At 38.0% G+C, this 63,383-nt stretch overlaps 3 protein-coding genes and 2 pseudogenes across 3 annotated transcripts; 3 read left to right on the plus strand and 2 right to left on the minus strand.

Annotated features, from left to right (window-relative positions):
- The first annotated feature begins 14,993 nt into the window (after window positions 1–14,993).
- LOC148959710 (uncharacterized) lies at window positions 14,994–15,480 on the plus strand (annotated as a pseudogene).
- A 3,444-nt stretch (window positions 15,481–18,924) lies between these two features.
- LOC148959711 (zinc finger MYM-type protein 1-like) lies at window positions 18,925–19,569 on the plus strand. Its single transcript, XM_089110351.1, has one exon. It carries the CDS (start codon window positions 18,925–18,927, stop codon window positions 19,567–19,569), a length of 645 nt encoding a protein of 214 aa, XP_088966477.1.
- An 8,819-nt stretch (window positions 19,570–28,388) lies between these two features.
- Window positions 28,389–29,558, minus strand: LOC148959712 (protein CFDP2 pseudogene; annotated as a pseudogene).
- Window positions 29,559–30,107: 549 nt separating this feature from the next.
- Window positions 30,108–31,870, plus strand: LOC148959713 (uncharacterized). Its single transcript, XM_089109988.1, has one exon. The coding sequence runs from the start codon at window positions 30,108–30,110 to the stop codon at window positions 30,726–30,728; it is 621 nt and encodes a 206-aa protein (XP_088966114.1). The 3' UTR covers window positions 30,729–31,870.
- Window positions 31,871–44,335: 12,465 nt separating this feature from the next.
- Window positions 44,336–45,238, minus strand: LOC135694198 (uncharacterized). The gene has a single exon (XM_089110352.1). It carries the CDS (start codon window positions 45,236–45,238, stop codon window positions 44,336–44,338), a length of 903 nt encoding a protein of 300 aa, XP_088966478.1.
- Window positions 45,239–63,383: the final 18,145 nt, after the last annotated feature.

Below are 63,383 nucleotides of genomic sequence, written 5' to 3' on the forward strand. Positions count from 1 at the left end.
GTGATATTGTCATAGTCTGAGGCGAAGTCGAGTGCTCTGTTTAGGAGTTCTTGGCTGATTGAAGGGTAGAAGTCTACAACATCGAAGCTGATGAAGGTGTTGTTGTGTTTGCTTTCGGTGGCTTTAAACCATTCGATTACCGATGTTGTGTTCTTCCAATGATTGAATTTGTGCGAATTGGTGATTTTGTGATTGATTTGATCGAGTATCCTCTTGCTGATTTTGCCTATCTCAGACTTGGTAAGGTTGATTAGCCGGCAGGCTGGTTTGTTTGTGAAGTTTGGTTTGTGGTCTTTAAGTGTGATGAATGCATCTTTGTTGGCTGTAGAGTCTACTCTGTCGTTGATACCCAGTTTTGCTGCGATGATTTTGTTTTGTGCATGGATTTCCTTTGTGGTGCTGGGTTGTGCTTGTTTGTAAGACTTTGTGATGTTTTGGTGCAGGAGGTCGTTATATGTTGCTGGCTCGAGTTTGTAGAAGTTTGTTGTTTTGTCAGCAGAGGTAATCAGTTTGGTTTCGTCATTGATGCGTTTGGTGTCGTCTTTAAGTTTGTTCAGAAATGGAGAAACTGCTCGGTCTTTTCGATTAGGCGCTGTAGGTAGTCGTTGCGTGATGGTAGAGGAATATTCTTTGTTGAGTATTCGAAGGTGAATTTCTCCATTGCGGATTATCAGAGAGTGCTCAACAAGCCTTAGCTTTTAGCAAATTTAGAAATTTGTCTTTTGATACTTCCGTAGCACAGTGCTCAATACGTTAGCAAATATAAATATATATATATATATATATATATTCAATAGCTCCTAACTTTAAAGTTCTTTAAAAATATAAATAGATACTCAATAAAAAAACAACTTGGTTGACGTTTCCCTATAAGCTTCTTCAGAATAACTAACACATACATCTGGAGCGTAAAATAAGGAATACGAAACAAAAGAACAAAGGTAACACATTTTACAAGCAAGAACAATAATAGCTAATTTAAGAACATAATGATAGTTTCTAAGCCCAACCGGAGGTGAGAAAAGATGGATAAAAGACAATAGATAAAAGAACAATAGAACAAGTGCGATAGCAGATGGTATAGCATGCAGAAAAGTCCAAGAAAAAGAAAAAGTATCCTACTATTCCCATTAAGTCTATCTATAATAGTAACTTTTATATCTTCGAGAAACCCATGATGATCCTTTCCTGCAAAATGCCGGAAAAAATCAGCCTGAGAGATACCTGAAGAGCCCCCGATAAACTTACGATTGCACACCTTGTAGTTATTAAACCTAAGCCTAAACGGCGTGTAAGTGCTACCCACATACTGTACATCACATACTTTACATTCCATAAGATACACAATATTGGACGAATCACATTTAAACGGAAAATTTATCTTATATTCCTTATCAGTTATATGGGAAGTTAAAGTATCACTGTCACACATAACATTACACACTCGACATCGAGACATCGAGACTTGCCACATGGAGTACAACCCCTATTATGCGTGGTACCTGCCCCCTCATTATAAAGTTTCGCCCTAACTAGTAAAGTTTTAATGTTCTTACATTGTTTAAATGATATCAAAGGTGGCTGAGGAAACACCTTCCTATGCCCTTCCGATATCGTCAGCATAGAATTGAGTCTCCCGGCCACCTTCCCCAAATTATTCAAGGCTGGATGGTAAGTGGTAACCAACGGAAACCGCCCACTCCCATTGTGATCTTGTTTCCCATTAGCCTTATCCAGTAATGTGACCCTATCCTGCTTACGTGCCTGATCTATCTGTTCTGTTATAAATGATTCCTCATACCCTCTTGCCTTTAACCATCCAGCCAAATCCCTTAACCTATCCCGTAACTGGCAATCGTCGGAACAAAGCCTACGTAACCTTAAAGCCTGACAAAAGGTATTGCCTTCTTGGTATGCCATGGGTGACAAGACTTCTTATGTAAATACTGATGTGCATCAGTAGGTTTACAAAACAAGTCTGTCGTTAGGACTCCCCCTCACTTACACTAACCTTAACATCTAGAAAACTTATACTCTCCCTGGAGTGCTCCCCTGTAAACTTAATGGTATCGTGGCTACTGTTAAGAAAGTTGATGAAGGTCTCAAGCTTCTCCTCGCCATGTGTCCAGATAAAGAAAATATCATCGATGAATCTCATCCAGACAATGGGTGTGTCCACTGATTCCCTCAACAATCTTTCTTCCAACCCAGTCATAAAGAGGTTTGCATAAGCTGGAGCAAACTTAGTTCCTATAGCGGTGCCTAACTTCTGTCTATAAAACCTATCATTAAATTGAAAGTAGTTGCTTTCGAGAACCAGAGATGCCAATCCCACTAGGGTATCAGTAGCCACATTTGGGTTTTCCCTTCTATCCAGCGTTTTGGTATTCTTCCCTGATGGCTTCCAGACCCTCCCCATGTGGAATGCTAGGATAGAGTCCTACAACATCAACTGTGCACAGTATAGCCCCCTCTGGTATCCTACCTATTTCATCTAACTTAGACAAGAAATGATTAGTATCCTTAATGTAAGACCTACCGAGGCTTACCAGTGGATTGAGGTGGTGATCTAGATATTCCGATATATTTTCTGTAACGGTGCCACAATTGGAAATGACTGGTCGACCGTTAAACCCACTTAATCCCTTATGAATCTTAGGTAACAAATAGAACCTACCTAGTTTCCCCTCATTAACTTTAAGAAAATCAGTCACTTCCTTTAACCCGGGATCCTCCACCCTTAACTCATTAATCCTATTGTTAACGGCCTTACCCAATTCTATCTTGTGGTCCACCTCAATCTCCTCGTAAACTTGCCTATCACCTAATTGCCGGTTAGCCTCTTCTAAGTAATCCCCCCTGTCCCAAACTACAACCGCTGAACCCTTGTCCACTTCCTTGATAACTATGTTCCTATCACATTTAAGATTATTTAACGCAGTAAGTTCAGAAGAGGAAAGGTGCTCCCACACGTATGGAAATGCCCCTACAGTACGGGAAAATCTAACTATGTAGGGAGTAGGGAAAACCTACGGGGAAAATGGGCAGGTGTAGGGAATTTTTTGTTATTCGTAGGGGAAATAAGCTGTTCCGATATTTTTGGTTTGGATCGAAATCTCTCTCTCCTTTAAAAGTCGCTATCGTCAAAGCTATTAATGAGCAGCTGTTTTAGTTCAGAAAATGCAAGGCGTCAATTGCTATTGTTTAGCGGAAATAAGCTAGTTTTTATCTTCTCGCCAGGGTGTTGAGATCTTTAGACATCACATGTGTTATTTTTGGTGGTCTCCTAAATAGCGTTATTTCGGTCATTAACTTTGGGTGTTATTTTGCCACTGTTTTTCTCTCCTATGTGAGAGTTGTTAATGGCTTTGCTTTTAGAGCCTCCGACATGTTTCACTTTTGTTTTTGCGAAATTCTTTGGGGACAAACTGCAATCGTAAAAACGCATATTTTGAAGGAAAGGAATCAAACAGGAATAGCTATATTAACTTGGAGCTTGATTTCAGAAAGTGCAGCAAAATGTCGAAAGAAAAAAAATATCGAGCTCAGAAGTATAGAAGAGAATGGGAGAAGGAAGAATGGGCTGGAGGCTGGCTGTCCGCATCAAAATATCATAATGGTAAAGCGTATTGCAATTTTTGCAAAAAGGATCTCGCTGTAGGGAAATCAGAATTGATTTCACACACAAAGTCAGGCCAGCATAAAAACAATGCAAAAGTTGTGGAAACAAATCGACCAGTTACAGCATTTGTCTCTGCCGCTACATACCCGAGAGTAAAGGCTGAGCTCAACACAGTGGCTTTATTAGCAAGGAAGAATCTTTCTTTCAACCTCCTAAATGAGCTGGTGGAGACTCTTCATTGCATCGCCAATGATTCGAAAGGAATTAATGGTATGACCTGCAGTGCAACTAAAGGGACATATTTGTTGACAGAATGTCTTGCTGTCAACGCTCATGAAACATTGATTGAAAAGATGAAGAATGGAACTGGATTTTCACTATTGTGCGACAAGGCAACAGACATAACAATGAAGAAAATCTTCTGTGTCAATGTTCGCCTTTTGGATGAAATGGATCCAGCAACATACCTTTATCGCTTGATACCTGTTGAACAAGGCGATTCAGATGGTCTCTTCAACTCGCTGGAAGCAGCCCTTAAGAAAGATGGCATTGGCTGGGAAAAAGTCGTAGGCTATGCATCTGATGGCGAGAACCTGATGCAAGGACAAAGCAACTCTGTGCTTACACGAATCAAAAGTGTGGCTCGTGATATATATGTTTTGAAATGCTTTTGCCATTCATTTCATCTCGTTGTAAGTCACGCATGTGAATGTCTTTCACAAACAGCAGAACAACTGGTTCATGATGTCTATAATTATTTCAAAAACTCGCCAAATAGACAGAAAAGTTTTGAGCAGTTTCAGCATTTTGTTCAATGTCAGCCCCACAAGATTCTGAAGCCATGCCAAACACGTTGGCTTTCATTGTCACAATGTGTAACGCGTATCTTGCAACAATGGCCTGCATTACTTCTATATTTTACATCAGAGATCATGGATGCAAAGTCTCCTGCAGCAGAAAGAATACATCAGGCATTGCAGTCCCCATACATCAAAGGAACTATTGAATTTATGGAGTTTGTGCTTGGTGATCTCGCTGGTTTAAACGCGATGTTCCAGTCAGAATCCTTCAAGCTTCACAGTTTACTTCCTGAGGTAGAGAGAGTGCTGAAAGTGTTCTGCCACAGTTTCCTTAAGACAACAGTAAAAGACGTAATGGCAGTTGATGTTGACAAGGAAATGGATTGGCACCCACTCAGTGAGGTTTATCCTGGAATAATGGCAAGTGAAACCGTGAAGGAAATGAGGCCACAAGAGAAGGAAAGCTTTTTGAAGAGATGTCGCAATTTGTATAGGGAAGCAGTGAGACAGATTTTGAAACGAGTCGATGTTTCAGACCCCGTCCTGAATGCCATGAAAGACATTACACCAAGGGTAATTGTTAAAGACAAAGCCGCACAGACAGCAGCAGGAACCCTGGCAAAGCATCTGCCTCGGTCGAAGGGAGACTCCAACCTTCTTGACATTGATCGTCAGTGGAGATCATTATTAATTGACGATGTTGTGAAGATTGGTGGCTGGGAAAACCAAAGCGTTAACGATTTTTGGAAAGCTATGAAACAGCTCCAAGAATATGAAAGTCTGGCACTATTCATGCTTAACGTAACTGCACTACCACAAAGTACGGCAGCGGTCGAAAGAACATTTTCGAAGATAAATATAAACAAAACAAAGTTGAGGAATTGTCTTGCCGTGAATACGTTAGAGTCAATAGTAAAAGTCTCGGAAAAATTTACAACAAACTTTGACATTGATGAGCATCATGTTCGTTTGCATGCAAATGCTAGAAACTCGTATATGCAAAGGTATACTCAGAAGGAGATTGATAACATTGACAATCATATATCATTTGAGTAGTACTATTTAACTTTTCAATATCTAACTTTCTTATTTTCGTTGGCTGTAGTTTTAAGCAAGCTCTTCATGGCATCAGCATCAGTAACCTTACAATGTATAATTTCCCACATCAACTTGTTAACCCTAAACCTATCTGGTTAATTAAAACCTTCATTTCAAATCATTTTTTCAATTGTCATTAATATACCTGTAATCTACCCTACATTGCCTGCCCTAAACTGGCGCATGCTAGCTCCTGCCAAATGAAATGGTGCCATGGTTCACAAAGTGTTTCTTTTATAAGCATAGCCAGAACCAGGTGACGTCATGTCTATTTCTGCTGTGGACGGCACAGAATATTGTATTTTGTTTTCGTTTTTAACAGTGATAGAAAACGTTTCAATGTTTATAACAAAAATAATGGCACTTAACGCGTTGTTTTTCGAATAATTTCTGCATATATTTGTACGGATTGTAGGGGAATATGCAAAAAAGTAGGGAAATGTAGGGAAAAGTAGGGGAAAATAAGTAGACAGCCGTAGGGAAATGTAGGGGAAAAACGCATGTGCCGTAGCGGAATATAGCAAACACTGAGTGGGAGCACTGGAAAGGTTACTGTGATACTTACCCTCCGCCTGGACAGACAGCACCTCCTTTTCGAATTGAGAAAGAAAGGAACTAGCAAAGGATCAGTATTAGAAGGACTCCAGCTGGACTTACATTTAAATTTAAGACTATTCTTATCCAAATTGTTCGAGTCAGTGTCACTAAAAAACCAACGTAGACGCATCCTTCCTTAAGATGTTCAAATCCGCCTTGAGCTGCACCTTGTTTAGGTCAGTTGGTGTCGGTGAAAATTTCTAACCCTTTGAAAGAAGACTTACTTCCACTTCCGAAAGGAACCGATGTGACAGATTCAGCACATTTTCACTGACAAACCGCCCAGTTACTCTGCCAGTGGATCCATTGCATTCCATAAAAGCTGATTGACACCCATGCGTCTCCGATTTCACTGTTTCTGCTGGACGTTCTCCTGGATGCAGACCTTCTTCGCTAACCAACTCCTTATCGATGTGTGTCTGAGTCAGTAGCCATTTCCAACCTTCAGAGTTTTTTATATAACAACTGGGTATATAAGATACATAAGATTTAAATTCATGATGAAGTTATTTTGCATTTAAGATTCACGGGTGGGCAGAGAAAGATAAACAATAATTTTTTTTAAACTTGATGAACTTTCTAAATTGAAGGAACTACACGAATGGAAAGCAAACTAGAATATGATTTGATACAAATGAAACATCAAAGAAAAATTGAGGCTAAACTTGAATGCTATGTTTCTTTTCAGAACTTGAAAATACAGCTTAGTGCTGTTGGAGAGATGTATTTATTATGCTCCTTGTTAAAGAATGCTAGGAATTGTTTATACGGTAGTACTACGTCAGAATTTTTTCAGCTTGAACCATCAAATATTGTAAATTATTTTCAACATCCATGAATCAAATAAAAGCAATTGCAATGAAAAAGATACTTCTAACAGAATTTGTACTCTCATATAATTTCTTTGCTCATAGAGGTGCTCACCATTGATATATACACTGACCAAAGGGGGGGGGGGGGGGCGGCACCAACAAGTTGATGTGATTTCTGACTAGAGTAGAGGGGTATCACAAAAAGTTGAGAACAATCTCCGAATTACTATTATTATACTTGTGACTATTTCTTATGAATGTGATTCAAATATTAAATAAAACCTATTAAATAAAAGTGAAAATTTAAAACCTTTTTGCCTATGACAACAATAAAGGAACATTGATTTGCAAGGAAAACAATGTAATAAGAAACTTTGTAGATTCAATTATCAGTATGTAAAAGTAGATAAACAGATAACTATAGACAAAAGTTGGAGCAAGAGAAAATTTTATAATATGATTCTTACATATGACTATATATGAAAATGCGGGTGAAAATAAAAATTTACATCTAAAATTATTGTGTAGCATTAAAATGTTGCATCAGTGTCACAATTAAACTGTTCTGATGCTGCAACTGTACGTTAATTTGCGCCAACATCTCATTTTGCCTTTCCAACTGACTTTCGATGGTTGTCAGACGCTTTTCCTCCCTTTCTCGCTACCAGGACCTCCCTTCAATATCAATTTTTATTTTTTCGTTCAAAAACTCTAATGTGTCACTTCCAGTTCTCCTCGACCTTTTCTCCTTTCCCTTTTCTATGATCACTTGATTTTCTCTTTGCTGACTCTCCCATACTCTCCATTGACACTCTTCGCATCTCCAACCTTTTCTCGGCATCTAAAGACACCTTATTAGCTTTCTTTTTGCTGAATTTGCTTGCTCTGTGTTGGCTGTCTCGAAAAGTTCAATCAGCTCATCCAAAAGTTTGTCAATATAAGTAATATCAGGTGATATACCGCTGGCTCTTTCTTCCTCTCTATTTTTTTATTTCCTCTTCTCGAAGAGATATTGGAATCGCTCTCTAGTGGACCTCTGGTTTGTTCCAAACACAGGACATTCTATTAAGTTTAATGTATCTGCAATTTTCTTCCATTTATTCTCTCTGCACTGCCAGCCCTCGTCAACCAAATTTCAGAATTTAATACTTCTTGTAGTAAAAGCTCATCATGTCCACTTAAATCGTTTCCTTAAAAACAATTTTAAAAACAGGTAATAAAATTGTCAGTGTTAACTCCAAAGAAGTTAGAGAAGCAAGAGGAAGAGCAGCAACAATCAGAGAATTTGACAATGAAGTCTTTATTGAAAGTGCTAGAGAACAACCATTCTTATAGAACACCCCTTTGGCATTCTACAAAAACAAGAACATGAAATTAAATGCATGGGAAAAGCTCTCCTCTTTGTTCAACTGTGAAAGTTTACCTAAATTAGCCCAGCTTTTTATAGTCAACCTCTGCTCCAAGAAGTATCGTTGTTTTAAACAACAACCAAAACAGGTAGCATTTCATTTAAATTTGAAGCATCTTGACTTGAATGTAATTCTAGATTCATATTTGTAACGAAAAATTCCAAAATAGGAATTAGGGCAAAAGATTATAAATGAAGGTATCAAACTTGCAGGTTTTTATCATCCTTAAATCCTTATATAGCATCATTTCCCATTTTTTATTTTCATGTCATATAAGTCGAATTAATGCAATAATATATTACACACACATACAATACATAACAATACATGATCAATGTATTTTATCAATATTTCTACTATGGATGCAATTTTTAATTTTATATAATCATATCAATAGTTTTTCACAGATTATATATTTAAAGTTTTGAAAAACATTACAGTCTGCAATTAAAAACATTACAAAACAATTGCAATTAAAAAGATACTTCTAACAGAATTTGTACTCTCTTAAATTTCTTTGCTCATATAGGTGCTCACCATTGATATATACACTGAACATGATGCGCTTCTCCTTTGTCCACCATTTCAAATCTGCGACACAGTGATGCCTTCTCTGCATTGAGCATTGCAATATCATTCGATACAGGAATAATATCGTCAACGTAAACAGCAAGTATTACAAAGCTGATATGTCAATCTGCCTTCTTGATCAACTCGATGTAAATACAACTGTCAGCATTGCTCTTACGATAACTAGACGATTTCAAATGTTGATGAAGGGTGGAGTTCCAACAACAAGCTGACTGTTCAAGTCCATAAATACTCTTCTTTAGTTTGCATACGTAACTTGGTCTGTCTGGATCTTTGTATCCCTCTGGTTGTGCCATGTAAATCTCAGAGTCTATAGATCCATTGAGAAAAGCAGTTTTCACATCCATCTGATGTACCTCAAGATTGTGTATATTTGCTAATGCAAGTAGTGATCTGATAGCAGAATATCTTGCAACTGGTGAAAAAACTTCACCATAGTCCATTCTTTGTGCGACAAGCCTGGCTTTAAAACGGTCCTGACCTAAGTTACATTTTTTAAACTGCCATTCAACCAATGGGGAACAGCTCTAAAACGCTTCAAAGATCATCAGTTGAAATCACCAGTTCATCAGACATCAACACTCAGAGCTACTGAGTTTAAGGCTGGCATGGAAGGAACGGCAAAGCCTATAAATATCATGTGTGATAGCATGATTTCGAAGACTGTTGACCTCAATCGATGTAAACTGTTTCCAATTGTTGCTGGAGTAATTTTTCGCGCTAGGCAAAATATATCACTAAGGGCACATTGTGACGAATCACAGTATTGCTATGACCTAAAGTATTACCTGGGTAATTTTCAGGCGTTTCACATATCCCTGCCAGTTCGCGAATTTAGTCCCAAGATTCAGATAGCCTGTTCCGCAACTATGCATGATCTTCAACTTGGTGGTTGATGATATATACGACAGGTTTTCCAATCTACTGAACGACCTGAACCAGCCATGGCTCTCAAGAGAGAATCTCCAGTCATTTGATGATGCAATACACAACAAAGGTGCTGCATTGGGCAACTGCTATGGATTTGTTGATGGCACTGTCAGGCCTATATGCAGGCAGTAGCGGCGCCACGGGGGGGGGGGGGACTGGGGGGGGGAAACGTCCCCCTCAGTTTTCGCCAAGATCCATTTTGAAATTCGTCTAAAATCGAGGATAAAATGTTAGGGGGAGGGGGGGTGGGATCTTTGTGAGGTACTTTCATTTTCCCCAAAACTTTATTCTGTAGAAACTGCCACTTTAGGTTATGGAAAGTTACTTGATGAAGAAATTGTCAAAAAACACCGATATTTCTTTTAAGCTATCTTTTGTTGAATGCCCTCATACTGAAACAGAATAATGTGTCGATAGATCTTTGGTTTTGTAACTGAATTGCTGATTGCTGATTCCTGTAAAAGACAAACAGATGCTTCCGCCATAATTTATAATGGATCTCAATCACAAACTATGTCTAGAAGTAATACCGGCTGGTATTCTAATGGCATTTTTTTAAAAGTGTCGATTTGCTATATTACATCCTGTCTATCCTGTAACGTTCAATGATTCATGACGTTTTGTGTCCGCTCATACCACAACTCCTGCTAGTTTGCCAGCAAATGACCAACAACTAGCCGAGCAAAGAGTTCTAAAATCTTTGAGTTTTCAATGTTTGAAGGAAGAGATCCATCCTGTGAAATCGTGAATGAAGCGAACAGAGCCTTTATCGTTGAAACCGGTCCGATAAGACCTTTAATAGATTTTCTACAGTCGGAACAAGCAGGGAGAAAATTTAAGTTTCAAAAAAAGTGGTACGAAGAATTCAATTGGCTTGAATATTCTCATAAAGACGCTGCAATTTGCTTCGTTTGCAGATGCTTTGGCTCTCTTGGTAAGAGAAATTATTTCAATCATGTTGTTCTTCTTTAGTCACTCGTTTCTCAGATTCTTCTTGTAATTCTCATAGAGAAACTAAGAATTTGCCGAGGGAATGTAAGTTTACTAAATACTCATAATTTGCCTCAAGGTTTTGTAAGCCCTCACCAAGGCATCAATTGTGATGCTTTCATACTCTGCCGTGAAATTGAATATTTAGCATTTATTTAATAAATTTATCCCAGTGCTTAGTATATTGATGAAAGATTTTAAATGAGAGCACAGCTTAATCAAAGTTGTTTCCTCAATTGATGAATGTTTTTCCATTTTATTTTAAAAATTGCAGCAAGAGCTCTAGTAACTATTCTAGAAAAAAATTTTTAGTTGGGAGCTCAGATGATGCCTCCACAAAATCTTGATTTGGTAATTGGAAAAATGCTACAGGAGAGAAGGGGAAACTAGCGAAACATGGGAATTCAAGGTTTCATATGCTCTCTGTAGAGCGTAGACACAATTTCATGTCAGCTCATCCTATTGACGTCCACCTTAATGATGCTGCCCATGAAATGAAGGCAAGAAAGGATCGAGAATCAACATATTGTTGAGACAATCTTTGATATTGTTCGACATTTGGCCAAACAGAGCACCGCTTTTCGTGGCCATGGCGTTTGGAATCGAAAGATTCCAAAAATAAAGGAAATTTTTTGGAAGAACTCGAGTTTGTCTCAAAGTACCACACACCCCAGAGGAAATGGATGGATACTCATCCTCAGAACGTTACATATTTCTCCCACATGAGTCAGAATGAGATGATCAGTATTCTCAGCAACCTAATCACTGAGATTATCTGCAACAAAGTGCGTGTAGCTAACCACTTTTCTATCGAGTGTGACGAAGTAACTTCTCACAAAAGAGCTTTCATATCAATAGACCCCTTTCACATTGAATTGACCTATATACCAAAACAAGGCTAAAGTTGTTTGGACGCGAACTCACTTAGTGAAAGTACTCCAAACATTCTTATCTTGAGATTTATTAGTTGTTTCTTGCGGTTTGATTTGTTAAAAATGGATCAGTCTACAAGTACGAATGAGTCGAGCCAGCAAGTAAAGAAAAGAGCTTCTTAAGGAAAGCAGTGTGCAGCGTTTGGTTGCTACAATTTCTTTTATTCTACTGACGGATCCACGACTGGCCTACGCTTCTTCAAGTTTCCTCAAAAAAGTCAGTGGTGTAATTTGATCAAGCGAGTTGATGGCCTGGATGGGTTCAGAGTTACTGCATCGACTTATCTGTGCCATGAACACTTTACGGATTCAGACATAAAGAAGAATCCTCAACGCTGGAAGTTACGAAGTGGCGCCTTGCCTTCACTTAAATTGCATGAAGGAAACCGCTTGGCCTCTTCTACGAAAACTTTGTTTTTGAATCTGTAAGCGATGTCTTGGATTCAATGGAGAACACTGTTTCGACGCAAACAAATCTTTCGTTTATTGACGTCTATTTTCCTTGAAAATCCTGTCCCTGGCAGTTTCCCAACAGTCGAGCACAGATATTCCCAAGGCAACCAGTATGATGTAGAGTTAGTTGAATTCGTCAATCTCAAAGAGAAAGTTGAGGAACACTGTCAAAAAGTTGCTGATTTAAATGATCAACTATCTTCTGCAAAGAAAGCCTTTTTTTCTGTTGAAAAATTGCAAGATGATGATTCAGCAGTTACGTTTTACACTGGTTTTCCTTCATATTTCTCATTTCGAGCCGTTTTTGCATATTTAAAGCCAAAGCTTGAAAACATGTCTTAATGGCGAGCAACAAAGTCCACCAGTACCTCCACAGACCAAGAGCAAGAACAGAATCTGACTTCAAAAAAACGAGGACCAAAAAGAAGGTTGTCACAGTTAGATGAATTTCTCTTTGTCCTGATGCGTTTGAAAGTTGGATTGTTTCTCAGTGATCTTGCTGACAGATTTGGTATCTCTGTTGTTCATGCCTCAAAAATTTTTACAACCTGGATTAAATTTCTCTTCCATGAATTACCACTTTTGTTTCCCTATCCGTCAAAGGATCTAGTTGCGAGTATGCTGCCAGCTGAATTTAAAAATTATCCTTCAACAAGAATTATCCTTGACTGTATAGAAATACATATTGAAGTCCCCTCCTCCTTCCGTAGTCATAAGGACATATTTGTCCGTTTCAATACTGCCCAAGCAAAAACCCAGAAAAAAGGCATAAATAACTCAAATATATGATAAAAAGTTTATTTTCCATGTATAGGTTATTCAAATTAAAAGTTTACTGCAGTATTTAAACATAACTTTACTTGTTTTTAGAAATATGATAAGGTCGAAAACAGTCTATACAAAGAAAAATGTCACATTTGCAGCACCGGTATTGTACTTTCTTTCCACATTCATTTTTGCAGCAGCCTCTTTTGCTAGAACTAATAACAAAGTGCTGAACACCATCAAATATTTTTGATGGGTTAGGCTGCTGGCTAATCTCTCTCTTTCTGGATGTGAATGATCCTATCAGTCCTTGAAAAAGTTCGACGCGGAACTCCTTTTGCCCAATTTTCATGGCATTTGGCTGATTTTTCTGAATAATCCAGGCATTAACCACAGCTTCTTTTAGCATATCAAAAAAAATTGGGAGCCACCACCTGTAGGATTTTCTTGACATACTGTTGTAAGCTATCAGTTGATCATTTGTGTCAACACCTCCCATATTTGACCGGTATGCTGTAATGCAAGGTGGACATTGACGCACAATTTTTTCAGCAGTGCCTCTTTGAGACTTCTTGACAACATCTGTGTCACCTGGTGTGGCCCTACACATACTGCTGATCAGAATCACATCTTTTGTGTCCTTCCATTTGGTGATGACTGTCTGGGGGTCTTTCATCCTCCAAATCATTTCACCAGGTTGAAGCTTTGCCTCTTTGATTTCAACTGGGACCCCAGTTCTACATGAGCGAATTGTTGCTGTAGCATATATGCCCCTTTCATACAACTTGTCGATAAGTGGAATGGAGGAAAAGAAGTTATCAAAAAAAGCATCCATGGCTGGCCAAGTTGCAAATGTTCTGCCATTTGTAAAACGACATGCTCTCCAAGACCAACCTCTCTTTCCTCCCCTTTACCCGTGTAAATATCAAAAGCATATAGGTATCCAGAAATGGAATCTACAAGCTTCCACATCTTGAAGCCCCATTTATTGGGCTTGTCCTTCATATACTGTTTCAAAGGTCTCCTTCCAGTGAAGAAAATCATGCCCTCATCAATACTGTTCTGTTGATGGGGCACCCAACATCTTTGGAATGATTGCTGCAGCAAGTTCATAATAGGCCTCACTTTTTGCAATTTATCATGACTTTCATGACCTTTTGGCAACGCAGCACTATTATCATTACAATGTAGAAACCTGAATATGTCTCTAAAACGATGGTAACTGAAAACAGTTTTTTTGCCCCAGCTCCACAACTGTGACAGGTTCCCATCTATCTTTCGAAGATGGTGAGGTGAAAGGGTGCTCAAGTCTTTGGGCTGCATACCTGTTTGTTTCAGAAACTAACTGTTCCAAAAGTTCTGGCGTGAATGGTAACTCAAAATATTTAACAGCAGCGGCACCTTCTTCAAGTATAACTGTTGGTCCAGACTTTTTTCTAAAAGTCGGGATATGAATCGGACGTTCAATCTCATCCCAAATGGGTCCACTCTCATCCAAATCTTCTAGACACTCTACAAGGTCTTGCTTTCTTCCTGTGCAGGTTAATCCACGGCTTTTACACAACTCTTTCAACTCTTCTACCTTCAAATTACTATATTGCGCCGCAGTTTCCTCAAAATCTGTAGATTCGTCAACAACAAAGTCAGTCACTTCGTCTTCGCTATCGGACGCCATTTTGAAACTAAACCGTCAGAAATTTGGCTACGAGGTTGTTGATAGAATGGCTTCAAAACGAGGCCTTTTCGGACACCCTGCCCTTACTACTCTGGTTGCAGCGAGATGAGAAAATATGAAAATATTCAAATTTTAGCAAAGATTTCAAACAAAATATCAGTCAATCAAATTCATAAGAGAACCCGTCATTGATTAAATTGTATTTTCTGATGCAGAAATTTATATGCTTTCATTTGACGTAAAGTATATCACCATGCGATGCATTAATCAAAAGTTATGATATCATTAATGATAGTCACTTTTCATTCTCAATTTCCCTATGACTACGAAAGGGTTAAGATCACAGTCTCAAACATGGTCAGAATACAAACATCATAATACATGGAAAGCTCTTATTGGTATATCTCCCAATGGTGCAATTACCTTTATATCAAAGCTCTGGTCTGGTCGTGTTTCTGACAAAGAATTGACATCTTCCTCTGGTCTTCTTTCTCTTTTGGAACCAGGTGACAATGTAATGGCAGACAGAGGTTTTGATATCGCCAATATATTACCACCTGGTGTCACACTAAATATTCCTCCTTTCAAAGGCTCACATGACACCTGCAGAATCAGAAGAAACAGCCAAGATTGCGGCTGTGAGAATTCATGTAGAGAGAGCTATTGGGAGGGTCAAGAACTATCACATTTTAGATGGTGTATTGCCACTAAGTCTTGCTCCTGTCGCAAACCAAATTTTCACAGTCTGCTGCCTTTTAACAAACTTTTTGCCATTTTTAGTTAACCCTCAAAAGAATGATAAATGAATTAAATTTGTATTCTTCAGTAATCAATAAAATAGTATCTATTATTTACAAGTACTGAATAGGTCATACAAAGACATGATAAAAATAGGTTTTATACATTATCGACATTGGATAAATGACATTGAATGCAATCCCCCTTTTTAGGCATTAACTACAATTTGTCACATCTATTGTTGTCCTTTTGCCATTATTGTAGTTCATAGCAGATTAGTCCTTGCCATCCTTTCTAAACTGTGCATTCAAGCTGATTTCATCTTGGACCTTTAAGTCTTTATATTTCAACGAGAAGCCTTTCTAGCCTTTTTCAGTGAGATAACTTTTAGTGAGATGTTCATTGTACTTAATATCTTAATTAAGAGATGGAATGTCAATATGATTCACATTTGTTTTTTAACTTCCTTTTTTCTCTTTGAACACTTTAGGGAATTTTCCCAACCACCATGCAAGTATAATTTTAAGCCTCGCTTAACACGCCTTGTAAAGTACTCAGGCAAGACAGCTCTACAATAAAAGAATTTCAATGCTGGTAGGCAGGAACTTATAAACTGTTCATCATAAACAATTGAAAATGGCTTTGAAAAAAGCAAACATTTTACGACATACTAAAAGCTTTTTCGTCTGACAATCCTCAGAGCATAAAACGTCAGAATAGGTTCCGAAAAAACACGATGGAAAAATATATACCCAGTTGTGGATCGAAATAGGCCAATCAGAAAAACGCAAGCACAAGACCGGTATAGTTGACCAATCAGTGCCGCGAGCCTAAAGAAAAATTACCAATGGAGTCCAAGAGAGAAAACGAACTCCTTTTGTCTACACAATGGCGGCTTTTTCGTTTTTATGTAGATTGACTCCAAAACTGCTAGATGGAAGGACGACGGGGCTCTGCCAATTATCCGAAACATGTCGTCATTATAGAGTTTTGCACAATCTGGGTTGTCTAAAAGATGTTGACCAATGGCAGAATCACTTGTTTTAACAGTGTTTCTAGAACTACAAGATCGAGGAGGCTGTTCTCTTTGAGGGGCAGTTTTGTTTCGTATGTTGGAAGGAACATGCTGTTTTATCCTATCCCCCAATCTTTGGGTTGTGCGTCCTACGTAGCCAGAATCACACTGGCACGTAAATTCATAAATGACGGAACTTTTTTGTTGTGTAGACAAAAGGAGTTCGTTTTCTCTCTTGGACTCCATTGGTAATTTTTCTTTAGGCTCGCGGCACTGATTGGTCAACTATACTGGTCTTGTGCTTGCGTTTTTCTGAACTGGTTATATATTTTTCCATCGTGTTTTTTCGGAACCTATTCTGACGTTTTATGCTCTGAGGAGTGTCAGACAAAAAAGCTTTTAGTATGTCGTAAAATGTTTGCTTTTTTCAAAGCCATTTTCAAATTCTGTACCGCAAAAAAATTGTTCATAAACAATTGAAAGGACAAATAAGGGCTCTTGATCTCCAAACCAAACAACAAGGTCCGTTTTCTTCAATCCTGAACAGAACATTTGGGCTTGAATTTGATAATAATAAGGATGGCTTCTCTTCAACTGAATATCTTTCTTCTTTGTTAAAAAAAATTTATTGTCATCCAAAGCTTCAGCAAGTGTTGAATTGTACTTAGAGAAGGGACATTTGATCTCAAGTCCCCAAGAATTTTCTTTAAATTTCACAATTCCATCCAAAGAAGCAGCAAGGTAAGGAAAAGATTTGCACACAGTTAAGCCAGGCTCATCGATGATCAATGCATCATAGCCGTCTTGAATCATCTTCGCTCTGTATAATGAACGAACGTGTGACTCATAAAGTTTGCCATGGTCAGTACTGGCAGAAGAAAAAGACGAATAGTACATGAATTTCAGCTTTGAGGATGGCTCCACTGAGTTTAAATAGCAGAATAAAAGTTTGAGGCTGTAATGCGGTATAATTTATGAGACTGCCAGTGTTCATTCGCTGCTTGACCATGAGTAATATTTTCATTTCTCTGGACTTCATCACTACTAATGTAGGGATTTGAGAGACAATAGTAATCCATCTATCTCTTTGAAATTATTGCAAGAAATATCATATGCATCACTAAAAGGTTGAGGGTCTTGGAAATCAGTTAGCAAAACAGAAGAATTGGCAAATGGTGAGTTTAGAGAAGGAACAGTTTCAGTGATAAATGATTGCTCGTTTGGTGAATGTGATTTTTCAAGAGAATGAAATGCAAAGAAACAGCTATTTGATAAGCAGGATGCAAGCTTTGATTGTAACTCTTGAAGGCTTTTCTCATTGACTTGATGGTCTGTAGGTCTTCTAGGATCATAACAAAGATACTTTGACTGATTAGACTTGTCATTATCTTTGCCAAATCTTATTCTTTTTATAACTGTTTCATCAATTGAGACAGGAGCGACTGCAACAAAAGAGGTTGGAACATTCCATGCAGATGATCTGGAAGTGCATGATACAGGCTCTGGGCAGTCTTGATAACCTTTTCTGTTGAAATCCTCTAAGGCAAAAAGAACACCTCCGACATGATTGCAGTTACCAAAACCACCCAGGCCTGCACCAGCAGGGCAAGTACAAGCTGCACAGCGAACATCTTCAGAAGTATTTGAAAGAATGACAAGGACTTTGTACAATGTATTCTTCATAGAAGCTTTCATGCGGACATCAAAAAAAGTGTAATTATTATCCCTTGCCACTAAAAAATGCTTGATGTAGCCTTCAAAAAAACTGGAAAGCTTTCAACTTCTTGTAGGCAGTACTTTTCAGCTTGCTTAAATGCTTAAATTTCATTGTTCTTACTACCAGATAGCTATATAGCTGAATAAAAGAAAAGTTCGGAGTCCCCCTGAGGTCTGAGGACCACGGCAAATGGCTGCATTTTGAGGAGAAGATGGCGTTGTACGTACACTCAAGGTCTTCTCCAACCAACACAGGTTCGGATGTACTTACAGCACTGATTTCTTGCTGCTCTAATCGCGAAAAAACCGCATAGGCACAGATAATTAGATCAGCCTTGGCACCTGAGACCTTTTCTTTGTAGGCCAACAAAACTTTCTTGAGCTCTTTGACAGTTACTATCGAGAAATCTTCAATGCAGGAAACTGCCTTCCCCTCAGGTGACAATGAAATAAATTGATCCATATCTTTAATACGAAAATCGATGGAAATCTTTTACAAAACGGCGATAATATATCTCAAAGATGCAGAGAGGTTGATCTCTGATGTTTGGCACTGAAACAACTCTAGCCTCGTTTTGGATTTTAGGTCGATGCAATGTGAAAGGGGTCTATTATACTTCGGTATGTCACAGATTTTAAAATAACTGAACGGTGTATCAGGCTTGTGCAGGTGTCCAGCCTGAAAGGGAAATCTTTAGCTGAAGTGATAATCGAGACATTGGAGGACCTCAAGCTTCCGCTGAAAAATCTTATTGGGAAAGACTTCGATGGTGCTGCAAATATGTCTGGCAAGGACGAAGGTGTGCAGCAGCACTTGACAGAAGCTGGTGCCGAATTTTCAATATATTTTCATTGTTTTGCCCACAGACTTAATCCTGTTCTTGAGCATAGCGTAAAGGACGTACAAACAATCAAAGCGATCTTCGAAACCATTGGAGACATATATCGCTTCATGGAAGGGTCATCTAAAAGACACAAAGTCTACAAAAACCACTTGAAGGCAAAAGGAATCACTTCTGGAAAGATCGCTTTGCATTCCTTCTCTGATACAAGGTGGTCTGCTCGCTCAGACAACTTAGAGGTTGTTTTGAATGTGTACCCTGCCCTTTTTTCAATGTTCAAGGAGCTTTCCGAGCAGCACATTAATGTAGCAACTGGTTTGCTGGTTCGTCTTAGGCAATTTCGATTTGAAGCAGCTTGCCTCATACTCAAGAAATGCTTTTCGTTGAGTCAATATGCTTCAGAGTATCTCCAAAACGAAGAAATGGATCTCACTTCTGGAGTGGCTGCCATTCGGGTTTTGAGAGCCATGATGGAATCATTTCGTTCTGACAAGGAGTTCGACACCTTCCTCGCCAAAGCGACTTCTTTTGCTGAAAAGTGTGGCAGCCAAATTCTGGATACAAGCTTCACCGATACGAAATAAGCAGCAATCAAAACGTCGGCGTACACTCCCAGCTCGTGTCACAGATGGGCAAACAATTCTTGAAACATCAAGTGTTCCATGCAATCGACCAGATGGTGAATTGGATTTGGAATGCTTCAGACGAGAGCTCTACTTTCCATTTTTAGATAAAATGCTGAATGAACTCAACAAGCGCTTTTCTGACCAATCATGTGAAATGATGTCACATTCAGTGGTTTTTCATCCACGCAACTCTCTCCAGCAAATGTGTCAAAAATTGAGGCAATAGCTAAATTTTATAAGCTTGATAGCAATTGAGCAGTTTCTCCTTTTTTCTCAATCACAGCAATGCTATGAGTGGAAAATCGAATATGATGAGTACCAAAAAGATGTGAAGGAAAGGAAAGATAAAAGGAAACCTTGGATATGCTTGCCCTCGCTGCTTGATATTTTTAGCAAGAATGATTTGCACAATTTGTATGCTGACTTGTTTCGGGTTATTACAATTGTTGCAACCATGCCAGTTACTGTGGCATCATGTGAGCGCACTCACAGCAAAGTCAAGATAATTAGTAACTATTTACGGGCTGCTATGTCTCCTGACAGACTTGAAGATCTTGTGCAAATAAGAAGTGAACGTGACATTGCTGATAACATTGCGCTAAGCAAATTAGTAGACGTTTTTAAGCTAGCTATTGCTATAACTAATCGACATTTTGAAATCTTGCATCTGGTACCAAGTTCATCTGTACAAGTGTCAAAAAAGCCTTCCAGTAGTTATTGAGACTTGACTCAAATTAACTGTCGCTATGGTAAATATTGGGACAAAGTGCCTTTGACAAATTCAACTGCTCATAGAAATTGTTCAAATAGGATAAGAAATTTTAATAAACTGTTTTTTCTCCATCAATTTTTTTCATAATCAGGAGCTTTTTTCATTTTTGTTATACCTTTTTTCTTGCCCAAAAAAAGCTCTAGCACTGGCCTAATGACCTATCTATCAGAATAAAAAGTAAAGAGTTTGTTTATTTTGAGAATCAAAAGATTTTGACAACTGCGCTATTCTTTAATGTAGGCAAGCAACTTAAAAGCCTCAATTGCTGCAAACATGGTCATTTTCTATTGGTAAAAGGGTGTTTCAAATCATGGAGAAGGGCGTTTCCTACATTAAAAATGGCGTGGTCCTAAAAATTTTCGGGGCTCCGCCCCATACCCCCGTCTGGTCCCCCCACTATTTGGCGGTAGAAAATACGAGAGATATATTTATCTAACAATTGAAGAGGACTGTATATATATTCAAAAACAACAAGAATCTTATAATCTAACAAAACTAACAAACAAGATAAGCAACGAATAATTAATGTAAGCGTCCAAGAATGTAAGAGAATCTTTATTCCGAATTTCTTTGAATATCAAGATTCCATGAATAAACAGAAAGATTTCACCTGGTTTTGTGTCCTTGTACGGGAAACCTTTATCTTGAGAGTTCCTCGAGAGTTTCTTCGGTTTCAAGAGCGATTTCTTAGAGTTTCTTCGAAAAGAGCGATTTCTTAGAGTTTCTTCGAAAGAGCGATGGTTCTTCGAGAGTCGATTTCGAACGCGAGAGTTCATTCCTTTTTCTTACTAGGTGTTGACACCTACTTCCACCTTCTACAACAAACAAAAAGCCCAGAAGAAGACAAACGACACTTCACAAAATAAACAAAAGAAACAAAACGAGGTTGGGGGACATTTCCGCACATACGCTTTTCCTCTGCTATCTTTCTCTTAAAGCTCCTCTCCAACTTCAAAAAACGCTCTTTGTTCTACCATAAAATGTGGTTGGCCAATTTTATTTATATTAGTGGCCACCTTATCCCAACAGTGACCACGCTCCCGAGTACCCATTTTGAATAGATAAGGCTCCTCGACAAGGATCTCTCTACAGAGCAGTGAGTCATGCTCAAGGGTCCATGTCATTTTTGGCCTAATTAATAGAACATTGAAATAGGAACAAATTCAATAAGGACACATATCTGACCAAAATCAAGAAAAAAGTTATAGAAAACATTTAAAGCAATATACACTGAAATCTTAACAAGCAATCAGTACAATCATATATATAAATTTAAAAACTATGACAGTTTTATACAATTTATGATAACAAATCAATTTTGCTTGAGCCAAAACACTTTTACAGTTCAATCTTGTACAGAGTTTTTCTTGTAATTTTCATAATGTATAGTCTCATTACAACAAAAATCTTGGGGTTGGCTGAAAGGGTATGACAATATATCAATCCTGAAAACACGAGCCCTAACCTCTGGATTCAGGTTCTTGGATCATAAAAGGTGGGGTGTTATAATTCTTTGTAGCCATTTTAAAGTTGGCATTGCACAAATAGATAAGAAATTTTGAATATAAATTAACACCTTCTACTGTTAGAAACACAAAATTAGGGTAGCAAAAATCAACACACGTTTCCAAAAGCTTTTATTACACATTATATTCCTATAATTTTAGAAAAGCAGTCAATTGGTGCTGGCCTATTGACCTAGAAGGGAGATTAGCGTTCCCTTTAAAATTTGGCACAAATTAATGGTGTTATACAGCTGTGGACGATAAATATACTACAATGTTCACCAAATCTTGGTTCTTTGTCTCGTTGAGCCCCTGATCAGCCATTCTGCACTTCGTATATGAGCCTATAAAAGATGGAAGATTGTTCAAAATCTGACAAAAATAGATCACTCAGATTGGAAAAAGAATGAAATCTTCAAATTTAACAAAATCGATGAGTCTGAATCATATACTTTCGATGAGAATGTACATGTTTTTCTCACAACGTAAAATTCCTAAATCTGAGTTGCGAAATTGGCCTCCACGTGCTGGATTGGAAAATCATGGGAAGACTCCCAGCTCGTCTGAACCTGTCGCGTTATGTTTCGTAAACTCTCTATTTCTGTTTCCAGAAATTTTCACTGGCGTTTTGTCACTTTCAGCTTCTTGCCCAAGTTAATAAGCCTGTCCTGAAAATGGCCACTAATGAAGTAATAACATTTACAGGAATCATGACATTGTTTAAAGATGATACAAAATCTGCAGTGAGAGGCGAAATTAAGTTCAGGTTTTGCTGTCAGATGAGAGCTTTCCCTGACCATAAAATATATGCGAATGCTAGGGTGTCTATGAAGGACAGATGCTATTTGGTTGCCGTTACAGTTGATGGTGAAGGTGGTTTTTTAGAGGCTTCATGCGATTGCCCTCGCGGTTCTTAGCTTTGCAGTCAAATGGCAGCAACTGCAATCTATGCAAACAAAAAGGGTTTGTTGAAAACTTATTTGCCGAACTCCTGGATTTCACGGCCCACTTCTTCCCCCAAAGAGGCCAGAATATAGGGCAACCTCTAGGAAAGTAACTATGGAGGACAAAGCATTCCTCTATAATGCACTTAAAGAAGTTGGTCTTCAGACCCCCCTACAGTGGATCATTGGACCTGAGCCACCAGCCTTTACATTTAAAGATCCAATGGAACCTGTGCTTGTTGAAGACCTCTTAGAAGAATTTATTAACAATAGAGAGTCATTTATAGAGAAATGTAGTGTATCAAAGGCTCAAATACAATGGCTTGCTGAAAATACAGCAGATCTACGAAATTCGCAGTTATGGGGGAAATACAGAAAACCTCGCTTAAAAGGAAGCAAGTTTGGAGAAGTGATAAAGGCCTTTGACAGATATCATTTTCAGGATAGACCATTCCCGACATGGCATGAAGATTTTCTCCCTGCAACCAGAGAAAAGTCATGCATAAATTTCCTACAAGAATGGAAAGATAAATTAAAAAGGGTAAGCTTCCAACAACCGTAATGATGCGTCACCAGTTTTTAATAAATAAAAGGAGAAACCACATTATAAAAGTTTAGGCAATTTTACTACCACTCCAAAATCAATTTCTGTTTTAGTGACTGAAAATTATTCTTCATTCATGAACATCTAAATTGATTTGGAAAAGGGGCTTAGCTATGATATTTATTTCCTGACTGGTGAGAATATTTTTAAGCCAGATAAAAGACTCTATTTTCAAAAACTGTTTGAACTGGACAGATATCCTTAAAAAGGGCACCAAGATAATTGTCATTTTCAGAAGTATTTATGGAACTTATCGTACTAGACTCGTCAGAAGGGAAGGAAGCAGCTCTTGCTTTTGATGAAGTAATAGTTGTTTTCTTAGGCAAGCGTTCATCTATATTTCCACCAAACAAGTTTAACGAAGGAATTGTATTTTTTCAAAGCTCTTTTCTTAAATTGGGTAGGAGTATTTATTAGCTGGGTTTGTCCCATCTGTGTCAAGAAAATGATAAGAACGAAGACAAGCTGATATACTTGGCTCTACACTTTAATTTCATCCAGAAAAAAAGAAATGTTGCCTTTTTGACTCTGAAATTTTTCTCAAATCTGTTGTTGTCATGATGTTGCAAAAAGGTGTCCCTCCATCCATTGCAGTCTTGGCAGCCTTCTTTCAGAGTAAATCGGCCTAGCCATGGACATGTTTTGACTGGTGAGAAGGAAAATCATGTAAAAGAACGGTAATAGTGTTGATTTCCTTTTGTTTTCTATTTCTGATAAAATACTCAACATATGATTTTATTTCTTTACTTGTTCTATCCTACTATATTTCAGACAGTGATGAAGATCCAGATTTTGACAATTCATTCATTCATTGGGTTCGGTGACAAGTTGTGATTTTTACAAAAATAAAAATAGAACTTTCGAAAAAGAAGAGAGAAGAAAAGAGAGTTAGTACATGAAGTCGGGATCTTTCTGCCTTTGGCCCCGTTCTGCTACGGCTGGATCTTTGTGGCTCTTCTTTTTTGGCCTGCCTCCAGAGTGCCCGGTCCTGGGTGTCCTTCGCTGTGCAGTTTTTTCTGCGCCATGTCTTTCGAGACGGTCTGGGCGATGTTATGCCGGGCCGCCCGCCCCCTTCGTCTTCAACTAACAAATTCAATAAGGACACATATCTGACCAAAATCAAGAAAAAAGTTATAGAAAACATTTAAAGCAATATACACTGAAATCTTAACAAGCAATCAGTACAATCATATATATAAATTTAAAAACTATGACAGTTTTATACAATTTATGATAACAAATCAATTTTGCTTGAGCCAAAACACTTTTACAGTTCAATCTTGTACAGAGTTTTTCTTGTAATTTTCATAATGTATAGTCTCATTACAACAAAAATCTTGGGGTTGGCTGAAAGGGTATGACAATATATCAATCCTGAAAACACGAGCCCTAACCTCTGGATTCAGGTTCTTGGATCATAAAAGGTGGGGTGTTATAATTCTTTGTAGCCATTTTAAAGTTGGCATTGCACAAATAGATAAGAAATTTTGAATATAAATTAACACCTTCTACTGTTAGAAACACAAAATTAGGGTAGCAAAAATCAACACACGTTTCCAAAAGCTTTTATTACACATTATATTCCTATAATTTTAGAAAAGCAGTCAATTGGTGCTGGCCTATTGACCTAGAAGGGAGATTAGCGTTCCCTTTAAAATTTGGCACAAATTAATGGTGTTATACAGCTGTGGACGATAAATATACTACAATGTTCACCAAATCTTGGTTCTTTGTCTCGTTGAGCCCCTGATCAGCCATTCTGCACTTCGTACATGAGCCTATAAAAGATGGAAGATTGTTCAAAATCTGACAAAAATAGATCACTCAGATTGGAAAAAGAATGAAATCTTCAAATTTAACAAAATCGATGAGTCTGAATCATATACTTTCGATGAGAATGTACATGTTTTTCTCACAACGTAAAATTCCTAAATCTGAGTTGCGAAATTGGCCTCCACGTGCTGGATTGGAAAATCATGGGAAGACTCCCAGCTCGTCTGAACCTGTCGCGTTATGTTTCGTAAACTCTCTATTTCTGTTTCCAGAAATTTTCACTGGTGTTTTGTCACTTTCAGCTTCTTGCCCAAGTTAATAAGCCTGTCCTGAAAATGGCCACTAATGAAGTAATAACATTTACAGGAATCATGACATTGTTTAAAGATGATACAAAATCTGCAGTGAGAGGCCAAATTAAGTTCAGGTTTTGCTGTCAGATGAGAGCTTTCCCTGACCATAAAATATATGCGAATGCTAGGGTGTCTATGAAGGACAGATGCTATTTGGTTGCCGTTACAGTTGATGGTGAAGGTGGTTTTTTAGAGGCTTCATGCGATTGCCCTCGCGGTTCTTAGCTTTGCAGTCAAATGGCAGCAACTGCAATCTATGCAAACAAAAAGGGTTTGTTGAAAACTTATTTGCCGAACTCCTGGATTTCACGGCCCACTTCTTCCCCCAAAGAGGCCAGAATATAGGGCAACCTCTAGGAAAGTAACTATGGAGGACAAAGCATTCCTCTATAATGCACTTAAAGAAGTTGGTCTTCAGACCCCCCCTACAGTGGATCATTGGACCTGAGCCACCAGCCTTTACATTTAAAGATCCAATGGAACCTGTGCTTGTTGAAGACCTCTTAGAAGAATTTATTAACAATAGAGAGTCATTTATAGAGAAATGTAGTGTATCAAAGGCTCAAATACAATGGCTTGCTGAAAATACAGCAGATCTACGAAATTCGCAGTTATGGGGGAAATACAGAAAACCTCGCTTAAAAGGAAGCAAGTTTGGAGAAGCGATAAAGGCCTTTGACAGATATCATTTTCAGGATAGACCATTCCCGACATGGCATGAAGATTTTCTCCCTGCAACCAGAGAAAAGTCATGCATAAATTTCCTACAAGAATGGAAAGATAAATTAAAAAGGGTAAGCTTCCAACAACCGTAATGATGCGTCACCAGTTTTTAATAAATAAAAAGAGAAACCACATTATAAAAGTTTAGGCAATTTTACTACCACTCCAAAATCAATTTCTGTTTTAGTGACTGAAAATTATTCTTCATTCATGAACATCTAAATTGATTTGGAATAGGGGCTTAGCTATGATATTTATTTCCTAACTGGTGAGAATATTTTGAAGCCAGATAAAAGACTCTATTTTCAAAAACTGTTTGAACTGGACAGATATCCTTAAAAAGGGCACCAAGATAATTGTCATTTTCAGAAGTATTTATGGAACTTATCGTACTAGACTCGTCAGAAGGGAAGGAAGCAGCTCTTGCTTTTGATGAAGTAATAGTTGTTTTCTTAGGCAAGCGTTCATCTATATTTCCACCAAACAAGTTTAACGAAGGAATTGCATTTTTTCAAAGCTCTTTTCTTAAATTGGGTAGGAGTATTTATTAGCTGGGTTTGTCCCATCTGTGTCAAGAAAATGATAAGAACGAATACAAGCTGATGTACTTGGCTCTACACTTTAATTTCATCCAGAAAAAAAGAAATGTTGCCTTTTTGACTCTGAAATTTTTCTTAAATCTGTTGTTGTCATGATGTTGCAAAAAGGTGTCCCTCCATCCATTGCAGTCTTGGCAGCCTTTTTTCAGAGTGAATCGGCCTAGCCATGGACATGTTTTGACTGGTGAGAAGGAAAATCATGTAAAAGAACGGTAATAGTGTTGATTTCCTTTTTTTTTCTATTTCTGATAAAATACTCAACATATAATTTTATTTCTTTACTTGTTCTATCCTACTATATTTCAGACAGTGATGAAGATCCAGATTTCGACAATTCATCCATTCATTGGGTTCGGTGACAAGTTGTGATTTTTACAAAAATAAAAATAGAACTTCCGAAAAAGAAGAGAGAAGAAAAGAGAGTTAGTACATGAAGTCGGGATCTTTCTGCCTTTGGCCCTTTCTGCTACGGCTGGATCTTCGTGGCTCTTCTTTTTTGGCCTGCCTCCAGAGTGCCCGGTCCTGGGCGTCCTTCGCCGTGCAGTTTTTCTGCGCCATGTCTTTCGAGACGGTCTGCGCGATGTTGTGCGCGGGCCGCCCCCTTCGTCTTTTCTTGCCTTTGGCAGTTTCCTCGTACATCTCCATCGCCGCACGGGCAGGGCCACCGATTTTGATTCAGGTAAAGACACAGAAAGTGGAGATGAAGAAGAAATTCTAGAAGAAAGTTTGGTAGATGCCTAAAAAGAAGTGCCAGCATAAAGAGACAAGGTGCAGGCAAACAGTAATAAAGTTCAGTGGAAGAACGGAGAGAATCAAACATTTTCAAGACCAATTTCAGCACGAGAACAGTCAAAGATGTTGAGAAACACAAGATAAAGGTTGTCATTGGAATAGTACTACAAATGGGGATTGTGAAGTTACCAAATTGCTGCATGTACTGGTCATCAGACACACGAATGAGGTTATTGCTGAGGGAATGACAAGAAACTGATTCGAAAAAATAATTTCTGTTTTGCATTTCAACGAAAACAACAAACTGCCCGACAAAGATAGCTCATTGTTTAACACGTGCCACAAGATTCAGCCATTGATATTCGCAAGGTTTTTCAACAAAACCTTCTGCCAGAAACACACGTGGCAATTGATGAACAAGTTGTACCCTTCAAATGCCATCATAATTTGAAAAGATATTTGCCCAAAAAATCGGGGTACAAGCTTTGGGCCCATGCTGGAATCTCTGGCTATGTGTATGATTTTGAAGTTGAAGGAGGTGTTGGATCCAAAGGTGCCCCTGAAGGTTGTGAGCCACCAACAGAATGTGGAGAAAGTGATTATGTGGTACTCTGTCTCACAACTGGTTTGTCTCACACGAGGTGTTTTTTGATAATTATTTTGCCTCACCAGCCTGCTGAATTATTTTGCCTGCTGAAATACCTGAAGCAGGAGAGAAAAATATGGGCTGTTACAAGTTTGAATACCAAGCATGGCAGGAAATGTCCGCTACCTACAGAGAAAGAGATGAAAAAGATAGGGCGTGGGTTTGCTGAAGAATTCGTAGATGAGACTGAGTCAGTTGTTGTAACCGCATGGTTTGATAACAAAAGTCTTCTCCTATTCTGAAAAAGAGCCTCTTGGTACGAGTTTTCTTTGCTGAGCATAAAATTGCGTCTTCCTTTTTTTCCCATATTTCATAACTGCTTCCGAGTTCCTCATCCAGTTCAAAGAGCACATCAAATCGATTTCTGACCGAAACTGTGTAGACGTCTGTTAGACTGGAGAGATCATAACGGAGAGTGGTTGGTTTTCTCTTACATGTTTTGAGCTTTGTTTTGAACTTTGCCATGAGAAGCTGGTGGTCAGTTCCACAGTCAGCACCAGGCAGAGTTTTACACGATTTGCAGCTGGACATCCATCTTCTCGGTATGATGATGTAGTCGATTTGGTTGCGAGTGCGTCCATCTGGTGATATCCACGTGTAAAGTTTACGTGCGTGTTGAGTAAACATCGTGTTGGCAATAGCCAAACCGTTGGCTACACAAAACTCACTGAGACGTGTACCATTTTCATTTTGAGTGCCAAGAGCATGTGGTCCAATTGCATCGTTCTGTGAATTTGTTCCAACTTTCGCGTTCAGATCTCCCATTATTATTGGTATATCTTTGCTAGGAACTTTCTTGTAGCATTCCTGCAGTTGTTCATAAAAGTCATCCAGAACCGCCTTGTCTGCGTCGCTAGTCGGAGCATAAACTTGTATGAATGTTATATTCATCGGTTTCGCGCTGATTCGAAGTGTCATGATACGATCGCTGATGGGGTTGTACCCAAGAACTGATGATACCATTTTTTTCCTGCAGATGATGGCCACTCCGTTCCGTTGTGCAGTATGGTTTCCAGAGAAGTAAATCTTATAGTCGTCTTGTAGTGCCATATGTCCGCGTTCTTTCCATCGAAGTTCCGAAATTCCAACCAGATCCAGTGCATAACGCTGCATTTCATTTACTACCATTTCGAGCTTGCCTTCATACATAGAACGAACATTCCATGTACCAAATTTTCTGACTGTTTTGATAAAGTCAGCGCGTGCCCTTCCGCCACCAGCAACATCAGCAACTACCCGTCCGTGTGGCTTTAAGGTAACCGCGTCATAGTGCACAGTTGTGCGGCCAGGGTTCATGAGGCACGTGTTGGCTTCTTCTCAGGTAACATTAATTGACATCCTCGAGCCCTGAGGTTTACCTTTGGATGCCATCACTTGTATCTTGTGATGTAATTCCATTGTTGTATTTCATGGGGAGAATACCTGAAGTGGCATACCCGTTACCATCCCCAGGCGCAGTTGCTTTGCCGAGTCATTTGTATCTTAACGCTTGCCTCCACTTGATTTGAAGAACCGCATTGACTGCCGGGTTGACTAACCAAAGCGCTTCTTTTCCTCATCCATGTATGCTGCTGCCCATACACTTTACCGTAACCCTGGCAGGGAGGCTTAAGGGTTGTTGTCACTTGCCCAAGCTGACACTCCGAGGCTAGCAGAGGGATGGGTCGCCTTACACACCCAATTGGCCTAGAGCGGCCCCGCCACCCCAAAATCCGCTACTCTTCTAAATATAGAAGGACCGATCTAGTTTTTGGTGTATAAAGAGAGCCGAGCTTGAAGCAAGAAACAAGAAACCGTAGAGGTAGTGGAGTTATAAGGCGGGTTGCTGCGAATAGCAAAACACCAATGAGCTGGAAAGCATTTCTATGTGACAACACAAATAAGACAGAGCTATTTCACTTTCTGGCACAGAAAATTTCCGAAACCAGCACAGCAAACGCTGTTGTTGTAACAATGGGTGAAGCCGTACTAGCCAATCAGGCAATGTCTTTAAGTGACATCGCACCTTGCGACCATGAGGAGGCAGACACTCGTATCTTTGTTCATGCCAAGAGCGCTGTATTACAAGAGAGCAAGTCACTTATGATAAAAGCCAATGACACTGATGTTGTTGTTCTGGCGATTTTTGTCTTGACACTCTTAAAGGAAATGGGACTTGATCACCTCTGGGTTGCATTTGGTCAAGGAGTAAAGACCTGCTGGATTCCAATTCACCAGCTTGTGGAAGTCATCGGTGGTGCTTGGGCTAGTGGTATGCCATTTTTTCATGCGTTTACCGGCTGTGACGTAGTCTCTGCTTTTCGTGGAAAAGGGAAAAGATCTGCTTGGCAAACCTGGGAGGTTAGTGAGGACGCTTCTGCTGTCTTCACCAAGCTGAGCCAGAGTCCTTTTGATTTAGATGAGAGGGATCTTAGCACTCTTGAGAGGTTTGTTGTAACCATGTTCAAGTACATCAACTACAGTTAATGAGGCCAGACTCGACCTGTTTGCTAGAAAACACAGATCGTATCTGTCCATTCCACCTACCCAAGCCTCCCTGAAACAACATTCAAAGCGAGCAACATATCAAGGCGGAATTATATGGGGTCAAACCATGAATCCAGTGCTCCATGCACCAAGTCCTGTTAACTGGGGATGGTTTGAGGTGAATGGCAGTTGGAAAATGTACTGGACTGATCTTCCACCCATAGCAAAAAGCTGTGAAGAACTGACTGAATGTGGCTGCAAGAGAGCATGTACTGGGAGGTGCAGATGTTTTCGTTCCGGGTTATCTTGCACTGGACTTTGTAGTTGTATATGCAAAAACTAGTGAAAATGTAAGTAGTATTATAAGATTAAGTTATTGGAAAATTGTTTGAGCAAAACTGCATGGAATTTGGCATTGTTTATAACTCGTCAAAGTAATAATACCGAATATTTACAGGATAAGGTTAAAGTTGTCTTAAAATTTTCATAAATTTTAAGGCAATTGAGCAATTAAACATGATGACGTCATTACAAAATATGTGATATCTGTTAATAGACTAATTTCAAATAATCAGAACAGTTTACAAATCAGCATTTATACATATATGAATTCAAATGTGATACACAATAAAGTGAAAGTAACTTTCATAACTTTACTATATTCGAAACTACGATTAATTATATGCTGGCAGCCATGTTGAAAATGACGTCACCAGAAAATGGCGTTAAAATAAAAAAATCATTTGGCTCATCGACTAGAAGTGTAGCAAATAGTGTGAACTTTGTTTGCACCAAAATTCAGCCTTGTATCACCAAGTGAACGATTTGGGTAAATTTTGTCATTAGCTGCTGGCATACTGTAAAAACCAGACCTTAAGACCCTAAGACCCAGGACCCTTAAGTACTAACATCAAAAAGGACCCTTAACACCAGAAGGGTCCTCACCTCGATAAGATAGTTGATCGCAGTCGACTGTCATCATCGCACCAAGAGGACACACCAACTGTCAAATGCGCTTTTGTGCCAACTACGGCGTTCTTCCGCATATTAACCACATCAGTTGCTGCCTTCAAATAAGTCAGAAAGTGACAAGGAATTTGAAGATCTTTCAAAGTCGTTTAACCTCTTTTATGGAGTCATCAATAAAGAAGAGACACAGATCAAGATCAAGGCCTGTTTCAGAGGTGAAGATGCAGGCACTTTCTTTGCACTTCCTTTGGTTGCTGCTTGTCGCTTTTGTGTGATTTTTTTGAATTCTGCCCTCCCTATTCTGAAAAAAATAGCATTATTGGCAAATCGTGGGGGGTGTAAACAGAAGTTTTCTATAAAAACGCTATTGTAAATTTGATTTGGTGTGTAATTTTAAATTTTGGCATATCTAAGAGCAAACTGTATGTAGCCGCATATAAGAAACTTGAAACTTTTTAATAAGACAATTTGGTTTCTTATACACAAGAAAGTGTTTTTAATCGACAAATGTCTTAAAGCAAACGTTAAAGCTTTTGGCTGAACTTTCAGGAAATCAGTAATCAAAAGTAAACTAGATGCCATCGAAAATAGACCCGAAATTAGAAAAAATTAACGAAATGATTTTGGAACTGATATCTACTAACAGAGGTCAGCTTCACAAATTCCCCGCATAAAAATAAATTCAATGAATTATTTGATAATTATTTTTCTAAAATCAAATGGCAGAGGTTTTCAGGATACATTTTTAATCTAAAGATTTGTGCAAAGTTTGCAGGAAAATATCGACAGTTCTGTGGCAATCACTCTAAAAGGGAACAAAAGAAAAGAAAACTAGAAGAAGCCCAAAAGGTTGCCGTAAACTTCCTTGTCGCTGTCTGACTCCATGACAGACTCTTTGAAGACAGCCTGATGTGAATAATATGCGGAAGAACGCCATAGTAGGAGCAAAAGCGCATTTGACGGTTGATATGTCCTCTTGGTGCGATGATGACAGTCAACTGCGATCAACTATTGTCTTATCGGGGTGAAGACCATTCTGGTGTTAAGGGTCCTTTTTTATTTTAGTACTTACGGGTCCTAGGTCTCAGGGTCTGGTTTTTACGGTATGCCTTAGCTGCTCCACTAAATATGCTGAAAGAAGAGAGAGGAGCTTTGTACTAGTGAAGGTGATGTTGGCTGTACAGAAGGATTGCAAATGTAGATAAATTTGTCAGATGACAGCCTTGTAGAGAAGATTTATGTCGGAGTTCCAAAACCTTTATATCCTGAATTGAAAGCATATTTGCATAGCGCTCAAATCTTTGACTTGCTGAGAGCTCTGTTCGCTACAATGTTCTAAGCCAATCAGCAGACAGGATACCAAACAAATGATCGCAAAAAACACCTCGCAAATGATCGCTAAATTTTGTGTCAGGATTCTGATAAATTGCATTTTTATCTCTCCCCACCCAAAGCGCTTTAGATATTTCACATTTAGATAAAATCAATTATATACTTACCTTAAATCTAGGAATGGTTCCTAATCCCGTCAAAGATGCACTCACTGTAAAGCCTTTGATTCAGCAGTGATCGCCAATGTAATTATCACAATGACACAAAGGCTTTTATATTCACTCTTGAACTCAACAAATGTATCTTTGTCCACTGGAATCAAGATTGATTTAAAAAAAGTGAAAAATTTTCGGCAACAGCCCAAAGTAATTTCAATCATGATCGCTTTTCAACCTTTATCTTTGTTCGCTGGTTTCGTCTAGGCCCTTCTTGTAGGCAAGCAGCCTAGTGATCAGTTTGTCTTTCTTGCCTTTTGTTGTAAGTCCTTTCTTCGCTAACTCAACTTTCAATTTAGCAAGGCTTAGTGCCATGTTTACTTTATCAGTTATCTCGTTCATATTTAAACTTTCATGCAAAAAAACGAGTTAATGTATCGCAGTTGAAGATCTACAGGTCCGATGGTGAAGTGGCAAATCAGGAAGTGCTACCTTGCTACAGAATAGTGTTGCCTTGCTACAGAATAGTGTTACCTTGCTACAGAATAGTGCTCCCTTGCTACAGAATGGGCTCATAGTGCTCGGCCCACAACATCAGCAGATTCTTCAGAGAAAAATAAAGCACCCACTTCTTCACAAAAGATTTCCGATTTGGATAAAGAAATTGAAGCACGATCGTCATTTGGTGATAAAGTAACCACAAGGCAGCAAGTTAAGGATTCAGAACTTTTCATAAATTCTATAATTGACCTATTTTTATTGCAATCTGCTATGAATAGTTCGGTCATTAGCAAATTGTGTACCAATCCAAAGTCAAAACTTAATTTGGTTGTAAGAGATGGCAAAAGGTCTGGCCTTGCCGAAGTTATTATTACAATTATTTGCTCGTGTTGCCACCAAAAAACTGAATTGGTGACGAGCAGATGCCCAGAAGGGAAAAATTGGAATGTTTTGACATCAACAGGCGATCTGTCATGGCTTGTTATTCGATAAAATGAGATAGAGAAGCACTAGCCAAGTTCTGCTCTGTCATGAATTTATCTGCTCCTGTAACAGATAAAGCTGATGCCAAGCATCTTAACATTATCTCTGATGCAGCCAAAGGAGAAGCCACTGAAAACATGCTACAAGCAGCAAAAAGAGTAAGGGACATCAAATTGGAGAGGATTCCAGTGCTTGCCATTGAGGATGAGGATGGTGCTGTCCCTACAGCTATAGCTATTGATGGGACTAGGCACAAAAGGGGTTTTTTATCAAAGTATGGAGTTGTTGTGGCTATAAGTGTAGAAACAGGAGAGAGTTCTCGGACCATCACTTTACTACCAGGAATGTAAAATGCACGAAAAAGAGAGCAAAGACTCTGAATCGTATAAAATATGGAAGAAAGCATATGAGGATAAATGTCAATTATGAAGGGTCATCTGGCAGTATGGACAGTGCTGGGGCCAGTTCAACTTTTAAACGTTCCAAACGGACAAATTTAGAGTAGTCAAATTATCTATAGAGAGCATCAATGGCAGCCATTATGAAGTGGAAAAAGAAGATTGCATGGACATATTCAAAAGAGAATGGAGACAGCTCTAAGAAAATTGATCAAGGATTTGAGGGAAAGGAATTAGAGGATGGTAAGCCTATTGGAGGGAAAGGACAGTTTGCAGTATGAAGGTCAATTAGAGCTAATATCGGTAATGTGGAGAAGATGGGGCAAGTAGTGTTAGCTATTAAGTCATCTGATGAAAGAGCATCTCTCATGCAACAGCACAGATAATGCCCAAAAGGAACATCATCGTGGTGCAAGTTCTGGGTTGACAAAGCTAAGACAACTTCACTTTATGAGGAATCTCAGAGGCTGCCTTCATCCTTTTCTAATGCTTAAGAGCCAACATTCAAGAGGCTTAGTGACTCTGTTTTGCTGAATAAATGCCAACTGGGTTTCACCAAAAATCAAAATGAAAATTTTAATAGCACCATATGGATGCGTTGCCCAAAAAAAACTTTTGAGTTCTTCGCAGATTAACTCTTGCAGTATCAGAAGTTGTTTGCATTTTCAACTCTGGTGCTGGTGCACAAATAGTACTCTGGGCTTCAGGAGGAATTAGGGGCTCTGGCAGAAAATCAGTTGATGCTGTCAAAAGACAAAACTGCAGAAGAATTAAGTCAGCCTCAAGAAAAGTAAGCGACAAATATAAATTCCAACGATGGCAGAAATCCAAAAGCTTTTTAAAGCAAATTGAAGAAACAAGGAAGCACTATGCTTCAGGTGCATTTAACCAAGCTGGAAAAGCATTTGCATCAACGAGTGGGAATAGAGACTTGCATGAAAAAGGTGGTCAAAAAAATATAAAGAGGCAAGGGTGGAAAAAGCTGATGCTACTGAAAGTCCAGGAAGTCCAGAGAATGTAACAAACATTGAAATATCTATCCCACAGGCTATAAGTTACATACAACCTTTCAAAAGATAGTAGAAGACAGAAAATGCTTTTTAAAAACTTAAAGTTACATGTAAATAGATATGACCAAAACTTTGTTAACCCAATCTATCAAAGAACAATGTAGATTTATGTCTTCAACTTTAAAGCCCATTCTCTCAGGACATCAGTTTTGGCACTAATATATTTCAGGAAAGAATAGCTCTTAAACAGTATGACCTATCATCTTGAAATTTGGTGTGCATATATCGACATAATGACGTTCTTTAATTAAATTGAGCTTTGTTAATTTAAGCAAAGACAGCAGCTGTTTCCATGGAAAGAGTGTTTTTCTTAGATTTTTTCAAATTGCAAAGCCCTGCACAAAAATGCTGAATTTGAATAATGTTCCAAATTCCTGATCCAAATTTGGTCCAAAAATCTTAAACCATACAGGAATTATCTTTTCTTTACTGAAAAAATGACGGCCAAATATGATTAGAATAAATTAGCATAGATAAGAATCATAAATATTTTTTCTACACTAAAGGTATAATAATGTTATACAATAACATAATGTAACATTATTTTTTTCAATCATGCAAATATAACACTATATCTAGCATTTTTGCTCTAAAGCTATTCTAGCCTGCAACAGGTCTAGTGCCTCATGTTACTTCAATGAAAATTTAAGGCGAGAAAGATCAACAAGTGTGGATATCACAATATACATTAATGTTGTGTTTCCAAAATTTCAGTTTGGCAAGGAGGTTCTACAAGAATTAGCAGTGCCTCCAACCTACAGTTAGTGTTTTCTTAAGTCAAATCCTGCGTTCTATGTCTATATATAAACATTTGTATCTGTGATTTTGGCTTGCATATTTTTTTTGATTTGTAAAATGCTTTACAATCTTAATATAGTTTATCATTATATGCAGGTTATGTTACTGAAATATTCCCATGAAGCATCGTGCAATGCTAGCAACTTGTTGCATGGAGTTTTTGGTTCAATGAACACACATGTTCAATAAATTTTTCATGCATTTGTGAATATTAACGAAAAATCTTTATAATATTTAAACTAAAAGAATAACAGGAGAAAAGTCATTAGAAAACCCGCTCCTCAGATGGCAAGTACCCTGTATGCTGCCCATTGGGGCATTTTTATCGAAGAAAATTATATACACATGCTGGAAGTGGCCGTGTTTCATTCAATCCAAGAAACCCAAAAATCCAGCAAATTGATATTCTGTAGGAAACTGCCCTGAAGTAATCATTTGCTCATTGGTCTTTCTGCATTTGATATTGTCTTCCATCTTTAGTTTTCAAAAGTGGACCCAAAATTCCCAGCACTGTCCTGTTTGCCAATGAATTGAAATCTTCATACTGTGTCAAACATTTCTGGCCATCTCCAATAAAAGCCATTTTTCCTGCAGTTGCTAGTATTTCCTTGCAACATCTGCATTCCGAAGAGCCTTCTTATTAAGCATAACAACACTTGTCACTCATTTATCTTTGTGAACCAATTCTCAAGATATGCATTATAGAAATCAACCTGTAACCATACAGAAAACTAACCAAGAATTTGCTGCGAACCTTTTTTTATATCTTGGTTGAAGGATATCTCTCTGAATTCTTACTTGATCTTCAGCGAAATTCAGACCTGGCCTAGCTCTGTCATCACAAGTGGCTTCTCTTCAAAAGGCAGTCGGAGTACATTGGATGCATGTCAATAATCGATTTGTTCTTCTTCATCTATGTGAAGAGTCTGCCGTATTTTCACTGATCTCAGATCAACTGTGAGATATGATTACAAACTTAAAAGGGCCGTGAACAAACATGTGCATGGTTTACTGTATAGGACTGCTTTCAATTTACCAATATCTCATAACAATAATGTTACGATTTGCCATGCAAATTCACACGACCTGCAACTTTTTAATCATGAAAATAAAATACTCGCAAGCCTCTAATTCCATCAAACTATACATCATTTTGTTTCTCAAGCATTGCTGCTTTCAAATTGCAAGTGAAAATTATGGTCAAATTTCATTATAAAAGCACTTTAAGGTCATACTTTGGATCATGCAAAGCTTGTTTTCGGATATGAGATGAAGAACCACCAATAATTATTTGCTCCTCCAGCTCAATTTTGAAGTTGGCAAACTCACTTCGGTCAGCTAAGACTCTCAAACAGGTATGATAGTGATCTAGAGCCTGGTTTGACTCTTATTTGTTTTTCTCGTTAGTGTTTTTCTGAAAACATAAACGTCATATCTTCTGTGGCTCAAAATACTCGGTCAATTTTTGCTTTGCCATGTTGAAAGCATCTTCAGCACCAGTACCTTCGAGCTCTGCAAATATTTCTCTAACCCTTCCACTGGCCTGATACAGCAATAGATCACATTTTCGAGCATCATCAGAGATTCCAGAAGCAGTTAAATTTATCTCCAAATCTGCCAGCCATTTTTCCCAATGGCTAGCGAGGCTTGCTCCCACTTCTGTGTCGGGATTAGATTCAGGCATAGATTGAAGCGAAATGCTTGCCATTTTGAACGAAATGCTTTAAACATCTTGTTTTCCTTGTTGACAGTTGAGTGTCTTGGAAATCCTTTGAGTTGATTAGTTTTCACTAACGTAGAGAAAGAGATACTACTGTATTTTGCATTATTTTGATGTGAAGTTAAAGTGTTTGTGCAACGAAAATTAACCCTGTCTTTTTATGAGTCGTTCTTGAACTACAGAATATTTAGATGACATCTCTGTAGAAAAAAGAGATTTTCTATCTTTCCTGGCGTATTTATTGGCTTTCAAAATTTGGTACCCACTGTTTTTTTATGACGTCACACCCATGACCCGCATTGTAAACAAAGGATGCGCGCCAGTAAAACCCTAGAGATTCTTGTTGTTAAAGGCCAGTGGTAATCAACAAACAGCTGCGTAAAACCAAAGAGATACTTGCGATGTTTTGAGAAAATTCGCACAAAACCAGTTCTGTGAGCTCAGAAATAGAGTTTTCAAACATAGAAGAAGCGATGCGATTCTAAGAGCGTGCTATCGGAGCTTACCAAGGTGAGACAGAAGTTGCTGATGAGGTCTCTGAAAGAGCGGAAGTCTTCGAGGATCACAATGGCATTTCCAGTGACATTTTGGCTCAGAGATACGAGAAAAAATACCACTCGAAGGTTTATTTTGAAGATTATAACAGCAATTTTAATCTTTTTGGAAGTGTAAGGGGACAAATGGCAACTTAACGATAATCTTCAGATCAGGCCAACGATTGTCACGAGAGCTTAGGCCAAATTGACATTAAAATTTGAGCACATTCAATAATGGCAATTGATTTTCAGCTTCAAACTCTTACTTGTCACAAATTGATGACGTATATTTATTGTAATATTTCTTAATTGTAGGTGCATGTTGCTTTGCAAAACAGAGTTGCTGGTTGGGGCACTCGAATACATGTGCTGCACTGAAGTTGCATGTGCATTCAGGAAACTAGTCTTTGAGGGACTTCAAGACTTGAAGTGTGTGACAAACCACAACGCGTATATGGCAATGACACATGAGGCAGTCCTTCTACAGGTAGCACCACTCCTGAAGGACCGAAGTGGGAGATCCTACAGAAGAAAAGCAGGACAAACAGAGAACCAGTAGGCATGACATTATTAGGTTTCTAAATAAACGGGGGGGGGGCAGTTAATTTTTTTATACATTTAAAGCTTTTATGAAATCCCCCCATCTCCCAATTTATCAGATTTTACCAATATTTCCTGCCCCCCATTTCTTAAGACTTTATTAGATTTTCTATTAGAGGTCTATTAGATTTTAGAAATATTTTTAACCCCCTATTTTTTAAGACCCTCCCTCATTTATTAGGTGGGGGTCAAGAAGTTGCCCGATCAATTCCTTTTGTAATATAGGTACTTATTTCATTTTAGGTCAGTCTTGCGTTTATGCTTATATTTGTTCATGCTTCTATTTGATTAGGAAATATTAGCGTGTCCCGCTTTAGTTTTTCATGTTTTCCGGTATAGTAATATTTTACATGCCCTTTTGCTCTACAAAGTTCCCCCGCGTATCCTAATATATCTAACACCTCCTACTAGTTCATTTACGTATTGCACGATAGATACCGACAATAACACCGGCAATTATTGATATTAGTTTGATATATTGTAATGCTGTTATATAAAGTAGAGTACGGAGAAACAGTTAGTTAGTTAGAGAGAGAAGCGTGGTGCTTGCGAAAGGCCACTGCTATCAAACATGTAGACACTAACTCACAAAACACACACAAAGAACGGTCATGGATGGAAAGGCTAAGAGAGGGCTGATGGCATTCAACCCGAGTGGCTTGTGAAAGCACTCGAGGTTTCGTTTCATATATATATATATAATTTAATGGCGTAACAGTGCTTGTGAAAGGCTGTTTAGTACCTAAGTTTCGATATTGTGTAAAAGTACGTCTTAGCTTTGGATGGAACAAAAGGAATTGATTTTGTGTGTCAAAACGTGTCGTTTATTCGCTCGGTCAATCGCTCAAACAACGAATGGTGTCAGAAGTTTTACAAATATATATACCAGCAGCAAATTTTACAATGATGACAGGAGTGGGATTATATGGTGCTGGAAACAGACCAGAACCCAGATTCACGAATCAGTTTAGGACATGTACCTCAAGATGGAAGGCGACGAACAACTGTTCACGAGACGACAGTTCGAACACCCTGCATACCATCCAGAGATGCATAGTCAAACCCAGTAGCTGGCAAATATCTCAATCACAGGACTTGTCGATTTCTAGTTTACGGACACAAAATATTCATTGGACGTTTAATTATTTTTCATTAGATTCACTTTAAGAATCAAGGACGATTCATTTTCCTTGATAGGGAGGTATGTAATATAGGTACTTATTTCATTTTAGGTCAGTCTTGCGTTTATGCTTATATTTGTTCATGCTTCTATTTGATTAGGAAATATTAGCGTGTCGCGCTTTAGTTTTTCATGTTTTCCGGTATAGTAATATTTTACATGCCCTTTTGCTCTACAAAGTTCCCCCGCGTATCCTAATATATCTAACACCTCCTACTAGTTCATTTACGTATTGCACAATAGATACCGACAATAACACTGGCAATTATTGATATTAGTTTGATATATTGTAATGCTGTTATATAAAGTAGAGTACGGAGAAACAGTTAGTTAGTTAGAGAGAGAAGCGTGGTGCTTGCGAAAGGCCACTGCTATCAAACATGTACACACTAACTCACAAAACACACACAAAGAACGGTCATGGATGGAAAGGCTAAGAGAGGGCTGATGGCATTCAACCCGAGTGGCTTGTGAAAGCACTCCAGGTTTCGTTTCATATATATATATAATTTAATGGCGTAACAGTGCTTGTGAAAGGCTGTTTAGTACCTAAGTTTCGATATTGTGTAAAAGTACGTCTTAGCTTTGGATGGAACAAAAGGAATTGATTTTGTGTGTCAAAACGTGTCGTTTATTCGCTCGGTCAATCGCTCAAACAACGAATGGTGTCAGAAGTTTTACAAATATATATACCAGCAGCAAATTTTACAATGATGACAGGAGTGGGATTATATGGTGCTGGAAACAGACCAGAACCCAGATTCACGAATCAGTTTAGGACATGTACCTCAAGATGGAAGGCGACGAACAACTGTTCACGAGACGACAGTTCGAACACCCTGCATACCATCCAGAGATGCATAGTCAAACCCAGTAGCTGGCAAATATCTCAATCACAGGACTTGTCGATTTCTAGTTTACGGACACAAAATATTCATTGGACGTTTAATTATTTTTCATTAGATTCACTTTAAGAATCAAGGACGATTCATTTTCCTTGATAGGGAGGTATGTAATATAGGTACTTATTTCATTTTAGGTCAGTCTTGCGTTTATGCTTATATTTGTTCATGCTTCTATTTGATTAGGAAATATTAGCGTGTCGTGCTTTAGTTTTTCATGTTTTCCGGTATAGTAATATTTTACATGCCCTTTTGCTCTACAAAGTTCCCCCGCGTATCCTAATATATCTAACACCTCCTACTAGTTCATTTACGTATTGCACAATAGATACCGACAATAACACTGGCAATTATTGATATTAGTTTGATATATTGTAATGCTGTTATATAAAGTAGAGTACGGAGAAACAGTTAGTTAGTTAGAGAGAGAAGCGTGGTGCTTGCGAAAGGCCACTGCTATCAAACATGTACACACTAACTCACAAAACACACACAAAGAACGGTCATGGATGGAAAGGCTAAGAGAGGGCTGATGGCATTCAACCCGAGTGGCTTGTGAAAGCACTCCAGGTTTCGTTTCATATATATATATAATTTAATGGCGTAACAGTGCTTGTGAAAGGCTGTTTAGTACCTAAGTTTCGATATTGTGTAAAAGTACGTCTTAGCTTTGGATGGAACAAAAGGAATTGATTTTGTGTGTCAAAACGTGTCGTTTATTCGCTCGGTCAATCGCTCAAACAACGAATGGTGTCAGAAGTTTTACAAATATATATACCAGCAGCAAATTTTACACTTTAAATGGAATGAAATCACTTGAAAAAAATAAGATATATTTCTGCTATAAAATATAATCTGTCATACATTACTACAAGGAGTAACAAGAGCACATACATAAGTGATTTTTTATAAACCATTCCCGGGTAACGTCCGCCATTTAGTCTGGGTAGCAAACTGACCTTTGGACCCTATGGCTGCACACCGGAGCTATGGCGATTTGCAATAATAGAAAGACGTAATTTCACAACCACGCTTTTCTAATGTCATGCCGTTCGCTAATCAACACTTATTACACTGTCTATTATCCTTACATAATTATCCTTTGAATGACGGGCTATTTTCCATCGTCTAGTCACGTATTTATTGATGATATCTGTAAATAGTTTTAACTACCTTGTCTGAAGTCTTCACAGCAAACAGCAGAAAACACGAAAATTGTCCTATTGTACGCAGTTATTCAGTTTACTATAACGTTAGCAGTTAAAATGGCAAGCAATTCAAGAACTTATCAGGATTTTCTAGATATGGGAGTTAATAGTTTGAAGGATTTTTTAACTGTAAGAGGGGTGTCTGTAAGCAATTATACAGAGGTGGAACTTGTTGCCAGAGCGTTTTCAGCTGCTGAGATGGGTTTGCCTATTGTAATGTCCAGCGAAGATCAAGCCAAACTTCTCCAACAAGAGTACAAAAAGAGGCTTAAAGAGATGGATTTATCAGACCCAAAGGAAATCAAGGATGAGGATAAAAAGGATGAACTCTCTCTATGGCCTACAATTACACTGGGAAACATTTTCGAGTATATTCTGAGCGTTAGAGATTTCAATGTGAAATACGTTGGTAAATATAAGGATCAGAAGGCCTACAACTACTTTGACAGTAACTTTGTTGGCGAGATTCTCGTCAGTAAACCAAAAGATGAGGTCATTCTTCTTTTCTGTAAAGTGAGAGCATCAATGTCGATACACGATGAGAAGGAGCTGTGGGTTGCTGCTCAGCCTGGTGGCAAAATACTAACAGCTTGGTGTTCATGCATGGCAGGTGCAAGTAGATGCTGCAATCGTGTAATAGCAGCCCTGTACAAGGTTGAGTATGCCAACATGAATGGGTTTCTCTCTCCATCCTGTACATCCATGCCTTGTGCATGGAATCAAGCAACAAAGACCACCATTGAGCCAAAAAGAATTTCTGAAATCATTGTTCGTAAGAAATTACCTTCTAAAATGCCAGCAGATCCTAGCAACGATGTCCGCCGAGAGGAAACCAGAATGCAGGAACTAAGCCAGTTTGATCCAAGACAGAGTCTACATCAAAACATGATAGGGGAGCGTTTGTCCAATCTCATCCACCCAATTTCTGTAGCAAATCCCAACACAGTATTATTAAAATCTGTTGAGGGCATGGCTATTCCAACCTCAGGCAATTTGACACCAGCTAACATAGCCAACGAGATAATGGTAGATCAGAGTTTATCATCAGATGACGCAAAAATAACAAAATTTTTAGCCAAAATGTGTTTCTCAGAAAAAGACGTAAAAACTGTTGAAAAGATGACGAGAAATCAGGCCAAAAGCAAAGCATGGATTGAGCATCGAGAAGGGCGATTAACAGCTTCAAAGCACCATGAGTACTTCACAAAAGTCAACAGGATTTCCCGCGTTAAGGGTGATGTACGTCCGAAATTTAGAAGAATGAGTTATTAATGTAGGACTAACATCCTGTATTGTAAAATTTGGCATATCGGGGTAGGGGCTTATTTGCGGTGAAACATATTAAGAATTTAATTATCAGGGGGGGCTAATTCAAGGGGCTTGTGCGAGACTATACAAGTTGGGCAATTTGAGGGTTACCGGTATCTGTCCATTTTTTATTCAACTAGTGGGGGTAATAGATTTACCAGAGCACGACACGTAACAACAATATCATCTACTAATGGCATTTCTAGAAGCGACATTTCACGTTTGAGAATATGGAACCACTTTCAAGAAGATCCAAAAAGCCTGAATTCCGCACAATATATAGGTCAGTGGTACGACCTCCAAAACATGGGGATACCCATGAAATTGCTCCATTAGGTGTAATTGCAACTAAAAATTTAACTGTGCAGTGGTGCTTATAATCACTCCACAAAATGTCTTGAACTTCAAGAGAGCTTGAGTTCTCGACAAAAACCTCTGTGCAATCGATTATGGTGCGAACCTTGGGCGCTTGAATGCATCAGGCAACGTTGCAATTATTTGACCTTTGGATGGCCAGATTATTAAGTTTCTTAATTCTTTGGACAGCAGTTTTATCCAGGTGATCCAGATCTGGGACACTCGAGTGGTAGATGTTTGAAATCTAAACGCTAGGTCTTTGACAAAAAGGCCTAGCCTCAACCGCATCAAAACTAAAAGATACTCCTGTTCTAAACAGAGTTTCCTTTCTGGCCCCTTTCTGTTTATTGGCAGTATATCGCCTTCTGCATACACAGGTGAAGACAGAATCTGATCCACTCGCTGCTGGTAAACATCAGACTTCTGTTTTTGGAATGCTCTTTTAGGGCCTTCCCAGTATTTCATCAATCTACTTCTTGGGTGCAGATAATCAAAAATAGACTTAAATGTTTCTACAATTTCCAAACCAGTGCAGAAGCGAACATCAAATTCTCTATTAAGCTGCTCAAATTTCATTGGAACAGGGAGAATAATCGAGGATTCTTGCTTATCTGCATTTTCCGGCTCCTCTGAAGATGCCGAGGCTGCCCCACCTATCGTTGTTTGAAACCCCCTTTTCCTTGGTGAAGACCTTCGAACAACACTCTGGTTTTGTCGATTGTCCTGTACAGTTAGCCAAAGAGTAGGGTTTGGGTTTCTGGCTGTAGGCTTTCCATCAGAAAAATGATTCGAGCAAATCCTACTTCCATCACTGGGAACAAAACCAACTCTTCCTTTGTTGATTAGAGCCGTGCAGGTTTTCTTCTTTGATTCATCATTTGTTGGAAACCTGTGAAATTTTAGAATTTTCACATGCTCTTTGACCACAAAACGATCTGGATAACGTGTATCATTATCACAGGTTCCAACACAGCATCGATCGTGTCTTCCCATGACTGCCTGTATCCGTATGATAGCACTTAAAACGATGCAAAATATTAAAACGAACAGACAGAATTTTTCTCTACAAAACAACAGGAGCAAGCTATTCGAACATTTCACTACCCCTAAAGGAGACCATTTATAAACAGCCAGCATGGCTAGACGATGGAAAATAGCCCGTCATTCAAAGGATAATTATGTAAGGATAATAGACAGTGTAATTAAGTGTTGATTAGCGAACGGCATGAAATTAGAATAGCGTGGTTGTGAAATTACGGCTTTGAGATATTGCAAATCGCCATAGCTCCAGTGTGCGGCCATAGGGTCCAAAGGTCAGTTTGCTACCCAGACTTAATGGCCGACGTTACCCGGGAATGGTTTATTCCTCTTCTTCTTTCTTCAAAAGGCATCTAAGAGCGGTTGCCCATAGATGGATTACCAGATGGATATTTGGATATCTTGGCTGGGAGCCTGCATTTACAACAACTTGCGGCAATGGTTTTCAGATGGGTATGCCAGTTCAAGCCAAAGATAGAGTCATGCCATAAATATATGCTGTTGGTTGGTGTGTTAGCTCTATTGTGACTTTGAAATCCTAAAGTAATACAGCCTTACTCAACTAAAATGTTTAAGTCAAGCACCATGGAGATTCTTGAAAACTTTGGTCTATAAAAGGGATTAAAAGTTAAAACCATATATATTTGGTAGACAGTGGCAGACACCAGGGGAGAGGGGAGGGCAAAAACTACTTTCGTAAACTGGCCATTTTTACAGCTGACACCGTTAGGAAATCCAGCAATGCAGTATCTGCCACCTTTTTTGCGACCAAGTTCATGCAACTGACTAGTTGATTCCATTATCAATAACTGAATGCCAAAATTTTTCCAGTCATGGGTGTGATGTCACAAGCTTAGAAATTTTTTCGCGACATTTGCCCAAAATTACCAGTTTTAAAAACGCTATATCTTCAATAAAATAAGGTTAATAACAGTCAAATATGTATCAAAGCTCATGTTTTTGGAAAAAATTCCAAATAAAAATAATTTCATTAAAAGTTGGATTTCATTGCACATACACTTTGAAAACTTCAACAAGTCAAATCCATCAATCAACAAATCAATGTTCTTACAGCGTTTGAAGTCTGCTGAGCCGAATACATTCAATAATATAGCGTCTGGGAATTTAGGGATATGATTTTATAATTCTTTTAGTGGTTCCACATTTTCAAATGGGGCTTTGCAAGTGCATTCCAAAATTTTTTCAGCTGAAAATCTGTCTATTGCTGATTTAAAGTCAAAAACTGCTGGAACAATCAAATGGTTGTCTGCTGCAAAAAGAACTCAACGATTTCCAGAAGCATCACCCAGAAGAATATAGAACAATTTTTTCGCGAAGTTAGAGGCAATGGTCATATTCAAATATCAGTTTGGGAAGAACATTTTGAGACCAGGAAAGTAAAGTTCTATCAGTTCAGTGATGTTTCTGTTAAGTATTTTTATGGTTATAAGCTGACTACCAAGAAAGATACAGATGTAATGAATAAGAGAACTCAGAAAAATTTGACTAGTCAATTGTAGATATTGATGCTTATGTGCAGAGAGAAATTAATGCTACATGTCCAGTTATCTGTTGCCCACAAACTGTGGTGGTAAAAGTTAATATTAGCCCAGTCAGCACAAATGGTAACTGCTCTGGAAATATTGGATTTGAAGCTGGCAGTAAATTAGCCAATTGTCTTTCTTGTATAAAGAGAATGCTGTTGAAGAATTGCCCAAAGTTTCTTAAACCTGAGCTAAAAAGGATCCCAAGAGGCAAAGAGTTGTGCCTCTATATGGAAAAATTTTTTAATTTTCTCTCTGACGTTTAATCACAGGACTATACGTTGGAGATGAGACACAGAGGAAAGAAGTTATTGTCTTTGAAAAAGGAAAACATTTAGTAAACTAAAGCTTTTGGTCTGACACTCTTCAGAGTATAAAACGTCATAACATAGATCGAAAACTCTACGCTATAAACCTGTTCTTCAAAAATATTCAAAACATTGTATCAAGGACTCTTTCACATTGCTGAGTTCATGCAAAACTTGAACATCGAAAACGAAACATCTTTCAAGTGTTCTTTTGACATTAGCAGTCCTTTCACAAATGTTCCTTTGAATGAGGCCATCAAAATATGTGCCGACGCTTTGTACCGGAGCGAGCTTAATAGCCCACCATTCCCAGAGGAAGTATTCATTGAACTGATGGAAACTGCAACACATTCAGTTGAATTTAGCTTTAACAAGGAAATGTACAAACAAAAGGATAGTGTCGCTATGGGTATCCCTCTGGGACCGGCGTTGGCCAATATCTTTGTTGGCTTTCATGAAGAGTGTTTGTTTGACTGCGACCAAAAGCCAGGTGTCTATTTTCGGTATGTGCATGACACATACCATTTTCAAAACAGAGGCTGAGTGTGATACTTTCCTAAAACGCCTTAATGGCCTTCACACCGCCCTACATTTTAAATTTGAAAAGGAAGAAAAAACTCCTTGCCATTTCTAGATGTTTTGGTTGAAAAATCTGACTAGTGTATAGTGTGTTTTCTCACTAGTGTATACCGTTAACCCACATTTTCGGGGTTATACACTCGATGGAGTTCGTTTTGCTCAAAAAAAAAAAAATCAGCCTCATCAAAATGTTATTTCGGTTAACATTTAGGAGAAGATAGGAAATTTCTCGGCTGACATAAAATTTGGTCCTCAAAAGTGCCTGGTCTATCTAAAAATACCCTGGATCGGTGACAGTTTCCGACATTTTGAAAGCCAAATATTGTTTCTTTGCGGTCAACCCACGTGTTGTTTATAGTACGAAAAAAGGCCCTTCCGTCCATTCAAAAGGACTGCGTTCCTGCCACACTAAAAAGTTCCGTTGTTTATGAATTTACGTGCCAGTGTGATTCTGGCTACATAGGACACACCACCCAAAAATTGGAGCATAGAATAATACAACATGTTCCGTCTAATATTAGAAACAAAACCCATCCCCAAAGAGAACAGCCACCTCGGTCTTGCAAATCTAAAATGACAACTAAAACCTGCGATTCTGCTATCGGGCAGCATTTACTAGAAAACCCAGATTGTGCTAAAAACTACAATGGCGACATGTTTCGGATTATTGGTAAAGCCTGATCGTTGTTCCACCTAGCTGTTTTGGAATCTATCTACATAAGTACGAAAAAACCGCTACTGTGTAGACAAAAGGAGTTCGTTTTCACCTTAGGACTCCATTGGTAACATTCTCAATAGGCAAGCGGCACTGATTGGTCAACCTATACAGTCATGTGCTCGTGTTTTCTTATTGGCCTATCTCAATCCACAATTGGGTATATATATTTCCTAGCGTAGAGTTTTCAATCTATGTTCTGACGTTTTAAACTCTGAAGAATGTCAGACGAAAAGCTTTAGTTTACTAAATGTTTGCTTTTTTTAAAGCCATTTACAAGTTTTGTACCACCAGAAGAAGTTATTGTATGCAAATGCTGAGAAGTGCCATGATGTGTTTTTGGTTCCAAATCAAACAACAAATCTTTTGGATCTGTTTTTGGGGGAATTAGGCGGTTCTTAGAATGCACTATTCACTTTCGCTTGAAGTTTTTGTTTGTTTCTTGCGTGGTTTTTTCATTAGAATGTCTTATCAATACTTTGATGAGTTGCCAAGGGAAGCGAAAGAAGGATATTTGGAAAAATTTAATAGTATTAACTTGAAGGAATGTCTGTATCGACTTCCCGAAGGCTGTTGGCGATCTGGCAACATGGGCTACCTTGGAGTATCCCAATATTTATGAATATCTGATTTGGTATGTTTTTGTAATTCAGGTGTTTTATATGTCGAATGGCATTAGATTATGCAAATGGTGCCATTTGTATCGAGAGAAAGACGTTTCTTTTGATATTTCCAAATAAGGAAACACCAATTAGAGATAAAAAATAGAACCAAAACTGTAACTGCAAACAAATAAAAGAGAGAGAGAGCCGATAGGCAGTTTAGAGTCTACAAGAAATCACAGCGATATTAGGGAAAATGGTCTTCCATACGATGATTAACCAAAGGAAAAGAGCCTATGCATACTATCTGCCAAAAGACAGGGGCTGTCGTATCGCAAAATTGCTGATGTTTGTGAAATTTCTCCATCAAGTGTTGTTCACATTTGTCAGGAGGGGTCGAACAGGAGGAGGAAGACAAAGAATGAAGAACATTAGCTACAGAAGTTTGGTCAGAATATTGAATAAAGATGGGTATTGATGCTTACGACCCAGACGTAAAGGAGTTCTTCCAAATGCAGATAGAAGACACAGAGTTAATTATGCAAGGGAAGCATTTAATAAGTACGACAAGAATTTTTGAACAGACGACATCCTGATTTACTTAGATGCTGTTTCATTTATACATAAACAGAACCCTTACAGGGATGCATTAATGCCAAGTGGAAGAGTTTGAAGAAATAGAAATAAGGGTCTGAAATACATCACAAAAGGAAGTAAAAGCCTACCAGAGGGCTGAAGATGTCATGTTAATGTGGGCGTTAGACATTAGGCATCATAATTGCTGTAGAATATGACAAAATTAATGGACCTTGGTTTGCAAAATTTTTTTGAAACAACATTACAAAAGGCACTGTTAGAGTGTGCTGTTTTGAAAAATAACGAGAAACTGCTTTTTGCAATTGATAATGACCCTAGCCAGAACAGTAGAGTAGCCAAAGATGCCCTACAAGAAATTGGAGCTGAGCTTGTCAAGATACCACCAAGATCACCAGATCTGAACCCAATAGAAAATGTTTTCCACAACGTAAAAAGGAAAATGTTGAAAGAAGCATTACAGGAAAGGATAGAGAAGGAAGAGTTCGCAGCTTTTAAGGAGAGGATGTTACAGATACTAGCCAATTGCAGTGGTTCATTCATTGGCGGAACTATCAAAACTATGCATAAACGTCTCAAAACGTTAACTAAAAATGAAGGATACAGAACAATATACTGAAATAATGTAAATTTGTATATAGTTGTAAACATATATGTTGATGAACAGCTGAGTACAAATGACATGGCTAAAAATGCACACGTAAATCACAAACAAGTAGAATTTTTTACAACGTGTTGCTCCTTTGCACCTACAGACATCATCAAGGTAGAGAAAGTGTTTTGTGATTCCTTAAGATTTCATGCTTATCTCTGCTTTTGTGTGGAATCTTCGACTTAATCATAGTAGAAGATTGGCATCTCAAATATTTCAATACTTAAAATCATTAGATCTTACATGAAATTGAATTGAAAACTATTGGTATTCAAATGTCGAAGGGCCATCTCGTAGACCAGAAAGGTCTTCCCCACGGTTAACAGTCACGGTTAACAATTTTTAAAATGCCCCCTAAAGTTGTGTTAAGGAGAAAAAACAATGCAGATTTTGCCAAGAGGTGTGCAATGTATGTTTCAAATGCTGTATAAACTTTGACTTGGATTTTGTACATGCCAAAGGAGAAAATTGAGAAACAGTCCACAGTCTACACTTTTCTTGAAAATTGAATTTGAAAATCTAAGGCTATTCCATTTTCAAGTGTTAACCGTGAGTTTTTGCAAATCTTTTCATTTTTAGGCAATAAATTCAGGCCAAACGTAGATTTTTGGGTTGATTAAATTAGAAGGCACCTTGTTGAGGAACTTTGGGGCGAAAAAGTCTCTTAAATAACCAATGAGATGAAAAAAACAGTCACCGTTAACAGTCGTGCCACGTTTCACATCAACAGGGAAGCCTTGCGAGGCCTTGCCCCTGCCAAGGATGCCTTTTGTATCAAATAATGCCATTGGGATTAACAATTGCTGATGATGCCTAAAGTCACAAGATCATTTTGGCAAAACAATGGCCACAGGCAGGAACACATTTCTGCAGCTGTTCATTTGAATATTCGCCAATGAACGTTCATCATCTCTGTCTCTCTCTCTCATCTAACATGGAGCCTGTGATAAAGGAAATTGGAGCCTTTGATGTGGCAAAGACAGGAGTGTTCTGGGTGTGCTCTATATCCTTGCTATACACAGTTTTTGGAGCAGCGAAGTGTACAACAGTCCCCTCCAACAACTGCAGCCTATCACTCCATGGCAGAATGACAGGTGACCACCTAAAATCATTGAGAAATATTACTTCCTTTACCTCAACACCAAGCCACGCATAAGAACAAGTGGCAGGAGACAGGAAAGCATTGTACACAATTCTTAGTGGGTCTAAAATGAACGTTTTGCCACAGTTCGCTGGACCTGCAATAAAAACTTTACGGCCCTTGACTCTACCCTTGTCAAGCAACGTCAAAATGGCCTCAGCAAAATCAGCTCTTGAGATGGAGTTGTTTTCAAGAATCTCCAAGGCACATTTGAGCCACTCTCCTTGCAAATGAAACAACAGATAACTGCTGCTGTAAGATCTCAAGCCTCGCCATTTTACCACGTTGAAGCTTCTCTGTTGCCGTCTCCATTTCCCACACAGTGTCAACCAATTCCTGTAACTTTTTTTCGTTTTTATTCAGAACGAATGCATACAGACGCTCATCACCGTTTCCAGCAGAGGTCTTGGCTAGCGCAACAAGATTTTACTGCCTTTTTTAGGATCATTTTGGCCACATCGGAATTGCATAGACGCTCGAGCTGTTTCAATGGTTTACGACCATTCTTTGCAGATTTAGCCTTTGTGGCCATTGTTGTTTTTGGAGCAGCTACCTCTGGATGGTTCTCACTCTTGATGAAACCCTCATCCTCCTTGGCGACATTGTTGAAGGCAGTGTGATACCCTGAGTGTCCGGAAAAGTTCACAATAATGTGATGGTGATCTTGGATGTACTTTTTTACTTTCAACCACCGTTGACATTTATTCAGTAAAATACACATATGAAAATGGTATGCTCCATTTTTGTACTTTTCTATACAGCATGCCCATTGTATTGTAGCTGCCACCATAAAAGACTCGGTTATAATAGCTGAGAATTTTTCTCTGTCGAATAGCTCAATGTTTGTGTTACTATATGTTATAAGGTAAACTTTACTTAAAACACTTGTAGGTGTAAGGGTTGGCTTTAGTTTGTGATATGTTTCGTAATATCTCAGTTGCATGTTATAGTGACATGTGCTGTTGAGTCCTGTTGTGTCAGTTAACGCCTTTCTAATGGCAATGTGTTTGTCTGTCAACATGTATTGTGACGTTCGTATTGTTCTCTTAATTACATTCCGTTCATGTTATGTGTGTGCATTGTTCACTTTAGAGTTAGTCTTGCTGTTGAACGAATAAAGACAACATCAGAATAGGGTCTCTCGTGTTCGACTTATTCGGGACTTAGGCCCATTGGCCTAGCCCCATTGTATCTTCACCATCCTAAGAAGAACCCGAACAACATTAAAACATAACATTTGGTGACAGAGAGGGATGGTGGTGAAGAGAGGGATGGACGTCGGAAGCAGAGTAATAAGTTGCTTCACTTGCGGTGGTGAAGAGAGAGGTCTGTCTTTTGCTTCAAACTAACGATTTTTTTTTCAATTTGGCTAATTACTAATTACCGTTGGGCTCAAGAGCACTGTTGCTGACATCACTTATCGGAGAAAAGAATACGCAACAATGACATTCAAGAGAAATCAGACAACGCCATTATTTTTGTAAAATAGGAAGTGGGTGCTGGCCATGAAGGGTTGCAACAGTTGGACAGAGGGTCCTCCAGATTTGAATTTTTTTTTTAAAGATGCTGTTTTGGAGCTGGGAACACCAAGCGATGTTATAGGCACTACCTTTGCTTGCCGGTTTATGCCTCCGGGCCCTAATGACTCTTTGGACCTTTTTATTTTTAGTCGTTTGTTTCTAGGGATCTTCATTTTGACGTATTTACTTTTTGTAGACAGGGGATGATGTATTTCAACTTATATTCACTTATATTTACTTTATCTTAAATAATATTTTATACATTCTATTGACTTCCAATGGCGACTTTGTGCATAAGTTGCTAAAAAATGAAATTACCCTTGTAAATCATTGAACTGGTCCAGAATTTGGTTTAAAAATACCCTGGCGTAGATATAGGTTTTGATATCATATCTATTAGTTTTAAGAATTATACTCAGACAATCTCTGCCGAAACTCCTTGGAACACCTACATATTTTGCTAATTTTTTGCTTTTTTCGTATATTTCTAATAGACAAACCCCCCTCCTCCCCCTAAAACAATGTTGCTTACAATGCAGTTTATCACAGCGATCGGTAGAAAAAGGTTTGCCACAAAAGTATGTCTTAACTTAGCTGTGAGACAACATTGTTTGAAGGGGGGAGGGGAACTGATGCATGAAAACGTTGAAAATATCACAAGTGTTCCAAGAGTTTTGGCAGTGATTGTACTTCACCACCACATGCTCCAAACACTTCACACATGTTTTCATTCCTGAATAGCTGTTTTCCTGAATTTCTCAAAGTTATTAACGTTCCAACACAATTACTCAACATATTTTGTATTTGGCTACAGTTCTTTCTATATAACAAAATGATCGATATTAATAAATGTCATTTTTAAGTTCATTTTTAATGCCTTAGCAGACAAATTAATCCAAGAGAAAGAAAGACAGGAACAAAGCAATACGACGATGAGAATCCAATGTCACGAAATAAAATTTTCAAAATGAATTAAATTTAAAGAGTACACTAATTTTTCGCCCTGGCATACAGGGCTTCATCAGAGTAAATGAAAAGAACAAGTGAATGGATTTGAAATGTGAGATGGTGGTGCCGGATTGGTGGATGTTGAATGTTGTGAATGCAGCGCAGTGGAGAAAAAATGGGATGATGGAAGTGGGGGAGGGAAGGATGGTGGGTGATGTAAGGGGATGTGGGTGGTGCTATGGAGATCGATTCAATGATAATGATGAATATGAGGTTGTGAGGGTTGTGAGGGCGGCGGTAGTTAACGGTCGGTAGTGAGAACAATGTTGAATTTATATTTTCAGGTCAGAATCATGAAAAGAGCACAAATTAATGCCTTGATACTAATTTTCATCGATGTATCTACTTTTGTTGCGAATCCGTTGCAGATTAAACTTTTTTTACTTGAGTAGCATTAAAAAACCCCCCTACATACCCCCTGATTAACAAAAAAAATTATCTTTTGATATGAACATGTGTCAGATAAGTTAAAACTAAAATTCAGGAGGTTTGAGGGGTATTGCTTTGAAACTGGTGAAGTTAAGAAACGGGTAGGGCTAAAGGTAGCCAATTTAGTCACTAGAACCAAAGGAACCTCATGAAGCAGTTCGCTTTGTTTGCACACATACAAATGCGGGAATTAATGTGTCAGCGATGATGTTAAAGACTTTGCATGACAGTCCTATCAAATATTGTGCAGAAATCATTGTCCTTCATGACATTTGGGTTGTATGCTGATAATGGAAACTGAAAAAAATTTGATCAAGTTAGCAGAGTAAATTGAAGAAAAATGGATAATTTCATTTTAGAGCCATTTTTCTTTGCTTGAATATCTAACTATTGAAAAAAAGGCATTTGAACTTTTTGGATTTTGTCTAAACTAAGAAGATTTGTGTATCACAGTTAATCTTCTTTAACTTAATCCCCTAGAACTGGAATTACAAAAACCTTATTGAACTGGCATATGACAAATTTTTAAAGTCATAGCAAGCATACGTGAGCAAATAAATCCATTGAGGAGCAAAACATTTTAAAAATGAAATATCTAATTGGGATCTCATATTTCCTGCCCCACAAAGTACAGACCAAAATGCAGACCGTGCAAAACGCAGAGCCCTCCTTGATGAATCTTTAACAAACCACAAGAAAAGAAAACTTGAGAAGAAATTGTCTGTTGATAATCAGTTACTTTGCATTGCGAAAGAAGAGTTAGAGATAAAGAAGGAGCTCATTCAGCAACAAAAGATTTTTGATGCAGAGCACAAGCAAACAATGCACCTAGAAAATGAAGAAAAAGGCTCCCAGTCAAGAAGAACTGCTACTTCATAGGAGTAAACTATTCAAAGTTGTTTTAGAGTAAACCTTCCAAAAGAATTTCTAGCCTATGGCAAAAAAGTGGGGGGGGGGGGGGCGGTACCTGTCAGCCACACTGATGATTCTTTGAAGTGAAGAGAGAAAATTCCTGTTGGACTATAATCACATAATAAATTATTATGCGTGCTTTTCACTGGGGCTTCAAAGAGAACTGAACGTTTAATGGATTTCATTTAGAGGAAGAAATTTTCATTTTCTTTTGTTGAAGTGTTGTTAAATCAGTTACGATTCTTTTACGATTTCTAATAGGAGTACCAAAACTCCTTTTTGTTGTGATAATAACTAATTCTAATGAATTGTTTTGAGGTATGGGAGGTATGGCTAGTAACATAACTTTTAGGTTTGTAGTTCGGATAGTACGGGCCCCTTTTCTGAATATAGCAACCAGAGAGATTTGTTGCCAGTCCGCCTCTGTTGAAATGTCTTCAGAACAAAGCTATCCTGCACTCTTATCTGACTAACTAGGTCACATAAACTTAATTGATTTGACAAAGAAGCTTGGTCTTGGTAACAGCTATAAAGATGTCAAAAACCTACATGCAACATGGGCCCTTCAAGACAAAATATGGTTGCTGTCCTAGGGATATAGCATCTGCTTATCCTGAGACCGCTGTAAAGGACAGCAACGACTTCAAAGACGACCCTTTAACCTGGGCCGCCACCTCACATTGCAGTAACATAATGTTTGTGCAGTGTGAAAAGCTGAAGCCATTGTGTCACAGCGACAGACCTGTGCTAGCAACACATAAAGACCAACACAGTTGTGGCTGATGACCTGGAAAAAATTAGACCTTATAAAACGGTCATAAAAGGTGTTTCACCTATTCCCAAAGAGTTTGATACATCACTATCATCAACATTTTCTATCCGGAAAGAAGAAATGCTGCATACCTTGGCAAGAGTTGATCGTAATTTCAATAACACTGATGTTGTTGAGCAGAAAGTTGAATCATTTGGTGGATTTCAATCAATTTTTCAAGCTTCAGTTTCAAAAAGTAAGGCAAATTACTTCCTCACGCTCCCTATGGCACCCAGTAAATCTGTTGTGCATGAGGTCATGCTGTGCCTAATTGCTGTTATCAAAGAAAAGGATATCCCATTCATTCAATTAGTTGATCAGCCAGTGTATACATTGATTGTTCAGCTAAGAAACGAAAACAGAGCCTCGTTTGAAAAAGATTTTCCTGTTCTTGGTCGATTCCACACCCAGTGTTACTTCATTACTGCAATAAGGTTTACGGGATCTGGCTTGTCGAACCTAATAGTTTCAGCAGACATAGTTGCAGAGAAATCAATCTACCAGGCTTTGAGGGGAAAACACTAATGAAGGGCTATTAGCGCTTAACAACTAACTTATGAAGCTTTGCAGCGAAGATTAATTCAAGCTGATAAAAGAGCTGAATATGTGCTGTCAAATAGTCTTCAAGTGCTCCTTGCAAAGCTAAGAAACCCATCAGACTATCAACAGGAAGAGCTCCAAAAAGCTGCACAGCAGATAAGGGACAGTAGATAATTCCCTAATTTCATGGCACTCAAATACAAGGCTAGTCAAGAATGTAATTCGCCCATGGCGAACTATTGGTTGACATTTATGGAGGTGGTGGAGATCCTGATGATGAACATTCATTCCCTGAGAATCCATGATTGGAGTGAATTCAAGGCATCACTCAGGTTGATGATTCCATGGATGCAAATCTATGACAATAATCATTATGGTAAATGGCTTGTGGAATTTTGGGCTGAGATTTCTACTCTTTGTGACAAGATTGCACACTATATGGAAGAAGGATTATTTGCACAATCAATGTTGGGAAATCCCTACACTTGCCTGTCTTTAGATTTGTAGATTAAGATGACAGTGAACAAGGGCTGAAAACTTAGGGCAGGATGGAAGAACATTCTCAAAAATGAAACCATGTTGCTTTTCCATTCAATGTATGTGAACAGAGCCAGGGCATCTTTACATACAACAGCAAATTTGAAGACATCAAGTTCAAACATCAACAAAGAAAATACAGTCACAAAAATAAAGATAGATGAAATTGCCGTTCAAGATCTAGATAGGTGGATTGTTGAATTTGAGTGTGATCCTTTTGATTCTTCCAACATGACATTCAGGACATTGCAGTCGGGACAGGTTGCATTAGAACGAAAAAGTTGAGGATTTTTAAAAAACTGCTCGACTTTTGAGGCAAGAGATATCTAAGCTTTAGCAAGTTATTCTTGGCAATGTTCTCTCAATTACCCACAATGCAACATCAGTGGGTAACCATCATATTGAAGCAACCTTAATGTCAGAAAAACAGGCTATTATCGTTCTTTTTGTTGCATCTAAAAAATTGGCATAGAGAATAGATGAATTCAAATTTTTGTGCCTTCGCGGAGGAAAATCTTTTTTTGCTCATTTGAATGCAATTTTGAACGGAATTCTATATTCTAGATAAATTTAATCTTTGGGATCAATTACATCGTAAACAGTTTGATTTGCTGCTCTTTTAGCTACAATAGCCTCGAAATAAGCACTTTTCGCTTTTTGAGCTGCAACTTTCTATTCGAGCCGCTGCTGAGGTGTTCCTATCATTTTCAAGAGATCCCCAAGTTTATTTTTATCTTCTAAGTGGACTGATCTGAAAACAAGTGTCAAACCCAAGTCCCGGTGTACTATGCGTTTCTGCATGGGCAGAGACGCATATGCGTTTCAAGTGTTACAGGGTAATGGTAAAAGTTTTTCCTACAAAAATGATCGTTTGATATTGATTCCAAGGCAAGTTGACAATTGTAGTTCATCAAGAGACGTTAGATTGTAAGGAATTTTTTCCACCAAAGCTAGCTTTATGAAGCTAGAGCATACATAGATGTGATATTGATTTGTAGACCTCTACCAAAAGCAAATTCAGGTTCAACTGATGAACGCTTAAAGAGCTATCAGTTTAAATAATTTTTCAAAGCTAATAGCATCATAAATTTATAAATAACGATCAATGTAAGTAAATTGTACCAGGAAATTATATATATATATATATATATATATATGTATACATATGCATAAATTCTGTATTTGCGTATATGTATATATATATTTATTTTTACTAGCTTTTTCCATATATTTCTTTTCCATGCTCTTACATCTGTCTTTCTATTCTATTGGTCGAATTCCATATTCCTTTAACGTTTTTTAGTTCTATCATCGCTTTTCTATCTTACTTGATAACAGGCTATGCTCGAAACGTTGTTAATTATTTTAAAAGAAATTTTTCCTGGTACAATTTACTTACATTGATCGTTAATTAAATTCATCATATTGTACCGCACGCATTTTAGTATATTTATGGAATCATAAATATATACTATTATAGTTCAAATTTCTTTCTCGAAACACCCAAATCAGCAGGCAATAGCCAATCTGAGACATCAACGATTTTAGTTTCTCAGGCTCCATCAAAATTGAAATACGAGTAAAAGCATGAAAGCATGACAAGATGTTTTATAAAACAGGTGGACATGTTTTTAAAGCTCGATTTCTTATTCAGATTGATGCCTTATTGCTTCTTCTCATCACCGAGGGTTTCGCCAACAGAGGGTGTGGGATTCAATGGAAGAAAAATTGTAAGTAGTTCAGAGCCCTTACGTCTTCAGAGATCAATAAAGAATCAGGCAATGATTGTTACTCCGTTGGTTAATATGATATTCAGGGACAGATTTACCAGGAGGGGGCTGTAGGGGGTGCGCCACCCCCCAATATGTTTGTGTCCTTTGGTAAATTTTTTTGATTCGGTTAAAAACATTTTTGGTGGTCAGTAGCGAAAAAGTAATGAAATAATTTAATCTTCTTAACTTCTTCACCTTGAAGCGAAAAGTTTAATTTCTAAAATGGGCATTTCCATCCTTTTCCAGTTACCTGAAAGGTGTGGCTCCAAAATCTAATCAAACGCCCCCAATCATTGCCGCTGAAATCCGTCCCTGATGATATTCCCGCGAAGGTTTCAAGATTTCTTGTTGGTACTAAATCGAAAAAAGGCCTCTCCCAGTGGCAGCTTTTTTAATCAATTTGGGGGCACTACTTTTCCAAGTCCCACTGATACTCGATTAGGCCCGGGAGGAGGGCGGTTCTTGTAATCGTAGATGTTTCTGTAACGGGCTAAAGCAAATTTGCTTTTTGAAAATTTTGTAGCGCTGCCTGAAGAAAGTTGACATTGTAAAACCTATGAATTGAACAATTACTGTTTACATCGACTTTAAAACAATAATAATATCATCAAAACAGATTTTTTTAATACATGATTTATCACTGGCTAAAATCATGTACATAATTCAGCGGTAAGCCTCAAGTGGGGCTTAACAATATGGTAACTGATTTGAACTGAAATTTTCTGTAACTCTTAATGAATTTTAATAGTAAATTTAACAGAAAACCCTCACGAAAAGCACTTCTTAGTCATTCAAGTTTTCCTCTTTCAGAATCTTATTATTATCAAAAACCGAAAAGGGATATTCTCTATGCGTTTCTGCATGGGCCTAAGTCAAACTACAAAAATAAGATAAAAAATAAGAAGTGCTACTTGCATGGAAAAGTTTGACCTATATCAGGTTGTTGCAATCATTTCTTGCTAGTAAACATTAATTTGCAATGAAATTCGATGGTGTTTTGATTTCAGATGCCCCATGCAGAAACGCATAACACTGAAATGCTATATGCGTTTCTGCATGGGCCTAAGGCAAACTACAAAAAATGATAAAAAATTCAAAAATGCTACTTGCATGGAAAAGTTTGACCTATATCAGATTGTTGCAATCATTTCTTGTTAGTAAACAGTCATTTGCGATGAAATTCGATGGTGTTTTGATTTTAGATGCCCCATGCAGAAACGCATAACACTGAAATTCTCTATGCATTTCTGCATGGGCCTAAGCCAAACTACAAAAAATGATAAAAAATTCAAAAATGCTACTTGCATGGAAAAGTTTGACCTATATCAGATTTTTGCAATCATTTCTTGTTAGTAAACAGTCATTTGCGATGAAATTCGATGGTGTTTTGATTTTAGATGCCCCATGCAGAAACGCATAACACTGAAATTCTCTATGCGTTTCTGCATGGGCCTAAGCCAAACTACAAAAAATGATAAAAAATTCAAAAATGCTACTTGCATGGAAAAGTTTGACCTATCTCAGATTTTTGCAATCATTTCTTGTTAGCAAACAGTCATTTGCGATGAAATTCGATGGTGTTTTGATTTTAGATGCCCCATGCAGAAACGCATAACACTGAAATTCTCTATGCGTTTCTGCATGGGCCTAAGCCAAACTACAAAAAATGATAAAAAATTCAAAAATGCTACTTGCATGGAAAAGTTTGACCTATATCAGATTTTTGCAATCATTTCTTGTTAGTAAACAGTCATTTGCGATGAAATTCGATGGTGTTTTGATTTTAGATGCCCCATGCAGAAACGCATAACACTGAAATTCTCTATGCGTTTCTGCATGGGCTAAGCGGATGGTAGTTGTTCATCTTATCAATAGCATGATTGTAATTTCGTTTTCTGAGTTTATCATGTCAAGAGGTTTATTTATTTGAGTATTTGATATTTTGTTAATTTCTAGAACTTTGATTTCGTTTTGTATTGTTTATATTGGATGTGCGCGTTGTGTACCCCACAGCTAGGCCCTCCATGTCCGCCATTACACTTTAACATTTGAAACGCATATGTGTCTCAGCCATGCACAAACGCATGCCCATGCAGAAACGCATATGACACCGGCAATTTGGCCATGGATGCTCAGTAATTTTCCCTTACTGGTAGGAACTTTTTTGTGACTTCTTCACTGTCTTAAACATTTCAACAACGAACGGCAAAGTCGATAAACCTGTCGACAATTTTGGCCATCAGTTGATATAAATTCTACAATGAACTAATTACCAAAGAAGAGAGAAAAAGAAAACAGGAATGACACTTATTTTACCCTACGTAACGCCCTCCTTGCCTGTTGCCGCAACAACCAAGGGGCAAAGGGAGCAGGCTTCAATAGTATCTTCAGTGCCATAGGAAGGAGAGAAATATATAGGAATAGCATGCACATTTCATTTGCATTCCCTTTTCATTCTTGACGAATTGTGTCAGTGAGATTCTCATCGATCTTCAGGCCGTTAAAATGAATATTCAAAGTACCTGAGCACAAAAGAAATTGTACAATTGTAGTTACTTTAAGAGAAATGTGGACTGCATTTTCTCTCAGTGGAATTTAGAGATTTATTTTGTCGATAACGCAAACATCAATGAGGACAAGGAAAGATTTTAACATTGGCTTGTAAAGGTAAGTTCATATTTGTTAATTACATGGACAAACCAACTTTTAAGGTTTGAAAACTGTAATTTTTCCCTCCCCCCTATTTATCCAGTTTCAAGCCTCCGTAACTAACGATTGAGCATAGTTAGGCTTTCCGAACAACTTTTGCTGAGTACAACGGCAGTTTTCTCGAGAATTCATCAAAGATTCAATTTTTAAAAGAAAATCTAGGTTATCTCTCAGTACATTTCAATCCAGTATTTTTAGCGGGTGGTGGTAAAAACGTCCAAAATTGGCCTAAATTTAGCTGTGAGGCACTTTTGTTGTTGTCATATTTTTGAATTCTAATTGGCTAATGGGGTATGCAGAATTTTGGTCGCTAAACCAATCAAAGATTTGGAACCTATGCTTATAGGAGTACCATTGTTTTGCAACAGTGCAAACAAAAGGATTTCTTCATTGGAAACGAAGGATTTTTTAATTCATGAGATGTTGAAAATAGTTTAACCTTTACACATTTAACAAACTATTAGCTTTTTTATAATGTCAATTTCATTTTGGGACTTTTTGGGCCTCATTTTGGGATTTTCAGTCTGTATTATTTTTGCATTCTTTATTTACTGAGGTACAATAAACTTAGGAAAATTCTTGCGAAAAATTGTGTTCTGTTTTCCTGATTTTCATGCTAATGTATATTCTTTTTGTAATTTTTGATAAGTAAATATATATTTGGCAAATAAATTGCTAAGTGACAATTTCCTGAAGCTATGGAAACTAGCTAAGAAACCAAATAAAAGCATTGTTTGGGTGTGGCATTGAAACCTATTTCCTTTTCAATGGTCTACCTCAAAGTTGCTGAAAATCTGCAAAAAGTCTTATGCACTTAATTATTAAACAAACAGGGCCCTGGTTGAAAGGTCTCACCTTACAAACCTACAAAATATATTCATTAATAGCAATATTATCGAATTCAAAACTATACCCCCTAAAGTGTTTTTAATAATTTAGGCCAATCTGTGCAAATTTACAATTACAAATTTACAGATGAATTATTTTGTTACTCTCACATCACGAAAGGTATTAAAGAGTTTATGTCTGTATTGTGAATCGTGTCTTGAATTTAGGGGTGATTGATGATAAAATGAAATTAAATGAAAATGAAAATTGAATGGTACCTTTACCTCTCCATTTTTAGAAAGTCCAAAATATATTTTTATTAACCAAAATTAAGAAAAACAAGATTATCAAACCACCTCTAGTATATTATTTTAAACTTTAGAAAGCCCTTAAGACTGGCATTTAGTATCTTTACTTTTAAAATTCTTGAAAATTCTCATACTACAATAATTGTATCCTATATTCAAATTAAATTACACGTTGCTCATGCATCATGCTCAATGTCAGTCATATTGATTTCAGCAGTTACCTACCATACCTTCTTTTCTTTGGGTCAATTTGGTAACTTTGTACTCCCCAGCCTTGAGCAATGCCACATTGCCCTCGGTGAAACTTTGATCGGCAAAGAGCAAGAGAGAGGCAAAAACTATATTATGGAACTTCAAATTGCACAAAATGAGCTTACAGATCAACAGGGCAACAATGAAGCTGAACTTGACCATTTTTTCATTTATTCTTACACACCTCTCTTGTTCAGTTGCTTTCCCCTACACCTGTCCCAGCCGTAGCCATCACTGGCCACAACCACTGTCAATGTTGCGTAACTATCATAATTTTCTAGCTTATACTATGTTCTGCCATTTGGTGTCTCATCAATGACCTATATACACATGTAGGCC

The sequence above is a fragment of the Rhopilema esculentum genome, chromosome 9 (genome assembly GCF_057945365.1).
Source record: "Rhopilema esculentum isolate cy_ngs chromosome 9, ASM5794536v1, whole genome shotgun sequence".
NCBI classification, from domain to species: domain Eukaryota; kingdom Metazoa; phylum Cnidaria; class Scyphozoa; order Rhizostomeae; family Rhizostomatidae; genus Rhopilema; species Rhopilema esculentum.

Excerpts from the sequence above, each read along its gene's own strand:
- LOC148959711 (XM_089110351.1), top strand. The coding sequence starts at position 18,925 with ATGTCTGGCAAGGACGAAGGTGTGCAGCAGCACTTGACAGAAGCTGGT.
- LOC148959713 (XM_089109988.1), top strand. The coding sequence starts at position 30,108 with ATGAGCTGGAAAGCATTTCTATGTGACAACACAAATAAGACAGAGCTA.
- LOC135694198 (XM_089110352.1), bottom strand. The coding sequence starts at position 45,238 with ATGGGAAGACACGATCGATGCTGTGTTGGAACCTGTGATAATGATACA.